This window comes from Monodelphis domestica, chromosome 4 (genome assembly GCF_027887165.1).
Source record: "Monodelphis domestica isolate mMonDom1 chromosome 4, mMonDom1.pri, whole genome shotgun sequence".
NCBI lineage: Eukaryota > Metazoa > Chordata > Mammalia > Didelphimorphia > Didelphidae > Monodelphis > Monodelphis domestica.
Window position 1 is genome coordinate 448,645,241 of NC_077230.1, and position 72,089 is coordinate 448,717,329.

General features: G+C 41.8%; 2 protein-coding genes across 2 annotated transcripts; both read right to left on the reverse strand.

Annotated features, from left to right (window-relative positions):
* Positions 1-6,290: 6,290 nt before the first annotated feature.
* LOC103101181 (zinc finger protein 883-like) lies at positions 6,291-32,698 on the reverse strand. The gene is made up of 5 exons (XM_056826310.1): positions 32,554-32,698; positions 31,125-31,187; positions 24,990-25,144; positions 7,311-7,946; positions 6,291-7,226 (listed from the first exon to the last, which is right to left on the reverse strand). The coding sequence occupies exons 1-5, from the start codon at positions 32,696-32,698 to the stop codon at positions 6,291-6,293; spliced, it is 1,935 nt and encodes a 644-aa protein (XP_056682288.1).
* Positions 32,699-67,484: 34,786 nt separating this feature from the next.
* On the reverse strand, positions 67,485-69,130 carry LOC107650495 (zinc finger protein 239-like). Its single transcript, XM_056825932.1, has one exon. The coding sequence runs from the start codon at positions 69,067-69,069 to the stop codon at positions 68,110-68,112; it is 960 nt and encodes a 319-aa protein (XP_056681910.1). The 5' UTR covers positions 69,070-69,130; the 3' UTR covers positions 67,485-68,109.
* Between the last annotated feature and the right edge of the window lie 2,959 nt (positions 69,131-72,089).

Genomic DNA, 72,089 nt, shown 5'->3' on the forward strand with positions numbered 1-72,089 from the left:
CACCTCTGATTCTTGGATCCTCTGTGGTTTAGAATCCTTGGACTAGAATTCTATGCCTTTGGGTATGCATGTGCCACAAGGGTATATGTGCATATGAGTCTGTTTTCTGTTTAGGAGTTTAATTAGAGGAGAATCTAGACCCTCTAGAAGGAAGGATTGTTTCCCTTAATGGTGTTAGACTTCCACTTGAAAGCTAGTGTAAAAATAAAGAAAATATTTAGCTGGAAAAACTGTTTCTATATAGGTTCAAAACTTTTTAAAACTGTTCCAATACTTTTGATAGATGTAATAAAAAGTATCCTCAGTGATGAAGTGAGGCTCAAATGTGAACTTCCCGTCAGGCCCAGGTGCAAGGATGCTAAAGAGACTCTTATTATAAACATAAAATATTTATTGAACTATATAAGGATAAATAAAGGACTTCTAATTCTAAGAGATTCTAAATCGACCCAAATAAACTCCCAGATTCCAGGAGGAACCACTTCTCCTGTGTTTTGCAGGCTACACTACTCCTCCCTGATCTGACTAACCCAAATTTATATTATCTTAACAAAAACTACTGCTATTATCCTTATATTTCTCAACTTCACCTTCAAATTATATAATTGCAAAGTCTACTGGTTAAATCTCAACTAGAATCAAGTTAGGACTCTGAACCTTAACAGACTCAGAGTCCAAACCAAAGATCACGTTTTTCTTTGGTCTTCCCAGAGTTAAACACTCTACAAAAACCCCAATAGAGGGTCATGAGTGTTTCCTAAGTTGGGAAAGGAAAACGTGATGATATGTGTATAACCCAGATGGAATTGCTTGCTTGCTTGCCAGCTCTGTGAAGGGGGAGGGAAGAAGAAAATTTCAATGTTGTAACTTTGAATAATTTGGAAATTTCTTATTGGTAAATTACCAATTTTTTGTAAAATGAAATATAAGAATAAATTTTGAAATTCTGTCACTCTTGGAGCTTTCCTATCATGCCTTCTTTCTCCTAATGAAGATTAGCTAGGATTAAATTGTGAGACTGATACTTTTCTCCAACTCCGTTTCATTTCTTTTTTAAAAAACTCATGAACAAGTCTTCTGGTGTCCAAAGCAGAAGTGATTTCCCTGTTGGAACAAGAAGTATCATGGACAGCAGAGAAAGAAGTACCAAGAAACACATATCCAAGTAAGCAAGAAAGAAGACAAGTGGATGGTACTTATTGTAGTCAATAGGTCTGTTCCTCAGTCTTTGGAGTATTAGGTGTGTAGTTTTACTCAGTCTACTAGTCCTGGAGAGGGGGCCTCAGACTTTCAGACATTAGTTTGTTCCCATAGACCTATTGTCATCAAATCACCTGCCTGACTTTCTCGTCTTTTCTTTCCTGCCATTCCCTCAACCATTATGTGTTGAAGGTAGGACTTGGAGCCCTTGGTTTTCTTGAATATGGTCAGACCACCCATTTGTCTTTTTTTTTTTCAGACTCGTGATAAGACAACCTTGCAGTTCTCTAGTAATGGTATCTTATCTTTTGCCTGCTTTAAACTTTTTATTACTGAAAGGACACTCTCTTTCTCATCTAAGCTAACCTCTTTCATATACTGACAAACAGGAGTATTCCTCCTGCCTCAACTGTCCTGCTCCTTCTCCAGTAATCCACATACTCTACATCTTCTACATCTTCTAAATAGTCATTTGGAGCCTCACCTTCCTTATGTCCATCCCCCCTTTTTTTTTCTTTGGTATTACAGATTATTTTTATTCCTCCCTTCCTTGAACTTCTATTACTTAGTCTTTCTCCTTCTAATAATCCCTGTCTCCCCTGGCTTTTCTATATCTGTAAATGTGGATGTTACTCAGTCTAAATATTTCACCTGATGTTTGTGAGGAAATGTTATTTTTAATCTGAGTGAGGAGAAAATATCTCCAATATGAACATGGGCTTTTACTCCAATGATTTGTTTCCCCATAAATTGGGAGGCTAGACTTGAGACCAAGAACTCAGTTGCAAAGCAAGGTACTTCTTTGAAAGACTTATCCCAGGGAAGACTTGTAGAATATGACTTATGGGACTCCAATTTGGGACCATACTGGGAATGTGATGGCAGATTCCAGAGGCCACTGGAGACCCATGAAAGGAATTTGAGGCAAATAACAATCAGCCACAAGAACATACCTTATAAAATAAGAATTTGTGAATGTGATATATTTGGGAAGAATTTCCTTTATAAGTCAAGCATTGTTATAGAAAGAGACATTTCTCTAGGAAAGAGTATTCATAAATATGATACACGTGGGAATAACTTTAAACAGTATTCAGAAGCAATTAAAAACATAGAATCTCAAGAAAGAGACGTTGTAACAAAAATGTTTGTAAGAGAGAATTTAATTACTCTTCAGCTCTATGTAATAAAATAGCTACTGGAGAGAAATCCTACAAACACAATGTATTTGAGGAAGCATTCCTACACAGTAAGTTCTTAACTCAACATCAGGGAATGTGTACTGGAGGGAAACACTATAAATGCAAGGAGTGTGGGAAAGTTTTAAGTAAATTTCATCTCTTAAACTACATCAAAGAGTTGATACTGGAGAGAAACCTTATGAATGCAATGAATGTGGTAAAGCTTTCAATGATGGCTCTTCTCGTACTAAACATCAGAGAATCCATACAGGAGAGAAACCTTATGAATGTAGTGACTGTGGAACATCTTTCATTGACAGTTCGTCTCTCGCTCAACATCAGAGAATTCATACTGGAGAGAAGCCCTACAAATGTTCTGAATGTGGTGCAGCATTCACACACAGTCATCCCTTTCTCCCTACCAGAGGATTCATACTGGAGAAAAAGTGTAATGAATGTGGGAAAGCGTTCAGGCAGAATGCATTTCTGATACTACATCAGAGGATGCACACTGGTGAGAAACCCTATGAATGGAGTGGGCGTGGCAAAGCCTTTGGTGATAGCTCTTCTTTTACTAAGCATCAGAGTATTCATACAGGAGAGAAGCCCAATAAATGCAATGATTGTAGAAAATCTTTCAGTGACAGTTCATCTTTTACTCAACACCAGAGAATTCACACTGGAGAGAAACCTTATAAATGTACTTCTGGAAAATCTTTTAGTGATAGTTCTTCTCTTTCTCATCATCAGAGAATTCATCCTGGAGAAAAAACCCTTTAAGTGTAATGAATGTGGTTACACCTTCAGGCAGAATGCATTACTGGTTCTACACCTGAGAATTCATACTGGTGAGAAACCCTATGAATGTAGTAGATGTGGCAAAGCTTTTAGTACCAGCTCTTCCCTTATGAAACATCAGAGAATTCGTATAGGACCAAAGTCTTATAAGTTTATTGATTATGGAAAATCTTTCAATGACAGTTTATCCTCTCAACATCAGAAAATTCATACTGAAGAGAAACCTTATAAATGTAATGAGTAAATGTGGGGAAAACTTCACACACAGCTCATCTTTTTCTCATCATCAGAGAATTCATAGTCAAGATAACATTTAAGTATGAATTCTCTGATGGTGACAAAAAGGTGACCTGTGTGTGAAGTTTTCTCCACATTCATTCAGTAAAGTGTTGTATAATTTCTAACTGTAGGAATATAAATAAGGGAAACCAAGTCTCCAAGCCAAAAAGAAATAGGTTTATTGCACCTGTGACAAGGAAATCACTTTAAAAGACTGATATATATTAATTTAAGGTCACCAAGGAATTCAGCTATGTAATTCCTAAATGAAAACTCAAGTCAGCCGTCAACCTTTTATAGAGTTTAATTACAAACAGGAGGAAGAAAGGAAGAGAGAGAGAGAGAGAGAGAGAGAGAGAGAGAGAGAGAGAGAGAGAGAGAGAGAGAGAGAGAGAGAGAGAGAGAGAGAGAGAATGGGGAGAGAAGGGAATAGGGCTTAAATACCCCTTCTGTTTAGGCTGGGCCTAAAGGCCCAAGCCCTTAGATAGCTAGGGCAAAGAAAGGAGATCAGTCCCTATTACTCAAGTGACCAAAATGGAGAAACAGTCTCAAGGGCCTCCACCTCCAGCTTCCTTCAGAGCAAGCTTCTCAGAGAACCTCTCCAACCACTCAGAGCCAAAACTCTCCAACCAACCCCTTAGTCCTCAGACCCCTCTATCTTTAAGGAAACCATCCAAGTTCCCTCCCCTCAGTTCTCACATCTACCAATCACTGTCTATCATTTTCCCTGTGCCAATGGTGGCTCTAGCTTAACCCAGGACCGCGCAGAGGTCTGTGGCTTTGCACATGTCTGTTGAAGGTCATATTCTCAAATAATTAAATCTTGATCTTTTGCTACAGCCCTTCCTTCCTCCTAAATTTAACACCTCCCATGGATGGGAGAACAACCTTTGGCCTCTAGAGGGGCTAGACTACCCTCAAATGAAAGTCTTGGACAGGAAATGGATTGATATGCACAGCCAGCCACAAAGCACAGAAACACTTGTACTCTCCAGGACTGAATCTAGCCCAAAGATCCTGAACCACAGAGAATCCTAGAGTTGGAGCTGGAAGTTATCTTCTCCCGACCCTGTGCAACATCCTCAAAGAGGGGTCAGTTACTTCTCTGTTACTAACCTGTGAAGAAACAACTTCCCTCTACCCTATCCCACCAAGCCACTTCTACCGTCTGTGGGCAGCTCTCATGTTATATGGTTTTCATCAATGGAGGAAATCCGCCCTTCCCATCTTCTCTTGCCAGGTCTTATGAATCTTTCACTTTCATGGATTATAGGGACAACAAAGAATGTGGGGAGAGTAGGGGCCCTACTGGGAAAAGCTCTCTGCCTCCTCCCCAAATTAGCTGTAAGATGTATGAAGGCTGCCCTTGTAAGATGAGGAAGTCTACACGATTTGTCTAAATTCCTCTTCTGGGACAAAATGGAAAAATCTCTCTGGAATATTGCCAAGTTCTCCCACTCCAAAAGACACTGTGAAGCCTGCTTGGAAACCTGGAATTAAAATCATTTGGAAAACTTTTTACAAAACTGGCACCTCCTCACTACTGGTATTCATCCATGGACAGAAGGAACCATTCAAGTACAACTTGTAAAGCAAATGGAGAGAATTGCAATATAGTAGGGGGAAAAACCCATCAAAACTGAGAGACTTTTTTCCCTTCTCTTGGATTCCAGTGCTCACAACATCATTTTTTCCTCCAACTCAATCGCTTTCTCATCTACGAGTCTGAAGCATCCATGGTGATACCCCCTCTAATGGGCTGGCCGCCCATTTCTTTAGCCTCTCCACATCCAAGTTAACATTGTCTTGGTGAATTAGCCATCCATAAAGTTGATTATATGCTTGATCTTAACATCACTCAAAACTATCTACCTCCATTATCTGGAAATCTATCATTTCCTTAAACACCCAATTCTTCCCATTTACTACTAGTCTGCATCTGCCCCTAGTAGTACAGATCCAAACTCATCTCTTCTTCCTCAGCCCTTTACAGACAATCCACCTAATGTGCAGATATTGTATGGATATACCAACAGAGGACATATTCTGTTCAGCAATGTTCCCTTATTCCTGCTACTGAACTTGTCCATTTACTGTCCCCATTATATGTTTTTGCTATAAATGAATAAATGAATGATGGAATTGACAAAAAGAATGAAAAGAAAATTATTGAAAATAAACTGAAATTCCTAAAATTTTAGAAATAGTTTGAATTTCTTATTAAAATAAGACATGTGGAATGTCTCAATTAACAAAAACACTTATGAGTTTTAAAAACCATTGAAGATAAACAATCCGTAGTTTTAAAATAAGCAATCATTCTAAAAATCACATTTTATTATACGTCAGAAATTAGAATATTAATATCAAGATGAAGTGACATTCAAACTAGAAAACATTACCTTGTTTGTAATATGTAAAGATAAATATCAATCCTATAGAAAGCTAGGAATAAATAAGAGGAGAAAATATATTAATAAAAATAATAAATATAAATGGTTTGTATTATCTGAGTGTCAAAAATGAGGTAAAGACTGAAAAAAAAATTAAATTCATTATTGGGCTACATAACAGAAACACATTTCATGATTATCATACAGCCAAATGAAACTTTATTTTCAAATGAAAGATTTTTTTCAGCACAGGTTTCTAATGTAGAAAATTTTGTATTTCGTACCAAAACATTCTCACAAGAAGAGTAAGTAAAAGCTTTATATCTAACATGATCAGATGATGAATGAGTACTAGATGCTTACAGAGCCCTTTGGCATATTCATCACATTACTAAAGTTTCTCACCAATATGGGCCCTCTGACGGTCAAGAAAATATGACTAAAAACTGAGGACTTTCTCACAGCCTTCACATTTATAACGTTCCTCACCAGTGTGAATTCTCTGATGTACCAGGAAGTTTGTTCTGTTATTGAAATCTTTACCACATTCATGATTTTTTAATAAGCTTTCCAGTATGAATTCCTGATGGACAATTAAATTTGAACTCTGATTAAAGACCTTCCCACAATCATTACATTTAAATGGCTTCTCACCAGTATGAATTCTCTGGTGTGTAAGGAGAGTCGAACTCTGATTAAAGGCCATCCCACAATCACTACATTTAAATGGCTTCTCACCAGTATGAAATCTCTGATGTTGAAGGAGGTGGGAACTCTGATTAAAGGCCTTCCCACAATCATGACATTGAAATGGCTTCTCACCAGTATGAATTCTCTGGTGCTGAAGGAGGTGGGAATTCCGATTAAAAGCCTTCCCACAATCATTACATTGAAATGGCTTCTCACCAGTATGAATTCTCTGGTGCTGAAAGAGGTGGGAATTCTGATTAAAGGCCTTCCCACAATCATTACATTTAAATGGCTTCTCACCAGTATGAATTCTCTGATGTTGAAGGAGGTGGGAACTCTGATTAAAGGCCTTCCCACAATCATGACATTGAAATGGCTTCTCACCAGTATGAATTCTCTGGTGCTGAAGGAGGTGGGAATTCCGATTAAAGGCCTTCCCACAATCATGACATTGAAATGGCTTCTCACCAGTATGAATTCTCTGGTGCTGAAGGAGGTGGGAATTCTGATTAAAGGCCTTCCCACAATCATTACATTTAAATGGCTTCTCACCAGTATGAATTCTCTGGTATTTAAGGAGGTTGGAACTCCGATTAAAGGCCTTCCCACAATCATGACATTGAAATGGCTTCTCACCAGTATGAATTCTTTGGTGAACAGAGAGGTTGGAATTCTGATTAAAGGCCTTCCCACAATTATCACATTTAAATGGCTTCTCATCAGTATGAATTCTCTGGTGTTGAAGGAGGTAGGAACTCTGACTAAAGGCCTTCCCACAATCATGACATTGAAATGGCTTCTCACCAGTATGAATTCTCTGGTGTTGAAGGAGGTGGGAACTCCGATTAAAGGCTTTCCCACAATCATTACATTGAAATGGCCTCTCACTAGTATGAAATCTTTGGTGAACAGAGAGGTGGGAATTCTGATTAAAGGTCTTCCCACAATCATTACATTTAAAAGGCTTCTCACCAGTATGAATCCTCTGATGTTGAAGGAGTTTGGAATTCCTATTAAAGGCCTTCCCACAATCATCACATTTAAATGGCTTCTCACCAGTATGAATTCTCTGGTGTTGAAGGAGGTTGGAATTCTGATTAAAGGCCTTGCCACAATCATGACATTTAAAAGGTTTCTCACCAGTATGAATTCTCTGGTGTATAATAAGTTTTGACCTATGACTGAAGAATTTCCCACAATCATTACATTTAAAAGGCTTCTCACCAGTATGAATCCTCTGATGTAAAATTAGTTTTGAGTCATTAATAAACATTTTCCCACAGTCATTGCATTGATAAGGATTTTTTCTAGTATGTGCCCTCCAATGTATGTTAAGTTTTGACCTATGATGGAAACCTTTCCCACAGACATTGCATTCACAAGGGTTTTCTCCAAAATGAATTCTCTGATGTAAAATGAGTTTTGAGATTTTATTAAAAGCTTTCCTACATTGGGGGCACTTGTAGAATTTCTCTCCAGTATACATGTTGGTACTTTTCTGAAATGAGTAAAGATGAAATGCCCCAAGTGTGACTCCTGGTTTCTCTGATTTCTCCACAGAATTTGTTTTCATCAATTTCTACTTATCCAAAAGCAGAATGCAAGACCAATCTTTTTGCTTCCTTCTTCCTCAGGAATGCCTTATTTTGGAGTTTCCTTCATGCTCTGAGACCTGGACTCCCAGTCTGAAAGAGATGAAATGAAATACACAAATTTCCTTTGTGGCCTCTTCTAGGGGAACGGGACCCTTGTAGCTGAGAAAAACCAGGCACATACCCCATAGTGACAATAGCCCTAAGAGGAATGTCCTTGAGTTCTCTCAATCATAGCCTGAATTCATGGGGAAAAGGCAGAGAAGGTCAACAGAAAGAACTAGGAGGGAAAAGTGGCCATGATCCATGGGCAACACAGAGCTAGGAAGGAATTGAAGGAGGTGCGTAATGAGGAGTGATCAGAGATTGGGGAATTCAAGCCATGAGAACTACCAAAAGAGTTCAAGGATGAAGGAAGATGAGGGGAAATATCAGAAGGACAACTGAATGATTGTAATGAATAAACATTGTGTAAAAGGAAGTTGGAATGAGGTAGAGAGGCCTATCAATGCTGAACAGAGGAAGACTCATGAATTCTTTGTTTTTTAAACCCTTCCCTTCCCTCTCAGAATCAGTACTGTGTATTGGTTCCAAAGGAAAAGAGCAGGAAAGAGTAGACAGTGGTGATTAGGTGACTTGCTCAGGGTCACATAGTTGGACCCATGAATTCTCGAGCAAATGGGAGTCACTGGCATTTCTTGAGTAGGAGAATGGCATGGTCTGATTGGGACAGGAGAGGCAAGTAATTTTCTCACCCTGTGAGAAGTTTTGAGCTAACAATCAAGGAAAATTACGTATTGATTTTAATAAAATGGAATAATTAATCAGCAGTTCTTAGAAGAAAACTCAACAATCATATCATGGAGGCTGTGGGGTCTGGGAACACAATTCAGATTTAGACTGGTGGCTTCTAGGGAGTTCCTGAGTCACATGGAAGCTTCATGTACTTATCTTTGGGCCTCTATGACTGATTTGTGTGCCGACTTCATGAGAAAGTTTTGGGCTTGGCCTGTAGATGAGGTTTTGTTGGGAATTATGTCCCTAAGTAAAAGGTAACCCATGACAGTCTCTTTGGGATTGGGTTTGAGGGTCTGCTCTTTTGGTGATGTTTTGAAGAATTAGGGCACTTGTGCTTTGTTCTTTTATTCTTTCTTTTGAGACTAGGGGGAATAATAAACATGTGAATTCATAGGTGAGGGGCCTTGATGAAAGAGGTCATGTAAAAGGGGGTTTGGTGGGTAATCACGTCTCGCCAAGGACACTCTGTGGTCTCCCAGCTACCACGTGTGACTCTGTCTTGTGGACTGATGGCCCCCAGCACTCATCTGCCAATTGCAGATAAGGTCCCTCCTAATCTAGTGGCAGTGAAGTGATGGTGAAGGGAAGAGTTCACAAGGGCCCAAAGTCAGAAAGATTTGAGTTCAAATCTGGGCTTTAAACTCTTCCTAGCTGGGTGACCCTGGCCAAGTCACTTTACCTCTGCTGACTCAGTTTCCTCAATGATAAAGTGGCAACCTACCTCTTAGGATTGTTGTGAGGATCTTTAGAGATGGTAGTATTATAAAGTGCTCAGTACAGCCCACCATAGAATAGACTTGCTCTAGATATTTTATTTATTCATTAATTTATCTATTATCTCTAAATCTGCTTCTAAAGTTTCTAAATTTTCTATGTCAAGTTGTAACCGATTTGATAACACTCTAAACATGAAAAATAGATCAGTGGACATGTCTTGAGAGCTTATTATGAGCTGTGTATTATGCTAAGTGCTGGACATCCAAGAAAGAGGTAAAAAATGGCTCCTCCCTGAGGAAGCTCACAGGAGACAACATTCAGACAAAAACATACCAAGGAAGCTATACATAGGATTAACAGGATACCCAAGGGAATATCTCCTGGTTCCCCTGGCCCTTCTTAGTATTTTGGTCCCTTCCCATTCCCTACATTCTTATCTGTTTGCCTTAGGGTAAATGGGAAACTCCTAAAGGAAAGGTTCTATTTGCCTTTGGCCTTTGCTTCCTCATCACCTAGAACTGGGAGTAGCACCTACCAGAGGTTTCATAGATAAGGGTTTCATTGGGGAACTAAGGCCCCTGAGGAATCCAGGGCCTCCTTTCCTCTGCAATCAGGGGTGACCCTCAGCTACCTTGTTCTAGGTCATTGGTCCTCATTAAGGCAGGAGGAGACCCCTCTGAGAGCTTGGGGTGAGGGACTGAAGCAAGGAGGACTTGAGGAGGAGGAGGAGAAAATGGGGCAGACTCACCCACAGCAGGAACAGACCCCAGAAGGCCCTGAAGCTCAATAGAGTAACCTCAGGTTCAGTTCAGTGGGACAGAACAAGAGCTGCCACCTAAAAAGACTCATCCAGGCTGAGGGCTGCCTGAGGAAGTCTCCATCAGAAAGTGTAGGCCTGGTACCTCTCACTTCCTTATCTGGCCTCTATCCTCCCAAGGTTCTGAAGCTCTGGGAGTTCTGCCTTTATTCCAGGCCTCAGCTCTGCCCTGCCCCATCTTGATCACCTCCAGGTGGTGGAATTTCCCCTTAATTTAGGGCTTATTTACTTCCCTGGGGAGATGGCATAGACCTTGGGAAGGTTTTGATTTCTTTATCTAAGGAGCAGATTTTGGGCCCAGCCTGGTACATTTTTAAAAATCACATTCTATTTTTCCCTTAATTAAATGTAAAAATGATTTTTAACCTCCTTTAAAATTTCTTTGAGTCAAATTGTTTTCCCCTCTCTATGGGGGTCATGTGTGGGAGACTGGTGATGAGTGATTGGATCTGAGGGCTGTTGTAGCCATTGCGAGTGAGAGTGAGCCAGCTAGGAAAACTAGCAGCTAGAGAGAAAGAGTGAGATAAGGAGAAGGACCAGAAAGGTGAAGCCAGCATGCCTTTTGAGAAGGACCAGTGGGAAGAATCATGGCACCATGACTGGGGCTATGACTTCCTTTATTGTGACTAAAAGAAAGACTTTTATAGAGAGAAATATCCTAAGCACAGCAACATTCCTGGGGGGCTGGATGTGCTACTCTCCCACAGGATAATGTTTATGAAAATGACTCCACACATGAGCATTACCAGGGTTGCTATTATAGAGGTAAGCAAGCTGAGAAACTGTGATTGCTAATCTCTTCTGTGTAACTTGGAGAAAGGCAAGTGTGGTCCTTTCAGTCTTGGTATTACAATGACTTCTTTGCTTTCCAGAGTGAGGGGGGACTCAGCACTTAATGATGTCATTTGTCTGAGTGCAGTACTATTGACTATCAATTACTGTCTTTATAGATTGTTTAACTCTGAGAAGACCAAAGAAAAATCTGGTCTTTGGTTTGGACTCTGAGTCTGCTAAGGCTCAGAGTCCTGACTTGGTTCTTGTTGAGACTCAACCAGCTATCCTTTGCTTTTTTATAATTTGAAGGCAAAGTTAAGATTTATCAGGATAATAGTGGTAGTTTTTATTTAGATAGTATAAATTTGGGTTAATCACATCAGGGATGATTAGTGTAGCCTGTGAAACACAGGAGAAGCAGATCTTTGTGGAACCAGGGCCTTGTGAGTGGCGTGGATGAGCTGGTGGGGGATCCCTGCTGCTCGAGGAGAAACTGATTGGAGCATGTCTGTTTCTGGCTACTTCAGCTGCCATGTGTGATTGGATCTGAGGGCCTTTGTAGCCTTGGAGAGTGAGAGTTAGCCTGCTAGGGAGACCAGCAACGAGAAAGAGAGAGACCAGGAAAAGGACAGGAAAGTGCATCCAGTATGCCTTCTGAGAAGGGCAGAGTGTGGAAGAATCACAGCATCTCTCCCTTCTTCCCCTTCCCTTCTCTGAGTGGTGAAATAACTCTACTGAAATAATGTATATAAATCTAACTAAGACAATAGTTCATTTTCAGATAAGGGAAGGAAGGGATTTGGGATGATCTATCTAAAACCCAAGTCAAGTGGTTACCTCCACCATTTAATACTTCACTACCTACAAATCTACTTGCTTCATCTAGTGAAATGAAACCCCCTTAATTAATATATGAAAGTGGGAAGGAATTGAAGGTAGCAGGAACAGGATTCAAAGGAAGGTCTCACTGACAGTTGTCCTCTGGAGTCTTGAGTATCTCTGTTGGAAATCAGTCTCAGCAGTAGCAGGGACCCACAAGAACAGACTGTATCACCAGGAAAGCCACAGGAGAGAGAATATCTAGCTCTCTACGTCCTTCCCAGAAGAACTAGACAGAAACTCAACTTCTGGCTGCTCAACTGTCCCTCTCAGAAGGAATTGCCTGTCACTCTCCAGAGTTCTGGAACCTTGCTCTTCTGCCTTACAGGATCTCTTATTCCTGCTAATTTCCCTATAACAGTGGGCAAGCAATCTGATATGGAGTGTACAGGAGCAATACTGTCAAACTGTTCCCCATACTCATCACTGAGTGGAAGACAATCTGAGCAAAGAAAAAAGGATGTCTGCATCCAGACTCCATCAATTCCTTCTCTGGAGGCAGAGGGCCCTTCTTATCATGAGTCCTTTGGTTGTCTTGCATGTGGCTCTACTAATTGGTGTTGAAAAGCCAATGTTGTGCCCACCTGAGAGTCAGAATCAGTAGAAGACTTTTGCAGATAAGAAGTGTTTTTCATTCATTCTTGGAGACAAGCACTCATGGTGATAGACTCTTTAACTGACTGCAGGAAAGAGAAATAGAGATCTATTAAAGCCAGGTAGGGGAAGTTGGATTCTCAGTCTATCCCCATTTTCCATTTGCTTCCCTAAAGACTTTTGGGAGTTTTCCCCAATGTGGAAGAGGCATGAGGGAAGAGATAATTTTATGCATGGAAGACAGAGAGTAAAGGACCTCAGATGTCAATCAAGAGAGAACATTTCAAATAGAATGTTCCCAGGAATGTCTGGTGGAGCATGGCCAGGGGATGAACTGAGAGACTGCCTTGGCTTCTGACGTAGGCTGAGGCTTTGGTGTGGCTGACGTTGGTCATTGATTGTTATATCCTGGGCTGATTAGAAGAAGACAGATGAAGATCAATTGTCTTTCATATCTCCTTGACAGACTTGTGTCACAGCTGTGACAGAACTGATATTTCCCAAAATCCTCCTAACCTTCCTTAGAGATTAGGGAACACCTTATCCCTCTCACCTCATCTTACCTCAGTTCTCCATCTTGTTGTTCCCAATAACCCCCCTTATTGAAAAAGGAAGAGAAAAGAGTTTTTCCTCATAAATCCTATAGTCCACTCAGGGGGGTGGTGCGAAGCCAAAGGCTTCAGAATAGGGTGGTGACGGGAGGGATTGAGGGAAGAGGAGCTTAGGAAAAATAATCAATTAGACATCAGTAGTGATCAATAGGCAACCCTAGAATATCTTTCTCTAATAGTATCTCTCTATCTCTCAGAAATACCTCTATCTCCATTACAACTGGGCTTCCTGAGTTTTTCCCAGTATCTCTCTAATCAGAAGCAGAGCATATCATTTACTGCAACTTGAAATAGCTCCACAGATCATCTATTTTTAATACATCTGGATGATACTGAAGGCCTGTCTCTTGGTTGAACTCAGATAACTTTCACCCCTTTGAGGAGTCATTTTCTACATACTCTGCATAAGTTCTCTGATTTTGGATTTCCCTTCATTAGTAAATGAGTTCCCTCAATATTTCACTCTTCACATTATATATAAAACCCAGTGGAATTGCTTGTTGGCTATGGGAGGGAGGTAGAAGGAGAGGAGGGAAAGAGTGTGAATCATGTAACCATGGAATAATATTCTAAATTAATTAATGAAAATTTCTGAAAAATTTTTTTCAGTCTCTTTGCTGTCCCTCTAACCCAGGAAAGTAGAAGGTTCATGGGAATGTGCCTTGGCAAGAAAAGAGGGAAGGGAAGATCTTTCTGAAATGGAAAGAAACCATCCTGAATATGAGAGCTGCCCAAAAGGAGTTGTTGGGGAAGGTTAGCATCTGGAATGTGAATTACCCCCCTTTGGGGACATTGTAAAGAGTCAGAATTAGAGGGAAGGTCCCTTCCACCTCTGATTCTTGGATCCTCTGTGGTTTAGAATCCTTGGACTAGAATTCTATGCCTTTGGGTATGCATGTGCCACAAAGGTATATGTGCATATGAGTTTGTTTTCTGTTTAGGAGTTTAATTAGAGGAGAATCTAGACCCTCTAGAAGGAAGGATTGTTTCCCTTAATGGTGTTAGACTTCCACTTGAAAGCCAGTGTAAAAATAAAGAAAATATTTAGCTGGAAAAACTGTTTCTATATAGGTTCAAAACTTTTTAAAACTGTTCCAATAATTTTGATAGATGTAATCAAAAGTATCCTCAGTGATGAAGTGAAGCTCAAATGTGAACTTCCCGTCAGGCCCAGGTGCAAGGATGCTAAAGAGACTCTTATTATAAACATAAAATGTTTATTGAACTATATAAGGATAAATAAAGGACTTCTAATTCTAAGAGATTCTAAATCCACCCAAATAAACTCCCAGATTCCAGGAGGAACCAGTTCTCCTGTGTTTTGCAGGCTACACTACTCCTCCCTGATCTGACTAACCCAAATTTATATTATCTAAACAAAAACTACTGCTATTATCCTTATACTTCTCAACTTCACCTTCAAATTATAAAATAGCACAGTCTACTGGTTAAGTCTCAACAGGAATCAAGTTAGGACTCTGAACCTTAACAGACTCAGAGTCCAAACCAAAGATCAGGTTTTTCTTTGGTCTTCCCAGAGTTAAACACTCTACAAAAACCCCAATATAGGGTCATGAGTGTTTCCTAAGTTGGGAAAGGAAAACGTGATGATATGTGTATAACCCAGATGGAATTGCTTGCTTGCCTGCCAGCTCTGTGAAGGGTGAGGGAAGAAGAAAATTTCAATGTTGTAACTTTGAATAATTTGGAAATTTCTTATTGGTAAATTACCAATTTTTTGTAAAATGAAATATAAGAATAAATTTTGAAATTCTGTCACTCTTGGAGCTTTCCTATCATGCCTTCTTTCTCCTAATGAAGATTAGCTAGGATTAAATTGTGAGACTGATACTTTTCTCCAACTCCATTTCATTTCTTTTTTAAAAAACTCATGGACATGGCTTCTGGTGTCCAAAGCAGAAGTGATTTCCCTGTGGGAACAAGAAGTATCATGGACAGCAGAGAAAGAAGTATCAAGAAACACATATCCAAGTAAGCAAGAGAGAAGACAAGTGGATGGTACTTATTGTAGTCAATAGCTCTGTTCCTCAGTCTTTGGAGTATTAGGTGTGTAGTTTTACTCAGTCTACTAGTCCTGGAGAGGGGGCCTCAGACTTTCAGACATTAGTTTGTTCCCATAGACCTATTGTCTTCAAATCACCTGCCTGACTTTCTCGTCTTTTCTTTCCTGCCATTCCCTCAACCATTATGTGTTGAAGGTAGGACTTGGAGCCCTTGGTTTTCTTGAATATGGTCAGACCACCCATTTGTCTTTTTTTTTTTCAGACTTGTGATAATACAACCTTGCAGGTCTCTAGTAATGGTATCTTATCTTTTGCCTGCTTTAAACTTTTTATTACTGAAAGGACACTCTCTTTCTCATCTAAGCTAACCTCTTTCATATACTGACAAACAGGAGTATGCCTCCTGCCTCAACTGTCCTGCTCCTTCTCCAGTAATCCACATACTCTACATCTTCTACATCTTCTAAATAGTCAATTGGAGCCTCACTTTCCTTATGTCCATCCCCCCTTTTTTTTTGGTATTACAGATTATTTTTATTCCTCCCTTCCTTGAACTTCTATTACTTAGTCTTTCTCCTTCTAATAATCCCTGTCTCCCCTGGCTTTTCTATATCTGTAAATCTGGATGTTACTCAGTCTAAATATTTCACCTGATGTTTGTGAGGAAATGTTTTTTTAATTTTTAATCTGAGTGAGGAGAAATTATCTCCAATATGAACATGGGCTTTTACTCCAATGATTTGTTTCCCCATAAATTGGGAGGCTAGACTTGAGACCAAGAACTCAGTTGCAAAGCAAGGTATCCTGTTAGGACTGAGTAGGGAGGAGATTGCAATTTCCAAGACCTCGTTCTGTCATTCCAAGTATCTCCATTGTATCAATTCTAAAATCAATCATGACTCAAAGAAATTCCTGTTCTATGCTTAAGCATAGGTCAAAGCCCTTTCCATTGTTCAGCAAAAGGTTTCTGTCCTAAAGTAATCTTAAGAAGGGAGGAGGAGGAACCTCCCATGCCAATGTGGTTCACATTCCAATAGAGTTCCCACTCTCAATAGGAAATTTTTCAAGTATGAAATTTCCCAATGGTGAAATTTCCAACATTTATAAGTGTAAGAAATTTTAAGGTTTACACAGCAGTGCCAGTCTTATAATAAAGTGGGACTTCTGGTCAAGACTAAAGGACCCCACTTGTGAGAAGACTTGTTTTATAACTCACGAATATCACAACTTGTGAAATAATCTAAGACAGTGATAAAAATAGAGGGATGTGGATTGGTTGAATAATCTTGTTGGTAGAAATCACTTGATAGGCAAGGTGAGGAGCAGGGGAAACTGATCCCTACTTTCTAAGCCTGATGATGTCTAGGATGACTACATCAAAGAGTTGATACTGGAGAGAAACCTTATGAATGCAATGAATGTGGTAAAGCTTTCAATGATGGCTCTTCTCGTACTAAACATCAGAGAATCCATACAGGAGAGAAACCTTATAAATGTAGTGACTGTGGAACATCCTTCATTGACAGTTCGTCTCTCGCTCAACATCAGAGAATTCATACTGCAGAGAAGCCCTACAAATGTTATGAATGTGGTGCAGCATTCACACACAGTCACCCCTTTCTCCCCACCAGAGAATTCATACTGGAGAAAAACCCTTTAAGTGTAATGAATGTGGCAAAGCGTTCAGGCAGAATGCACTTCTGATACTACATCAGAGGATGCACACTGGTGAGAAACCCTATGAATGGAGTGGGCGTGGCAAAGCCTTTGGTGATAGCTCTTCATTTACTAAGACATCAGAGTATTCATACAGGAGAGAAGCCCAATAAATGCAATGATTGTAGAAAATCTTTCAGTGACAGTTCATCTTTTACTCAACACCAGAGAATTCACACTGGAGAGAAACCTTATAAATGTACTTGTGGAAAATCTTTTAGTGATAGTTCTTCTCTTTCTCATCATCAGAGAATTCATCCTGGAGAAAAAATCCTTTAAGTGTAATGAATGTGGTTACACCTTCAGGCAGAATGCATTACTGGTTCTACACCTGAGAGTTCATACTGGTGAGAAACCCTATGAATGTAGTAGATGTGGCAAAGCTTTTAGTAGCAGCTCTTCCCTTATGAAACATCAGAGAATTCGTATAGGACCAAAGTCTTATAAGTTTATTGATTATGGAAAATCATTCAATGACAGTTTATCCTCTCAACATCAGAAAATTCATACTGAAGAGAAACCTTATCAATGTAATTAGTGAATGTGGGGAAAACTTCACACACAGGTCATCTTTTTCTCATCATCAGAGAATTCATAGTCAAGATAAAACTTAAGTATGAATTCTCTGATGGTGAGAAAAAGGTGACCTGTGTGTGAAGTTTTCTCCACATTCATTCAGTAAAGTGTTGTATAATTTCTAACTGTAGGAATGCAAATAAGGGAAACCAAGTCTCCAAGCCAAATAGAAATGGGTTTATTGCACAAGTGCCAGTCTTATAATGAAGCCGGACTTCTGGGCAAGACTAAAGGACCCCACTTGTGAGAAGACTTCTTTTATAACTCAAGAATATCAGAACTTGTGAAATAATCTAAGACAGTGATAAAAATAGAGGGATGTGGATTGGCTGAATAATCTTGTTGGTAGAAGTCACTTGATAGGCAAGGCGAGGAGCAGCGGAAACTGATCCCTACTTTCTAAAGCCTGATGATGTCTAGGATGATGTATACAAAGATGACCAGGGTAAGGAGGAGGTGCCAGGTGCCGAAGAGGGGCAAAAACCTGATGAGGTATACTAGGATTTATACAAAGGCAGAGGGAAATCTGTTGTTGAGAATGAATTGGGTTCTCCAACCTACCCAAAATGGCCATTTGTGAAGAATTCAACTTGAAGATTATGTTGAAGAATATCCTTCATAGCTAAGAAGAATTAGCAGTAACACTTAAAACAGAAAAAAGACAAAAAATCATATGCACAAAATTTGTATAAAATTTTCAAACTCCCGAAGGATAGAAATAAAGCTCTTTAAACAACAAAAATAGAACTGATATCATGAAGACTTCAAAAATCATAAGATTATAAGCTAAAAGTCATGAAGAGCCCAATTTGTATAAATCCTAAAAGGCATGGTTTGGAATCTAGTAATCATGTTCTTCAAACTTATGCATAAAAAATTGCCTTTCAGAATAGAAGCTAAGACACCAGGGATGTTCTAGAGTCAGGAGGACCTGGGTACAAATCTGGGTTTAGGCAATTCTTAACTATGTGACTGTGGGCATGTCACAACCCTAGATCTCTAGTTCTTGTTGCTGATTTATTAGAATGACTACTAAGACAGAAGGTAAAGGCTTTTGAGGGTGGGAGGACTTGAATTGAGGATGTCAGTGGAAGATCTGATTGTAGAAACTTCCAAAATATCCCAAGAGCAGAATCTATAAGAACTAAACTTTCTCTGAGTATTCTGCAAAGATCTCCAAGCTCTTTACTCCCAAATCACAAACAACTGAAAGGAGTTACTTAAAAACAATCCAATCAAATATTGGCAGGACTGTGGGGAGAAAAATGTTTCTGCTATTGATAGAATTTGTACAATCTGAAAATAGAGAATAGTTGTAAGAGCTTTCTTCTCTGAAGAGATAATTCTGACAAAAATATGTCCTTGGGGGAAAAGAAAACTATATACAAAGTTGTTTCCAGAAGTCTTATATATAGTATTTTTTTAAAAGCCTACATCTGGAAATAGTGTAAGGACCCCAGATTGGGAAATGGTTACGCAAACCAGTACTTCAGTTCAATGGAAACTGTCATGCCATAGAGCAAAAGCCATGAGGAACATGCAGGCATATTAAAGAATCAACACAGAGTAATGCAAAGTGAGGAGAGGGCTTACAAGATTGTAGGTATTAAAAAGAATGTTGAGTGAATTACTGAAAGTTCTTCCCAATTGTTTATTCATCTTATGGTGAAATAAATAGATTGCATAGAGACCCAGTTCTTTCAATTCTTTAGTCCCCATCAATGAAGGAGCAACCCCATTTATCAGTATCAGGCAGCTAGAGCCCTAGCACTAGGAGGCCTCCACAGACTCTGCTTCTAGCCCAGCCCCATAGCTGTCATCCAGTGTAGCAGAACTAATCAAAGGGGGCCAGAGACCTCCACCAATTGGTACCTGTGGGGCAAGAAAGCCAATTTAGCGGAAGTGGCAAAGCACCCTGAAGAGAAGACAGGAGATCACATGTCAGGGGAGTCATGCCACCACCACTTGGATCACCATCCTCACTCCTGTGAGAATGCTGATTGCCCAGGATTCCCGGCCCTAGATTTCTGGAAATAGCACTGCCACGCAGACCACCACTTCTAGCTTAGCCCTTGTTCCCTGTTAACCAAGATAGCAATCCTTGGGGAGATGCCACCTGGCAAACTGCTTTTGCAACTATAACAACCACTACTGAGGATTCAGAAAAGCAGGTTCTCACCACCAGAGTCCTTGACTTGGTCAAATGATTTAACATTAGAAATGAATGTGGTTTCATCCATGGAAATCACATTAGAGAATGTGCCGTACCATCTTGTTTTAGTGTTGTACCCTGAGGAACATGGGACTTGTAGCTCAAACTTTTGATATGGTGTCTCCCTGATTAGAATGTGAATTTCTGAGATCAGAGACATTCCACTGTTTTATTTGTGTTGCCAGCACATAGCATTTAAGTGCTTAATAAATGCTCTTTCATTCATTCTTCTCATCTAGACACAGGAACTTTGGTCATGAACAATGATGTCTATTAAAAAGTCTAAAAAAAAAAGTCTATTAAAGCCATAGAGTCCAAGGAGAATGCCTCTTGCTGTTTAATTTGCTCTAGGATTAGCGATTGTCCCAGCTTTTACCCCCTCGAGCTTTCAAGATGTATTTGAAAGAGCAAAGCCACTTTTCCCGGGATAGGAGGGCAACCACACATTTCTCATTCCTTGGCAGCAGTAAGTGTGAATATAGAAATGTGCAGCCTTTCTTAGAGGTGACTTTTCATAGATAGATTCAGGTGAGGAAATAGAATTTTGTATGGAAGCTCCTTGTTGGTGGAGACTTGTTTTTCTCTTTGTATCTAATTGAGTGCCTTGCATAGGATGCCTAATAAATGTCTGTTAGATTTGTTAGTTGGATCTCTCTCTCTCTCTCTCTCTCTCTCTCTCCCTCTCTCTCTCTCTCTCTCTATCTCTCTATCTCTCTGTCTGTCTATCTATATCTGTCTGTCTATCTATATCTGTCTATCTATCTATGTCTGTCTGTCCATCTATCTATATATCTGTCTGTCTATCTTAAATAAAGAGAACATTAAACAGAAGTTAAAGTAATCAGAGAAATAGTGATGGTCATGTAGAAAATACCAACACCCTTCCTTGTGGCATAGAGACATAGGGACACCACTATATTTTCATATATTATTAGGATGGTCAGCACATCAACAATTATTAGTAAGTGTGCCCAGAACTGGTGAAGGACTAGGCTTCTAAAGTCAAAAACAGTCACCTCACAGAAGGAGCTCACATTCCAATGATGCTCATCCAAGATATAGAGGGCAAGTGGAGGCACTGGTTTTGATTGGAACTAGGAAAGAACTCTGGCATAAGGTAAGATTTTAACTGATAAAAGAAATTCTAATCAAGGTAAAGGATAATGTTGCTCAAGAGAAACAGCAAATTTGGAAGAAGAGATGGGCTATGGAGAAAAGCATCTTTATGTGCAATGTTTCTACATTAAAGATAATTGAATTCATGGGACTGATCAAACTACCATGGACAGAGAACAAGTATAGAGAGCCTTTTATGGAGAAGTAAAGATGGTCATATGAACAGCATGACAAACAGATCTTTTCTTTCTCTACAACTCCTTTAATCTCTCAAAAGTATTTTATATAAGACATAAAGCAATGACAGCTGGCTTTATAATTGGGACATCCAAAAGGTTAGGGCCAACCAGGAACTGATGCTTACTGATTCCAGCTCCATTACAAGCTCCTGGCAGCAAGTTTGTATGCTGGTATACACTATCAAAGAGAGATAATTGGAAAAGCGATACATCAACTTTTAACAAATCACTTGATTAACATTCTATATTCTTGTATTGTGATTACAGACAGAATAAAGGTTGCGCACAAGATCAATGATTTCTGTCACAGGTGGCTTAATTTTCTCATTACCTTGTGAGAAGTTTTGAGCTTACAATCATCAAGGAAAATTATGTATTGCTTTTAATAAAATGGAATAATTAATCAGCAGTTGTTAGAAGACAATTCAACAATCATATCATGGAGGCTGAGGGGTCTGGGAACACAATTCAAATTTAGACTGGTGGCTTCTAGGGAGTTACTGATTTGTGGGATCGAGTCACTGAGGCATTCTGAAGCTTCATGTACTAGTACTTATAGCTTGGGCCTCTATGACTGATTTGTGTGCTGCCTTCATGAGAAGAGGCTTCTGTATGTGGAAGTGTGTTTGGCTTGGCCTGTAGCTGCGGTTTTGCTGGGAATTATGTACCTATGTAAAAGGTAACCCATGATAGTCTCTTTGGGATTGGGTTTGAGGGTCTGATCTTTTGGTGATGTTTAGGAGAATTAGGGGACACGTGCTTTGCTCTTGCATTATTTCTTTTGAGACTGGGGGAATAATAATCATGTCAATTCATAGGTAAGGGGATTGATGGAAGAAGTCATGCAAGGGGGATAGAGTGGGCAGTCACATCTCTCCAAGGACTACTCTGTGGCCTCCCCAGCTACCATGAGTGATTCTGTCAAGGCGTCATGGACTGATGGCCCCCAGCAAAAAGGACCTACTTCTACAAAAATATTTACAACTCTTTATGATAGCAAAGAAGTGAAAATTGATGGGATATCCATCAATTGGGGAATGGCTGAACGGACAGTGGGGTATGATGTTAATGGAATACTATTGTGCTATAAGAAATGATGAGCAGCATGACTTCAGAAAGAATTATACCAAAATGAACTGATGTAGAGTGAAATAAATTGAACCAGCAGAATATTGTACACAGTAACAACAACAACTCATGGTGATTAACTGTGAGAGATTTAGCTATTCCCAGCCATGTAATAATCCAGGACAATGCTGAAGGACTTATGATAAAGAATGCTATCCACCTCCAGAGAAAGAACTGTGGGAGTTGGAATACAGATCAAAGCATTCTATTTTTCACTTTCTTTGTGTTTTTATTTTGGGAATGTGGTTTTATATGACTATTCTCTTACAACAGTGACCAATATGGGAAGTGTGATTTGCATGACAATACATGTATGTATAACCCAGATCAAATTGCTCACCCTCTGGGGAGGGGAGAGGGAAGGGAAGAAGGGAGACAACTTGGACCTTATAATTTTGAGGAAACATTGAATATTGTTGTTACATATAATTGGGGACTTAAAATATTTTTAAAATTTAAATATGTAAAATATATTCAATAATACCATTAGGCAGCATGTCAAAATTGGTAAAAAGTTGGTCTTCTAGTCCTAAAGATCTGAGTTCAAGTTCTCCTTCTGACAAATTTGAATGATCCTGGGTAAATCACTTAATAACTCAGTCCCTCCAAAGCTCTAAGACTAAAAATTGCAAAGAAGGTGCCTCAACGGTAAAGAAAATTCCTTACCAGGAGCTCAGTACACATTAAATCACAGGTGCAGTAAAAGATAAAAATACTGCATACACAGGATAAAGATGATGATGGTACTCAAATGGATCAATCTAGAGAGTTTTATCCAATCAAAATAGCACTTAAGCTTCATTAAACTAGATAAAAATGTAAGAAGATAGTATGTAAACATGTAAAGAAGTGAGAACAGTAAGGCAAAATTGCCCTGGAAAATCTCAAATACATAAAGCAAATATTGACAAAGAATAGAAAAAGATCTGAAATCTGATTAGATAATGATGAGATAGAACTATGAGACTTGCCATATTGGGTATTATTCTGGGGTTGGATAGACCCAAACTCACAAAACATGGGAGAAGGTTTTGATTAAAAATAAACTGTTGGAAAACTGGAAATCAGTTTGGTGAGAAAAGGAAGCAGATGATCGTGTCATAGCAGAGCCATAATGTCCAAATGGATTCATAAAGAGTTTTAGAAAATCCTCATCAAAAATATAAAAGATGATATTAAATCTTTTACACATATGATGGGGAAAAGTCTTAATGAGACATAACATGAAACTGTGAAAAAAGATTAATTTGTTTCTATAAGAAGGAAAAGCAGTGCATGAAGAAAGCCAAAACAACCTTATGATCAACATCTATAATGATACTATCTCTAAGCAATTGGAAGTTTTCAAAGAAGGAATCAAATTGCTACTAGCCATCAGAAAGAAGTGAGACGACAGGCAGCCAGGAGCTATGAGCAGGAGAGTCTGGGATCATCTGAGAGGGAGTCTTCCAGAAGGTGTGGTTGGCTGGTTGGGGAAGGTGGCAGGGAAAAGGCAGGGCTTGAACCAAGCCTTGAAGGCCATGTCAGGCTGAGCAGTGAAGACCAGGCAGTCCCTGCAGAGGGTGAACACCAGAGACAGACAGCCTGCCTGGGTCAGGAGGTGCCCAGGGGAGCAACTGCGATGGGTCAGGACATGCCCAGGGTCACACAGCTTAGAAATGTCTGAGGCCAGATTTGAACCTGGCTCTCAATCCACTAAATCACCTGGCTGTTCCCTCTTTGTTCTTTCTTATAAAAAGTCACCAGAAAGGAGAAATAGAGATCTCCTACAGATATGTAGAGATAGCTATCTCCTCAGTATATCCACTGATTTCCATTGGCTTCTCTAAAGACTTCTGAGAATTTTCCCCAGGATGATATATATGGAAAACCTGACTGTTGGTTGAACTTAAATCGCTTGATCCCAGTTGGGGAGCCATTTTTTCCATACTCTAATTTTTGCAATTCATCTATTTTGTGGTTTGGGTTTGGTTGAGTAAATAGATTTCCTCAATATTCACTATTGGTGACAGCCTTTTTGTAGCCAGGATTTAGTGGGAAAGGCTCAGATGGTTGAGTGTGATCTTAAGACAGCCCATTCCTCTTAAAGAAAAAGTGGCTAGGAATGAGAGCTGTTTGCCCTCCTGCTCCCAGACTTAGAATATTTCGGTTGCAAAGTGGAAGACCCTGGCTTTTTCAAATGTCTAACCAAACTCTAAGAGCCCTAAAACCCAGCCCTGCCTCAACCACTGCCTTCATGACTGTTGTAAGAAATGGTTCTCATCTGCCCATTCAGCTGAGGAAGTCTTCACATTCTTTGGGGAGACATCTACCTAACACTCAGACAAGTTTGAGGCTTAGTTTACTGGTGTGTGTGTGACTGCTGCCAAAGGTAAGAGTTTGGTGGCAGGTAGATAGGTGGCAAAGATATACCGCGGACTCCACATACTATATGAGAAAGAAAAGGGAACATATATGTGTGTATACATGTGTGTGTGTAGTCTTAGATAAGAATATTACAATCTTCAACTTTGTGGTATGATGGAGTTCTAGGCTTGGACTGCTCTGTCATACAGGAGATCTGTACCCTGGCCAGGGTACAGCAACATGGTGGTCAGGATCGATATTGGATCAAAGTTCACTGGTAGATTCAGAGACTCCCTTTAATGAGGGTACATGCACAGAAGTTTTCAGCTTGGTCTCAGCTGAGGACCCAAGTTCTGATGGAGTGATCTGGTGTTCTTGACCCTTGCAGGGGCTGCCACACGCCCATAGCAAGAGCAGCAGTAGAGGGTTAGGCATGCAGTTCTGTGGCCCAGGGTGGTGAAGTTCTGTAAATCATGGGAAACAACTGAAAACAAATAACAAGGCCTGAAGGAGATTCTCAGGAAGAAAGGCAACTCAGCTCCCTTTTATGTGGTGCATTCCTCCTATGTTCTTTTACAGTTCGTATCTGGAACTATAAAGGTTGAATTTAATGGTTGGACAATACTTTTATGAAATTATGTGTTCACCAATATTTATTATACTTTGAGTCAGAACTTTATTTACAAATAGAGAAGAAACAATAAAGAAGAGAAATGTGAGGGGATTAGAGAGGTTATCCATCCTATCTTAATCCAGGCAGAGGTTAATTAGCTCTCAACCAGGAAGGCCTGTAGTCAGTAACCATACAGCTTCCTCCAAGATGGAAGCTAGTCTCTCCAGAAACTAGGAACGGAGTCAACCTTTCACTCCCCTCGCAAAGTAGTCTAGGAGTCAGGGTCCAAGTTGAAGCGGAGCTCTAAGCCGTCGATCCAATGCACAGTCTCCAGTGAAGCTGCCTTGAAAACACTCTCCAGTCAGGAGTCTATCTGCACAAGACTGACTCAAACTGAAGAATTCATGGCTTTTATATTGAATTTTTGTCCCTATCTCTCTTCACAGGGGCCAGTCACAGTTTCCAAATTGTCCAGCACTGCTCAGGGGGCCGTGCTCATAGGAACCATTTCTCATCTTCTGGGGAGGGGGGTGAATACTCATCAAAAAGGTTCACAGATTCCTGGCTGATTGAGTTTCTGAGGGTTTAAACTCTGATCATCATATTCACAAGTTTGGGACTGAGTTAAAAGGGTGGAGCTCTCTCAGTAACTGACTTGTGAGTTCTTTAAGTACCTTGTTAGCTTCTTACCTGTGTTCAATCTTGTTGATTCAATTCAAATGTAGACAAAGGAGAGTTAATCCTGTCTTCCCAATCTAAGTAGGGGTTAGTGTTAACTAGTGTGTTAACTCAAAATAGATACTGGGAATAAAGAATTCCCTTTCACAGAATTGTGTGTGAGGGGGAGACAGGGCAAAGGGCCATGCAAGAATCAGCCAGAGCCTTGGCAAGGACCCTTCACAGGTCATGAAGAGGGAGAAGGGAGTGATGGGAAGGGTGACAGAGGCTTTCCTGAAATAATATGTGGTACCTCAGAGGGGTTTTACTTTGCAGGGATACAATTTTTTTAATGTATAAAACAGAATCATAGTAGTCCAAAGGAAGCAGTTGTATTGGAATTGTTATTAAAGTATATTTTAAAACCAAATTAATCAAGCACAGCCAAGAATCCTGGCACTCAACATTGCTGGGTTGCCAAATTCCAAAAGAAGGAAGAGAGCAGGACATCAAACCAGTGTCAAAGGACCTGGCTATGTTTTATTTAAAGCAGACTTGTCTCTGGTGAAGGTTATCCATATGGATAACCATCGGAATGTTATCCATAAATCATAAATATGATTTATATTTGGACATTGGCTACATCCTTTACGTGCCACTTGGGGGGTCCTAAATTTCAAGTTCATTCCCATAATGAGCAACTTGAAAATTAGAATGGAGAATGAATAGTAGTGGGAAGAACCAGGCACTACTCTAGATAGTAGAGGATGTCAGTGTTTAGAGGAGAGAATGGGGCATATTCTAGAGATGCTGCAAAGGTAAAAACAACAGACCTGGGGAAGCTTAGATATGGGGTGGAGGTAGTTAAAGGATCTTTTTTTTTTTTTTTAAACCCCCACCTTCCATCTTGGAGTCAATACTATGTATTGGCTCCAAGGCAGAAGAGTGGTAAGGGCTAGGCAATGGGGGTTAAGTGACTTGCCCAGGGTCACACAGCTGGGAAGTGTCTGAGGCTAGATTTGAACCTAGGACTTCCCGTCTATATGCCTGGCTCTCAATCCACTGAGCCACCCAGCTGCCCCCTAAAGGATTTTTTTGAGAACATCTGTCATCTAAGTTTTGTACTCAACTCTTAGAACTTCACATTTTTCAATCCTAAAGAGTGAGATAGGAAGGAATCCTGGGTCACTGTTAGGTTGGAAGTCTATGGGAATGGGAGAATGCTGTTGCCCTCAACAGTAAGAGGGAGTGGAGGAGGATTTAGAGGGAAAGATCAGGAGTTCTGTTTTGGATCTTCAATTTATTCTTTATTTATTTATACATCTTTTCCCACATTTACATGATTCATTTTCTCTCCCTCCCCATTCCAGTGACTGACAAGCAATTCCACTGGGTCATACAAGTGTTATCAATGGATACCTATTTCCATTTTATTCATGTTTGCAATAGAGCAATCTTTGAAAACCCAAACCCCAAATCCTATCCCCATATAAACCATTGATGAATCCTATGCTTTTCTTCTGCATTTCTCCTCCCACAGTTCGTTCTTTCTCCTAAGTCCCTCGGGGATTGGACATCTTCAATTTAAGATGTCTGGTGGACATGCATTTGGAGATGTCTGGAAGACAACTGGAGATGTGAGATTGGAGATCAGCCAAGAAATCGGGGCAGGAAAAGTAACTGAGATTTATCAGCCTAGAGATGACAGTATCCATGGGAGCCAATAAGGTCACCAAGTAAAATAGTAGAGAGGGAGGAGAGCCTGGGATCCAGGATAGACTCCGGAGAGAGGCACCCATGGTTAGAGGGCATGATCTGGATTAGGATGAAGCCAGGAAGACAGGAATGGTTAGAGAGACAGGAGGAAAAGCAGGGGGGGGGGAGGGGTTTGATAATCGAGAGTGATCAACAGTGTCAAAGGTTCCAGGGAGGGCAGGAAGAATGGAGCCTGAAAAAAGATCACTGGATTTGGAGACTAAGAGATCATTCCTGTGCTGCCTCCTCTTATGGATCTAAAATTGCTGGTTCTTTTTGAGAACGATTGCCATCTAAGTTTAGACTCATGAAGTTCAATTTTTGTATCCAACCATAAAACTTTCCATTTTTCAATACTAAATTTAATCATATGATATTCAGCCCAACCTCTCTCTAACCTATTGAGATTCTTTTGGATCCTGCCATTAGCATCCACTGACTTGTCACTCCATCTTGCTGAAACTGTCCAACTTGGTGAATAAACTATCTATGCCTTTATCCAAGCCATTGATAATGATGCTAAACACCAGGGAACAAGCCTACACTGGTAGAGTATGCCAATAGGGAGCTCATGCTTTGTTGACCTTGAGCCATTAAAGAATCTTTGAGTCCTGCTTTGGAGCCAAGTCTTGGAGTCTTACATCCTTGTAGAAAGATATCCTTCCGGAACCCCAGGGGAGCATCTCTTCACTCCCAGCCCCCAACGCTACCATCCATCCAATTCTGAATCCTTCTTGCATTAACCCTACTCACTCCGGGACCCTTGCCCTTTGGCATGACAGGACGGGTTATTTAGGGGTTGGTTCTTGGCCCATCCAGGACTAAGAACATTTCAACACAAATACTTGACTATGTACCTACAACTAGACAAGGGGAAGGCGTTTTAATTACCTATTTTCTTGGTCAAAGATTAGTCATTACAGGTCGAACTCAGATCCCTTTCCCCTCTGGTTCCTAAAATAGTGCCTTCTTTTTCTTGAAGCTTCTTGATTTATTCCATGTATTTATTTTCCTGTTTGTTTAACTGAATGAATGAATGAATGAATGAACAAGGAATGAGAAATATTTATTATATGAAAAGAACTGTTTAAGCACTGGGAAAACTCTAGAAAAGCAAGGCTGCCCTCAAGGAGCTCCTGTGCCAAGACAGTCTATGGAGGGTCTTTCAGTTGTAAGTCAGATGGAAAGACCTCCATGGCTCTTAGGGCACAAGAACAAAGTCATTTTGAGGAAGACCAAGGAGCCTGGTTCAGCATGTCCAGAAAATCAAGCCTCTGGGAGATTTCTCGCAGGGGCTTTGGAACCAATGGAGATTGTTCTAGTGAGCTGTACTGATTAGAGCTAGTCTTTATATGGCCTATTTATTAAAGGATTCAGGTAGAAATTAGGGAGATGAGGGATTCATGAGGCTTCCAAAGCATTTTACAAGTATCATTTCATTTGATCCTTACTACAGCCCTAGTCGGGGTAGGTGCCTATTATTATCCCCATTTTACAGATGAAGTTCAGTGACTTTTAAACTCTGGACTTTTGAACTTCAGGTCCTGTGTTCTATTCCCTTCACCATCTAGCCGCCTCAGTTTTTGTTTTTGTTTTTTAAAATAAACCATTACCTTCTGCCTTGGAGTCAATACTGTGTATTGGCTCCAAGGCAGAAGAGCATAAGGGCTAGGCAATGGGGGTCAAGTGACTTGCCCAGCTAGGAAGTGTCTGAGGTCACATTTGAACCCAGGACCTCCCATCTCTAGGCCTGGCTCTCAATCCACTGAGCTACTGCTCAGTAATTTTCAGTCGTGTCTTACTCTTCATGACCCCATTTGGGATTCTTGTGGCAGAAATATGAAGCACTTTGCCTTTTCCTTCTTCAGCTCACTTTACAGAGGCGAAAAGTGACTTGTCCAGGGTCACATAGCTTATAAGTGTCTGAGGCCAGATTTTAATTAAGCAAGATGAGTCCAGGCCCAGCACTCTACCCCCTGGGCCACTTAGCTGCCCCTCATAATTTCTTACAGTACAATGAACTGTCACATTTGTATGGAGATGTGGTCCGTAAAATGTTTTAGAATGAAATTGTATTATTTTAATCAGAAAGAAATCTACCCTCTCTTCTTCCACCTCCCTATTCCCCATCGAAAAAGAAAAACAGACACACACACACACAGACATGGTCAAGCAAAGAAATTTCTGCATCGGCCAAGTCCAAAACAAAGGCTCATTCTGCACTTCCGACAGGAAGCAGGTAACTGATTTCAAATCATGAGTCTTGTTTTTCTCCTTAAGTCCTTCAAAACTGTTCGCCTTTAAGATCTCCTTGCCATTGTGTGAATTGTTCTCCTGGTTTTACTCCCTTCTCTCTCTCTCAGTTCATACAAGTCCCTCCAAGTTTGCCAGAAATCATTCCCTTCTTTGTTTCTTAGAACAAATTCTAAATTGAAATTAAAAGTTCCGTCCCAATTTCTATGTCAAAACTGGTTCAGCCAATCCCCCGTTGAATGGCGCCCAATTCTTTGGCTCTCCAGGAAGACCCAAGAACATTTTTCTACTTTCTTGGGGACTTTTTTGTACTTTCTTGGTGCCTTTTTTGTTTGGCTTCAGTCTACTCTCTGCCTTTAATGTACCCTTTTCTAGTTCCCTCTTCTCCCCTTTTCCCTCGATTTCCCCGAGTGAAATCGATTTCTTCTTGTCATTTTTTAGCCCGTATCTTTGGTCTTAGTTAGGATGTGTCTGTCTTAGCTACCAGACTGATACTTTGGGGGCTTTTTAACCCTTCCTTTCCATTTAAAAATCAATATTAAGGATTAGTTCCAAGGCAGAAGAATGATAAGGGTTGACAATTGGGCTTAAGGGAGTTAAAGCTGGGAAGTGTCTGAGTTCACATTTGAACCCAGGATCATCTATATGCCTGGTTCTCCCTCCAGGGCCCTGGGAAAGGTATTTCTATTTAATGTGGATTCTTCCCTCCTTTCACAAATTGGGATGAGGGTGAGGCTTGTTTCTTGGGATCCTCCAGATTTGTATAGAGTTCTCATTTAGTGGGATTACATTTCCCAATTATGCTCTCCTTCTTCCTCCCTTCCCCACCCTCCAGATTTGTCCTTGCCTTCCTTTCCATTGTTTCCAAGAAAAAAAGACAGTCAATCCACCAGGGTGCCACTCCCAGGGCCTTTGTCCCATTAACTTGGGTTAGGATTTGGCATCTGAATGGATTTGAGAAAGGAGGGCTCAGGAAGGTGGAGCTACTATCTGCCTGGAGGGGCTGCTAGATGGTTCAGTAGATGGAGCACTCAGGCCTGGAGTCTGGAAGGTCTGGGTTAAAATCTAGCCTTGGACTCCTGGGAGTTGTGTGACCTTGAGCAAGTCACTTCTTCATTTCTCAAATGGGAACCCATTGGGGGGAAAATGGCGCACCACTCCAGTACCCTTGCGGAGAAAATCCCGAGGACCAAAGTCCAAGGGGTTCAGGGCTGAGAACATTAACAAGCCTCTGGGGACACAAAGAAAAACATGAAAGCCTCAGGTCCAGGGGACCAATTTTAATGAACACATACAGGTACCTGCATAATAGATATAAGGGATTTTATTGGGGATGGGGCTATGGAGTAACAGCTGGAGGAATCAGGAAGGGGAAGCTGGGTGACTCAGTGGATAGAGGACCAGGCCTATAGATGGGAGGTCCTGGGTTCAAATCCCATCTTGGATTTTCCTAGCTATATGACCCTGGGCAAGGCACTTAACTCTTCTGCTTTGGAAGCAATACCTGGTATCAGTAAGAACATTTGGTCTGAGCCTTGAGTAACACTAAGAATAGTGAGAAGCAGAGGTAAGGAGTATAGTAGAGGAATGCCAGGTAGACTGAGTCAGGTAACAGTAAAGGAAAAGTCTAAATTTGAGGCTGGTAGTCTGGGAGACTAGGAGAAAGGTGGGGGAAAAGCCATTAAAAAAAAAAAAACAACCCTTACCTTCTCTCTTAGAATGGGCAGAAGTGTGCTAAGGGCAAAGCAATTGTTAAGTGACTTGCCCAAGGTCATGTAGCTAGAGAAGGTCATGTCAAATTTGAACCCAGGTCCTCCTGGCTCCAGGCCTGGCTTTCTGTCCTCTGAACCCCCTGAGTACCTCCATAAACACTCTTAATTCTAGTGCCTTTTCTCTGATCATTATTTGCAGTTTATCCCTCATAGAGCTTGATTTGTCTACATTTGTTCACCCATTTGTCTGTCCAGTTTGCTTGTAAGCCTACTGATTGAAAGCAACTCCCTTTGGCCTCTTTTTGGATCCTCAGAATACAGTTCGAGGCACATAGTAGGTCTTAATAAATGCTTTTTGACACTGAAATAGAGGTTCAGAAGAGGATAGTTGGGGGAGGTGGGGGAAGAATTCATTCCATTTTTTTAGAGATGTTTATTGAGTTTGGGGACATCCTAGGGCAAGTCCAACTGGTACATTGTGATTCTGGGCTGGGAGTCCAGAGAGGGAAAAAAGAGAATTGTGGTCATTTGCATAGATTTGATTCTGGAGCCCCAGGGAGCAGAGACTCACCTGGGAAGACAAAGAAGAGAAGGAAGGCACCAGAAAGGCTAGGGTCTGAGCTCTGCCTTCCATTGGAAGCTTTTCCCCAGCTTTCTTCCTTCCAGTGGCTTTCCCTCTCTTCATCCCACATCCAACATGTCTGTCCATATCTGTCTTCTTGCTCTCTCCCCAGGAGTTTGGGAGCTCTCTGAGCGTAGGGACTGGCTCTGGCCTCTTTCAGCATCTCCAGCACTTAGCCTAATGTCTAGTGACCATGTGGCGTCTAGAGTCCCCCAATTTGTAACCTAATAAGATCTGATGAACCCCAAGTTTTAGGACTACCTTGTAAGTTGGAGCCCCCAAAGTTCCCTGTTCCTATGAGGATGGGCAAAAAGTGAGAAGGGCATAGAGGGTCCTGGCTGTCCAGGAACTTAGCATCTAATGGCACCCAGGACGACGAGTAATGGCAAAACTGGGCCACCACCATAAGCAAATGGTGAGTGTGTCTGGGAGTGGTTGAGGGTGGTCAGTCCTTTGTCTCTTCTCTTACTGGAATGATCCCAAACCAATTCACACACACACACACACACACACAGGGATGCCCTTATTTTCCTGCCAATTTGTTGTTTTCTACCAATAAAATAGAAACTCTTTCTGTCTTGGCATTCCCAGCCCCTGGCGTAGTGTTTGGTACGTAGGAGATGCTAAATAAAGACTTACTCAATGACTAGATTAATAATTAGGTCCTGGGACTAAGCATGGAGATATCCCAAGTAGATGGGATGGATAGGGGTGCTGATGGAGTCAAGGAGATCAAGGAGGAGCAGACACAGTAAGAGAATCAGAAGGGACCAGAGATTTCCCAAGAGGAAGGCTCAATCAATGGTGACATAAACAATGGAGAAAATGGAGATAAAGATCCAAAACTCTTGCACTTAGCAGTTAGGGCTGTCTGGGTGTTCCAGGAGGACCTGCACCTTTGGGAGGGGTCTCCAGCTAGGAGAGAGAAGCTCCATTCCGGTGGTTTGGGCCAGAAGTGACTTGCAAGGGGCTCAGTAATGGATGGGAAGTGAGAAAATGGAGGTGATGGGCGAAGGAGAAATACGGGATCATCTTTTTCAGGGGATAAGCTCAAGGGAGAGTATTTAAAGGTAGATGGACAGCTTTGAGAATGGATATAGACAACAGGAAGGCAGTTAACAGTTAGGGAGAGATCCAAGATGAAAGAATGATGAAGGGGATAACTGGGGGGGCTGAAAGTGTCCCCAAGTTCTGGTTGGGGAATCTGGGTCAGTAAATTCCTGAAGATCAAGTGTCCAGAGGCAGGATAAGGGGGTGAGAGAGGAGATTGGAATAGATGATACTGAGAATACAAGGATGGGGATGGACTTGGCAGGATGCTCTTCTTCATAACTAGGGAGAAGGTGGTGAAGATGTAGATTGCTGGGTTGGTTGGTTTGTTTTTAACTCTTACCTTCTCTCTTAGAATCAATACCAAGGATCGATTCCAAGACAGAAGAGTGGTCAGGGCTAGGCAATGGGGGTTCAGTGACATGTCCAGGGTAATACAGCTAGGAAGTATCTGAGGTGAGACCAGATTTGAACCCAGGTCCTCTAATATCTAGACTTGGCTCTTTTTCCACACATCCACCTAGCTCCCTTTGTAGAGTGGTTGATTTTTATTTTTTAAAAATCCTTACCTCCTGTCTTAGAATCAGTACTGTGTAAGGGCAAGTAAGGGCAAGATTAAGTGACTGGTCCAGGGTCACTCTGCTAGAAAGTGTCTGAAGCCAGATTTGGTCCCTGAACCTCACATCTCTAGGCCTGACTTCTATTCATTGAGCCTCCCAGCTGCCCCTGGACTTCACTGGCCAATAACTATGGTGTCCCATCAGCATCCCTCCTGGGCCTTCTCTTCTCCCTCTAAACTGCTTTACTAGGTAATCTCATCAGCTCCAAATGCTTTACCTATTCTCTATGCTAATGTTTCAGGAATCTTTATCTTTATTTAATCATCCTACTTAACTGCTCTGCTGATTTCAAGATTTTGGGTTTTTTTAAACCCTTTGTCTTACAATCAATACTAAGTATTCCTTTCTAGGTAGAAGAGTGGTAAGGGCTAGGCAATGGAGGTCAAGTGACTTGTCCAAGGTCACACAGCCAGGAAGTGTCAGATCACATTTGAACCCAGGACCCCCTGTCTCTAGGCCTGGCTCTCTGTCCCCTGATCCACTTAGGTGCCCCTTGATTTCAAGTTTTGCATTTCTAACTACATTTCAGACATCTTGAACCAGAAACCCATTTTAATTGTCTTACAATCCAACAAGGCCCAAACTGAATTCAGGCTCTTTCTCCCCCTAGTCTACCTTCCCCACTACTGTAGAGGCAACCCAGGTGTCATCCCTCAACTCTGTTTTTTTTAAGCCCTTACCTAACACTTTAGTGTTGGCAAAAGAGTGGTAAGGGCTAGGCAATGGAATCAAGTGACTTGCCCAGGGTCACCCAGGTAGGATGTGTCTGAGGCCAAATTTGAACCCAGGGCCTCCCATCTTTAGGCCTGGCTCTCAATCCACTGAGCTACCCAGCTGCCCCAATCCCACAACTCATCAGGATCACTCACTCATGTGGCCAAAGCCTATTTGATTTTGCCTTCCCAATATTTCCCCAGGATGCCGCCTCTCCTCTGATACTGTTGCCACCCTAAAGCAGACTCTTGTGTCCTCACTCTTTGACCACTGGAATAGCCCACTGGTTGTTCTGACTGCCACAAATCTCTCCTCACTCCACTCCATCCTCCATTCAGCCATCTGTGATTTCCTTCAAGCTCAGGGTCCATCATTTCACCTCCTCTATTCAATAATCTCTAGTGGCTCCCTATTACCTCCAGAATCAAATACAAAATCCTTTGCCATTCTAAGTCCTTCATAACTTTAACCCCCTCCTCTACCTTTCCAGGCTTCATATACCTGAAACTTTGAGCACCCTCCCCTCAATATTCTTCAATCCATTGACATTGACCTACTATGTGTCAGGCACATGCTAAGTGCTCCAGGTACAAAAAGAGGCAAAAGATAATCTCTGCCCTCAAGTAACTCACAGTCTCACAGAGGGGACAATAAATAAATATCTGGACTAGCTTTATACAGGGTGAAATGGAAACAATTGGTAGAGGGGAAGGTGGTGTAATAGATAGAGCAATGGACCTGAAGTCAGGAAAACCTGAGTTCCAATCCAGCCTCACACATTTAAGTCACACACTAGTGTGAGCCTGCGCAAATCACTTAACCCTGTTTGCCTCAGTTTCCTTATCTGTCAAATGAGCTGGCAAACCACTGGGATCTTTGTCAAGAAACCCCCAAAAGGGGTCATGAAAGGCCAGATCTGCCTGTAGAACATCTAGAATGGAGATGAATTGAGAAAGGTTTGCTGCAGAAAATGAGATTTTAGCTGGCACTTGAAGGAAGCCTGGAAAGCTCAATAAATGAAAAGACTATGTCTGATGCTTCCATCCTTTGAGAGGTAGGAGAGCTGGATTTGGAGCCAAGAGGACGGGTTAAAAAATGACTTTATGAGCTCTGTGATGGGACAAGTCATTGGTTATTCATTTTGAGACTGAATTCCCTGTCTTCTCCTTCCAATTAGAGGAGGAGTGGCAAGTGGCAGGCTTGATCCCCAAACTAATGGGCACAGGAGCTTTCCAACCTGGGACAGCTGCCCTTGGTGAGCTAACCAGTTGGCTTTCTGGTCCCCATGACAAATTTGTGGGTCTTTTGGTGGCTTTAGCCATAGTGACACTCAGAATTCCAGAAATAAAGTTATCTGCCACTCCAACAGCAGGGAAGAAAAGCATATGCCATCATGCCCCGGTAGGCTAGTCATTTAATCATATTCTTTTTTTTTTAACCCCTTACCTTCCATCTTGGAATCATTGCTAACCATTTTCTGGTCATTATGCAGCCATTTTTTTTTAACCCTCACCTTCCAACCTTGGAGTCAATACTGTGTATTGGTTCCAAGGCAGAAGAGTGGTAAAGGCTAGGCAGTGGGGGTTCAGTGACTTGCCCAGGGTCACACAGCTGGGAAGTGTCTGAGGCCAAATTTGAACCCAGGACCTCTGGTCTCTCAACCCACTAAGCTACCCTGCTGCCCCCCATTTAATCATATTCTGACTCAGTTTCCTCATCCAGAAAACCAGGGAATTGAATTAGATGATAGAGATGCCCTAGGGATATCAAATCAAAATGGAGAAACTGACTCCCAGAGGTGGAGTACAGTATGTAAATCTCAGATAAGGCAGGAGGTGTGGTCTCAGAATCCAGAGAAAGGGCACATGAGATGCTCCCTCCCCCCGGGGGCATGGGCTTTACACCCCTGCTGGGTGGGTGAACTTCCTCCTCCTTGGAATCTAGTTAAGATTCTGGTTTAACCCATTATAAGTAAATGTCTGCTGGGTAGGGAGGGATCTTTTGTTTTTCCTGCCATCTCCAGCATTTAACATAATGGTTACTATCAGGTTAAATGCTAATTGGTTGATTGACTTAACCTTGGAGAGCCTGGGCTTAAGGCCCAGGAGGTACCAAAGATGGTAGGAGTTAACTTGGGGGGGAGGGGATGAAGAGGAAGGAGAAGGGAGAAAACTTCTGCCCTTTGCCATCCCCTGACTCTTCTCCCTTCCCCCCCCCCCCAGCCCCTTCTGGTCTTTTCTTTCCCTTTTCCAAGCATATTCTTTTCCCCTTTCATGGCTCCACAAATTCTCCAATGACCCTGTGGGTCCCTCAAGCAGGTCCATCTTCTAGTTGAGGTCACAGAGGTTTTAATAGCCAGATTGACATGTTCAGGCTCACTGGACTTGGGGGTCAGATCCTGCCTGTGTGACCCTGCAAGGCCTGCCTCAGTTTCCCCAACTATATGAAGGGATTAATAATAGCATTACCCTTTCAGGGTTGTTTTCTGGATCAAATGAGTCTTTATAAAGGTCCTAATAAACCTTATTTATTTATTTTTTAAACCTTTACCTTCTGGCTTAGAATCAACCCGGTGTATTGGTTCTAAGGCAGAAGAGGAGTAAGGGCCAGGCAAGGGGGGTCAAGTGACTTGCCCAGTTAGGAAGTGTCTGAAGCCACATTGGAACCCAGGACCTCCCATCTCCATCCACTGAGCTATCTGGCTCCCCCCTCCCCCCCCCCACAATAAACTTTAAAGAGCTCTAGACACCCTGGCTGCAGAGAAAAGGTCTCCTTCCTAGAATGCACTCTATGAATATTTATTGAGACTTGAATGTGCTTTGTTAAAACCCTCTGGTCTCTTCCCCATCCTTCTCCATCCCATCACCCCCATCTCTAGGGATTCTGGGCCCCAGGTGATGGTAAAGTTTGGCCTAGCTTTGGGGATTCCCAGTAGCCTCTGGGCAGGGGACAGGATGGAGCCCCCAAGGGACCCTGTACTCAGAAGGACCCAGAAGATCCTGGCTCCAGGGCAGGAAGTCTGGACTTGGGTTTTCTCATCTCTAAAATGGGAACATCCATGGCTTCTACCTCACAAAGGACAGTATCATAGAAAAGGCCCCCAAGAAGGAGGGGATCTGAAATGGGGGAGGGAGGGGATATTGAAGGACTCCATCCGGGATCCTGGAGTTTGCCCTGGAAACTGCTTGGGTGGGGGCTGAGGAGGGTGGGGGGGAGGTGGGTGGGGGCTGAGGAGGGTGGGGCTTTGTGCAGTGGAAAGCAGGTATATGAGAGGGGCTCCTGGAGTTCCAATCCAGATCTCCTGGCATCCTCTTGGGACCTTAGGAAGCCTCATTCTCACAGGAGCGACTCCAGCCCAGACCTCAGTGGAAGGTGAGCCAAAGAGCCTTTCCAGGCCTGACAACCTGTCTCCTCTCCCTCCTTCCTTCCCTTTTCCGTCCCTTCTGCCTCCTATCCTTTTGGATGTTCTGTAATTCTGGCCCCCTGCCTGTCCCCCAGTGGAGCTCCTTCCAGCCAGCATCCTCTGGCTAGGCTTGCAATGAGTTCAAGTTAATTGGCTTTGAAGAACAGGATTAATTGTTTAAGGATGCAAGACCTGAGATACAAATTGAGCCTTTTTCCTCTTTATATGTATATATATTAAACGTGTCTAATGACTTGGCTAGGGTCACTTGGGGTTAAGCCCTTGCCTTCTTACAGTATGGCGGTTGCCCCCTCAGGAAGAAAAGCAAGTAGGAATGGCCGGGGAGTCAATCCACAAGTCTGGGGACTGCAAGTTTAAATTGAATTATAATTTCATTGGGATACACAGATGTAGCCTGATATTATTCTCCCTGGGGAAGAGAATAGCATCCAGTAACTGGATTTTAATTTAATTTAATAACTTGTAGTCCATTTCAACCCCGGGAAGGATATGCTTTTTGTTTGTGTAAATTCATCTTTCAACTTCAATGCAATATATATTATAGTGCTTTTTATTTTTTGTCATTGATTGCTGCTTTGTGGATCTGGTGCTATAACACTTTTAATTTGATTAGAATTTTTCTAGCTCGCTTTATTGGGGGGTGCATTAATGATACAGAAGCATTTTCTTGATAAAAATCTGCTTCACATGTTGTTGCCTCTTAAGAAATCAATAGTAATCAATACTGTATTGGTTCCAAGGCAGACTGAAGGGTTAGGCAATGAGGGTGAAGTGACTTGTCCAGGGTCACCCAGCTGGAACCCAGGACCTAGCTCAATCCACTGAGCTACCCAGCTGCCTCCACTTGGCAGGCCTGCACTTCTACTTCCAAGGGGAGGGTGCTCACCAGAATAACCTAGCCTGAGCTGCACCTCCTAACTTGGGGCCCTTATTTAATGTATCAGACTGATAAGTGCTCCCAGTTGGGACTTGCATGAGGATTAAGTTGCTATCAGAATGGATAAAGGAGATGGAGGACGACTTGGACTTGTCATTCCTAGCTGGGATCACTTGTGAAGAAGAATCCGTCCCTCGGTGGGAAGCATTTAGTATTTGGTGATGATGTTGGTTATAAGGTAATACAGCAATATGGGCTGGTATTAATAATATGCGGTAACTTGGGATAGGATGGAAACTGCAGAAATGCAAAGGCAAAAGTGACTTGCTAGCTGGGAGCTTTCATTTGGCATGTGATAGTTTAGGGGCAAATCAATCCAACAGACACTTGCCAATGGTCGTTCCTTCCCTCTGGCTTTTTTGGGGGGACATCGGAACCCTGGCTGCTAGCCCAAATCCACTTGTGCTCTCATTGGACCTGCCAGTTCTAGAGGCAAAAGATCTGTCAGGTCTGCAGCACAGACACGGGATAGAGAATGTAAGTGGCAAGTCTGGGAAGTTGCCTACAGAGGAGCAGCTAGACTTGCGCCTCCTAACTTGGAGCACTTCTTTAATTCATTAGAGATAAGTGCTCCCAGTGGGGAGGAGCCAGTCTGAGGGACTCTCCAAGTGCTAAGGGGGAACCTGGATGTGCTGCTTCGTGCATACTTGATGCCTGCATAACCTAGACTTGGACTTTCTAGCTGGGAGCATTTGTTTGGTTTTGAAGATCAATAAGTGCTGCCAGTTAGGATGTGGCAGTCTAGGAGTAAGGCTGAAGGCCCAGCAATAATGGGTTTCTTGCTTCAGAAGGCGAGAATGATCACTGCTTTCTAGCTGGAACTCCAGCAGGATTACTAGGCTGGCACCTCCTAACTGGGAGCACTTGTTTGGTTTTGAAGAATAAGTGCTCCCAGCTGGGATGTGACAGTCTAGGAATAGATCCCTGGGAGCACTTATCCCAGTCTGGGAACAAAGGCAATAATAGAATGACTAGCAGAAATTTTAGTTTAAAGGGAGAATGATTGCTTCCTAGCAGTAACAAGTGTTGGATTTGCTCTTGAGCTACCCATCTACCTATGGACTAATTTTGCCTAATGGGATTATTTTCTACTGTTCTCAATGGCAGCATGGAAGTTCAGGATGGAAATTAACCTTTTTCATTTTACCAAGCTAAGCCATTTATTTTACCAGTATATCCTTTGCCTTTTCCTTTTGCAAATAAGGTAAATGGCTCTAACTGGGAAGATTTACTTTAGTGTTCTGGGCCTCTGGGAAATGAGGGCCATATTGAACTCGGGACCTCCCCTCTCCATGCCTGGCTCTTAATCCATCCCCCTCTTTCATTCAGGTTTATGATGTGTGCAAGTTCATGGTTAAATCTCTAGTGCATGTCAAGGCAGTTCTAGGCTTGTACCTCCTTACTGGGAGCACTTATTTGATTCTGAATAATAAGTGCTCCCAGTTGGGATGTGGAAGGCTAAGGTCAGAGCACAAACTCCCAGTTCCTAGTTAGGCTGTGCAGGGGAGAAGTTCACAATGCCTCATCTAGAAGGTGAGAATGGGGTTTGCCTTGCCTCAGATTCTAGGATGTCTTCAGGGACATCCTACATCAATACAGCACTTGAAACAGCCCAATTCACTCCCAATTTGAGTTTGTCAGGTAGGTGTGTCTGAGGTTTAGTCCAGTTTGATCAGTGTTTTGCCACTTTGGCCTCAAAGGTGAAGTAGCAGAAGGTGAGGATGACCTGGGCTGGCACCTCCTTACTGGGAGCACTTATTTGATTCAGAGTAATAAGTGCTCCCAGTTGGGATGCGACAGTCTAGGGAACAAAGCAATAATAGAATGACCAGCACAAACTTCTGACATGCCCAGGGCTTTGCTTCAAAGGTGAGGATGATCACAGCTTTCTAGCAGGATTACTAGGCTTGTGCCTCCTTACTGGGAGCACTTATTTGATTTTGAATGATAAGTGCTCCCAGTTGGGATGTGGAAGGCTAAGGTCGAAGCACAAACTCCTGACATCCCAGTAGCTCCTGACATACAGTACTTTGGCTTTCAGGTGAAATTGCTTTCTAGAGTTTCACCACCTAACCTGGAGCACTTATTAAAGTCTTTAGAAAGCTCAAGTGTTCCTAGTTAGGGTGTGCAAAGGGAGAATGTGAGAGTTATACCTCATCTCCTAGAAGGTGAGAATGGGGTTTGCTTTCCCTCTGAGATGCTGGGATGTCTTCAGGGGACATCCTAGATAAAAAGCAATAATAGAATGATCAGCACAACTTCTGTACAGGACCTTTGCTTTAAAGATGAGAATGCTTCCTAGATGAGGCTTACCTAGGCCGGCACCTCCTAACTGGGAGCACTTATTTGATTTTCAATAATAAGTGCTCCCAGTTGGGATGCAACAGTTTAGGAACATTAATCTCTTGCATCAACCAATCCACAGGAATTGCTTCCTGTACTATGGACATAGTTTCAGAGGAGACCTTGCTGAGATGATTTATTTAAGGAATAAGTGCTATAGAATTTGATATTCTTTGGCGTGTAGGTCTCTTGCTCTTATGGGCTTGAAGATGGTCTCAGATGAGCTTTTATCTTCAGTTGTCTTAGTCTAAGGATCTACGGATTCATCCTCATAGTTCAGTGCTTAATTCCAGTAAGTCCCAAGTAAGAAGTCAGGATGTTTTTCTTCCCCCTGGTTGGGAGAAATTCTGGCAATTTCAGTCAAACCTAGACCTGTATCTACCTGGAAGCACTTACTTGATTTGGGACAGAATCATCATCAAACTTGTACAGTACTTTTGCTCAAGGTTGAGAATTACTTAGGCTTGCACTTTCTAACTGGGAGGACTTATTTGATTCAGAGTAATAAGTGCTCCCAGTTGGGATGTGACAGTCTCAAGGAACAAACCAATAATAGGATGATGAGCACAGACTTCTGACATGCCCAGGGCTTTGCTTCAAAGGTGAGGATGATCACAGCTTTCTAGCAGGATTCCTAGGCTTGTGCCTCCTTACTGGGAGCACTTATTTGATTTTGAATAATAAGTGCTCCCAGTTGGGATGCAACAGTTTAGGAACATTAATCTCTTGCATCAACCAATCCACAGGAATTGCTTCCTGTACTATGGAATAAGTGCTATAGAATTTGATATTCTTTGGAGTGTAGGTCTCTTGCTCTTATGGGCTTGAAGATAGTCTCAGATGAGCTTTTATCTTCTTCAGTTATCTTAGTCTAAGGATGTAAGGATTCATCCTCATAGTTCAGTGCTTAATTCCAGTAAGTCCCAAGTAAGAAGTCAGGATGTTTTTCTTCCCCCTGGCAAGGCCTAGACCTGTATCTACCTGGAAGCACTTACTTGATTCGTGCTTCCATTTGGGACAGAATCATCATCAAACTTGTACAGTCCTTTTGCTCACAAGGTTGAGAATTACTTAGGCTTGCACTTTCTAACTGGGAGGACTTATTTGATTCAGAGTAATAAGTGCTCCCAGTTGGGATGTGACAGTCTGAAGGAACAAACCAATAATAGAATGACCAGCACAGACTTCTGACATGCCCAGGGCTTTGCTTCAAAGGTGAGGATGATCACAGCTTTCTAGCAGGATTCCTAGGCTTGTGCCTCCTTACTGGGAGCACTTATTTGATTTTGAATAATAAGTGCTCCCAGTTGGGATGTGGAAGGCTAAGAAAGCAATAATAGGATGACCAGCACTCCTGATGAGTGCAAAGATGAGGAACAAGCACTTTACCAGCACAGCTTCATTATTTCCAAGCAGCAACTAAAGACGACTAGGCCGGCACCTCCTACCTGGGAGCACTTATTTGATTCAGAGTAATAAGTGCTCCCAGTTGGGATGTGACAGTCTGGGAACAAAGCAATAGAATGACCAGCACAAACTTGACATGCACATGACTTGCTTTAATGGTGAAGAATCATTGCTTCCTAGCAGTAACTTAGGCCTCCTAACTGGGATGTCTGGGACAGTCTGGGCGCACTTATCCCAGTCTGGGAACAAGCAGAAACTTTAAGCAAGCAACAAGCTTGAGGATGACCTAGGCTGGCACCTCCTACCTGGGAGCACTTGTTGATTCAGAGTAATAAGTGCTCTCAGTTGGGATCTGACAGGCTGGGAGCACTTATCCCAGTCTGGGGACAAGCAATAAAGATGACAATGATTGCTTCCTAGCAGTAGGAGTTGGGGATCACCTAGGCTGGCACCTCCTACCTGGGAGCACTTGTTTGATTCAGAGTAATAAGTGCTCCCAGTTGGGATGCGGCGGTCTAGGAACAAAATCATTACTTCAACCAATCCACCTTCCAGGGCCGCACAGCTGGGAAGTGTGGCCAGATAGGAACCCAGGACCTCCTGTCTCTAGGCCTGGCTACCCAGCTGCCCCCATACCTTCTGTCTTCTGCCCCAGCAGAAACTTCTAACATGGAGAATGATCTGCTTAATGCAGGATTTTCTTCCCCTTGTTGAGCTCCCAGTTGGTGTGACAGGAAGAAACCACTGAGCACTTGTCCCAGACTGGGGTGACCAGCAGAAACCGAGGCTTGTGTCTGGGAGAACCTGCCACCACATGGACAGGCCTTTCCTTCCAAAAGGCCGAGAATTGCTTAGGCTGGGAGGATTTGAGCTTCGAAGGCTTGCAGCTAGAAAGAGTAGAAAGAGTGTAAAACAAGGTGACAAAGCAAGGCAGAATTTCTCTGAATGCTGAAAGCTCTCCCCAGGGCTCCCCAGACAGTTCAACTGACCCCCCTTCCCTCCCGGGGCCCTCAAAAGCAAAGATTGGCTGATTAATGGCCAGGGGATGGAGAACCGCATCCCAAGACAGTCAGCTCCCAGGGTATAAGGGTTCGGTACTATAGGATGGAAGGTTCAATCCTCTTACTTCCCTGAGATCTTGGTGGATGGGGTGATGGTACAGGGTGCCGGGTTGTTGCCCAGGTACCAGGATTCCTTTCTCCAGTCTGTATGGCCTGTTTGCTGATCCTGTACTGCCTTACCTGGACAGGTGGCAGAGCTGGGAAGCTGCACCAGCCCTGGTGGCTAGGCCAGGGGGATCCCCAGACCCTGGGAGACTCCTGCAGTAATGAGGGCTGGCCTGTGCTGTCAATACTCCTGAGTGGGCAGGACAGGAGGAGGGTCCGTAGTAGAGCTTTAGTCCCTCCCTTGAGTGAGATGGCATGACCAAGAAGGACTGAGGACCATCCCTGCTCCAAGATGACTGCCTGATCCAGGGGTGGGATTCAATGTGGCCATTGGCACCTTGGGATGAATATTAGGATCAGTGCGCAAAGCAGAATACCTGGTCCCTTTACCACGGGCTTGGGTGTGGGGAGTGCTGGCTCACTAGGTCCACTGGGGTTATTTTATTTTGTAGGCCTTCAAAGGAAGGCTGAGGGTGACTCCTGGGCCCCGGGCTGCATCCTGGACTAGAGCCTTACCTGCATCCCTGTCCAGGTCCTGCCTAAAGGCAGCTGGGATCTAGCAACAATCCAGCCTGTCCTGGAGTAATGATGGGGGTACCCAGTGTATGGGATGGGCTCTGAAGGAAGGGGGGGGTAGAGAACTCTCAAGGGGATGGGGATGGGGGTAGGGGGAGGGGGAGGGGTTGTGGTAACAACACAGGGAGGTGGCTCCTCAGTCTCCCCTTGAGCACAGGGGGAGGCTTGCTCAGCCTGATTCCCAGATCTGTAGTCCGCTCTGGGGGCCTTCACCTGTGTGTTCCCCTATGGAATTAAGGAGGAAGGAGATTCTGGGGAGAAAGAGGGTGATCTGAAATGCCTCAACACAACTGTCAGAATTCATCTGCTAAAAGAAAAAGGAAGCTATTGGGTGTTGATGATTCCTAAGGGGAAAACAAAGGAATTTAACATGAGTGTGATGTGCCAGAACATCCTGCCTTTGCTTCATGGTTTTCATGAAATCAGTCATTTCTTACTAGAAAATGTTTAGTTACAAAACACAAGTGAGGAAAGGAGGGTTTGTCCATCTGTGACTTCCTGGGGTGGGGACTGAGCTCAGTCATTGAGCAGAATTTCTTCATCTTGGCCATTTAATAGCACATGTTGCACAATTTCCACAATATGAAAGAAAAAGGTAATTCTGCCACTGTTGTCTCTCTGTCCATCTATAGACACATCAACTGTCTTGATACACACCCACAGCCACAATACCACTCATTTGAACCACAAGCTCCCCCCCCCCCCCCCCCGTGGGAGGAGGTTCAAGGTGGATCAGTACAAATTGTGATCCTCTGAGGATGGATTCTTTTGCCTGGTTATCTGATTATTCACTAAATACTAACATAACCCTCACTCAGCAGTTCAGTTTTCTATAGCAGCCCACAAATTGGGGGGGGGGACGCCGACCTGTCCCTATAGAGAAATAGAAGGTAATAAGAAATGGGGAGAGAAAATGGGATGTTCAAAAGGCCCCCCCAGGGGCCCAGGGATAAACAGGGAGAGGAAAATGTGAAAGGAGGAAGTCAGAAGGGAGGGGAACACAGACATTCATGGCCATGACAGTGAATGGGATGAACTCATGAAAAGGAAGCCCATGAAAAGGAAGAGGAGAGGAAGAGAAAAGGAGAGGATGAATTACAAGAAACATACTTGAGGGGCAGCTGGGAGGCTCAGTGGACTGAGCCAGGCCTAGAGCCATTCCAAACTGGCCTCCCCATACACTTCATAACTTAGCCCACATTGTCCAGTCCAAATGGCATAGCATACAGATTTGGAGCTTAGAGATGGAATAGAAACAACCTACCCTATGAGCACTAGATAAATTTTTCTTAGAGCTAACAGGTATCTGGAGAAAACGGAACAGGGAATACTCTCTCACAGCACCTCTTGTGGTACCTGCACAAAGACCATGCATTGGGCCACAGAGGCCATCTCAACAAAAAGGTTGTTTCTTCCTCCTTCCCAGAACATTTGAGTGTCCTCCACAGCTCCAACCACCTGTTGCAGCCTTTCTGACTTGTCTCTTAACAACCTAAAGCACTGGGATGACCCGCCCCCCCCCCCTCCCCTGAGCCTTCCTGTTTTCCTCTTCCCCTCTGACCATCCTCCAAAGCCTGTGAGGCCAGGGAGCTCCTGGCATTGCTGAGGCTGGCACTGATGGCCTCAGTGTGGAGCTGAGTGCGAGGAAGATACAGCCGACCAGCTTCAAAGAGCTCCACTGTCCATGTACTGCAAGCTACTCGGGCACACCTGGCTCGCCATGATTTCTGGCTTTAACATCATGGACAGCCTCCTTATCCCCCCTCAGCGCTGCCCTTGGCACTCACCTTCTTAGGACCCTTGGTTAAAAGTTTGGGCAATTTATATTTATATTCCAAATAGTCGCCCATCTCGCCTAGATTGTCCCATATAGTTGGGCTCTTGACACAGCAGAGGTGAGATCACCCCAGAGCAGGCCACTCCAATCCCCATAAAATGTGGAGGGTGCCAGGAGAGGCCTCAAACTTGGGAATTCTTCTTAAGGAAGAACTGGCCCACTATGAAAACAGCCTACTGGGCAAAAAGCCACAGGACATTCACACGCAGGGCTTAATGACACCCTAATATCTTCCTGCAGTCCCAGAAGACCTTCAACCCGATTAGGATTAAAGCTGAACCAAAACAGCAACCAAACATCCAACAGAACTGCTAAAACAGTCCGAAACTAGGACCTGACTAGGAGTCTGGGGATTAGACTCCTAGTCAGGCCCTGGGGTAAAACAAGACAATTCTGGCAGAATAGAGTGGAACAGGACAGATGGTCCCAAAATCAGCCCAAATTCCGTCTGAAATCTCAAGTACCAGAACCAGGGGTGGGCTCGGGAGAGGACATCATCCACTTCCTCCAATTTCTGACCCAGTCCCTCACAGGAGTTGCGGAATGCATGCTTGAGAAAGGGGTTCAAGTCTCCACAGGAACTAGTATAGCAAAGGCTGCCCAAGTATAATTTGGGTTAGAACCCCAGCCATTTAGCCACAAGCCATGGACCCAGAGACTTGCCACAAGCCCCTGCAGGCACACAGCAGCCCTCTGAAGTCCTTACATCCTGATCCCGGGGCTCCAACTGAAGTGGGACACCTAGAATATTGGTTATTGGAACCAGAATTTATTAATGAAAAATTATAGAGGTTTCACAGGTACAAGTGATACTGTCAATTCCTTAATGCAGGAAATTGGGAGATAAGGAGTCCATCCTGGGTGTGTGTGTGATCCAGGGAGTGTTTATATTAGTCCCCTACCCAATTGTTCCTGAAATGCCTCCTTGCCGCCACATTGTTATCCACATAAAGGTGACCTGTGGGAATAGAAGGCAGGTCTGTCCCCTAAAAATGTGGTCGAAGGGCTCTCTTCCATCTTTTGGGGCTCTCTACAAACGTGTAGAGAAAGTTGGGCTCCTCAGTAGAGCCACAATTGGCTTCTCTAAAGAATTGAGAATTTTCCCCATAACTATATTGAAAACCAGACTGTTGCTTGAATCTAAATAGCTTCCTCCTAGATCAGGAGCCATTTTCCCCATACTCTGATTTTTGAATTTGCTCTGATTTGGGGTTTGGATTTGGTATTGGTGACGGCCTTTTTGTAGACAGGATTTAGTGGGGAAAAGGTTCAAATGGCTAAGTGTGATCTAAAGACAGCCCGTCAGTCAAAAAGTGACTAGGAATAAGAGCAGGTTCCCTTGTGCTCCCCAACTTTCAATATTTAGGTTGCAAAGTGGAAGATCTTGGCTTTTTTAAATGACTGATAACCTCAGTAAGAGCCCTAAAACCCAGCCCTGCCTCAACCACTGCCTTCATGACTGCTGGAGAAATTGTTCTCATCTGCCCATTCAGCCCTGGAAACAGTCTTTGGAGAGACATCTACCAACACTTAGAAAGTGAGGCTTGGTTTACTGGGGTGTGGCTGCTGGTTGAGTTTCTGAGGGTTTAAACTGGTCATAGTGGTTTGGGGACTGAGTTAAAAGGGTGGAGCTCTCAGGAAGTGACTGGCAAGCTCTCCAGGTACCTTGTTAGCTTCTTACCTGTGTTCAGTCTTGTTGATTCAATTCAAATGTAGACAAAGGAGAGTTAATCCTGTCTTCCCAATCTAAGTAGGGGTTAGTGTTAACTAGTGTGTTAACTCAAAATAGATAATGGGAATAAAGAATTCCCTTTCACAGAATTGTGTGAGGGGGAGACAAGGCAAAGGGCCATGCAAGAATCAGCCAGAGCCTTGGCAAGGACCCTTCACAGGCCATGAAGAGGGAGAAGGGAGTGATGGGAAGGGTGACAGAAAGAATATGTGGTACCTCAGAGGGGTTTTACTTTGCAGGGATACATTTTTTTTTAATGTATAAAACAGAATCATAGTAGTCCAAAGGAAGCAGTTGTATTGGAATTGTTAGTAAAGTATATTTTAAAACCAAATTAATCAAGCACAGCCAAGAATCCTGGCACTCAACATTGCTGGCTTGCCAAATTCCAAAAGAAGGAAGAGAGCAGGACATCAAACCAGTGTCAAAGGAACTGGCTATGTTGTATTTAAAGCAGAGTTGTCTCCGGTGAAGGTTATCCATGCTGGTAGGAATTCTTAGGGCCATTGGCAGCAGCATGTTGGAGTCCAGGCTATACTCCTGGCCCCTGTCCTTCCTCTGCTAGATATGCCACAGAAACATATTTACTCTGGAAACTCACTGACCTTCTGGACTTACATTGTAAATAATTCTGTCCCTGTGTCCTCTTCCTCTGACTGGACGCTTCTTCACAGAAGCACTAAGTCCAGAAGAGAAGCTGTGTGATTCTAGTCAGGCCATGACATTTCTGAGCCTCAGTTTCTTTATTTTCTGAATTCATTATAAATAATGCAAGAGGTCATTTGAGTATCAAATGAGGCTGCTCCTCTAAAGCCTTTTGCCAGCCTTAAAGTCCCATGTCAATGCCAGCTACTCTCATTAATCTCTCTTCTCCCCTCTCTGCTTTATCCTTCTTAATATTCCCTTTTCTCTCTACCCCCTGCCTGCTCTTACTTCCTCTCCATTCCCTATCTCTTTCCTTAGCATCCTGTTGCCCTCTAACCCCTTCACCAAGTTCCTGACCTCTGCCAACATCCTACATCCCATTCCTGACCTCTCCAGCTCTGTAGCAAACTTCCTTCTCATCTTCATCCACTTGGCTGCTCTTCTCAAGCCCTGGGATAGCCTAGCCTCTGGCCATTACAGTGGAAAGGAAAACTAAAGCAAGTTTTGGACATTCTGCCAGTCAGGTGGAACAAACAGTAGTTGGAATGTTAGAGACAAGATATTGACAAGAATGACAGGTGGTGGGGGGAGGGGCAACTGGAAGTGGAAGTTGGTCTTGTGAGGAGCACTCTCTTCCTGTTTCTAGATAGAAGTGCCTCTATTCACAAATTTCCCAACTGTGTGCTCTACCTGGATTCCTGTGATCATATTCATCAGACAAAAGGACTCAGTGGAAACAGTTTGGATTGTAAGACCAGCATTTAGGGGCATCAGCCCGAAGAGACAGGCCCAACCACCTCTGAAGATCAGAACTTTTCTTCCTCTTGCTGTCTACTGCTAAGACTTTGAATTTAAGAAAACTAGCACAGAATAGCATAGACAGGAATAAAAGAAACCCTCCATCCCTCTGTGAGACCTGGCCTCAGCTCAAAAGCTGAGAGAGACTCAAACCTCATCTAGGGAAATCCATCTTCTTCCCTGATAACTTCCCCAATCCAACATTGTTATTAAAATTTATCTTTGCAGTCACATAAGAGGACTATCATTTAAACCAACATAAACAATTCCCTAACTGACTTGAATATTTTTATTGGGATTTGAATGAATCTCTGGTGACCATAAGGATGATATATTAGTCAAAACCCCTAAATTTACGCCTTTACATCCCCTGATTCTAACAATGAAGGCACTTGGGTCTTCCTTTCTTGGGAAGATTGAATTGTAATTCACAATCTACTTTTAGATGTTAATCTACATAAAGGAGGTGATTCAGTATTTTAAGTAGATCTACCCATTTTAACTACAAAAGGTGTTAAGTAACTACAAAAGGTGAACTAATTTAAAAAAGGTGTTAAAATAACCCAAAATATATAATATAACTAAAGACAGTGTGAACTAAAGAGTGGGCAGTCCTGGAGAGGAGCATCTGCTGTGATTGGATGTGACACGAGAAAAAGATCTTTAAAAAGATCAGAGGTCAGAAGAAATTTTGAATCAAGATTCGAGTTGGATGGAGGATACTCTGACTCCTCTATCCAACACAGAGTTGGACTAGAGGAACTGGACCTCTGGAGGAACTCCTGCAGCAGACCTCAGACTGCTTTTCCTTTGGTGAGTGAAAGTCTGACCCAGAGATCTAAATCTCTTAAGAAAGACCCATCATCTTGAGACCCCATCCCCCACCCCCCTGGGGCTTAGAAATTCTAACTGATATCAGAATAAGCCCAATCCTGATGTCTCTCTGTCTCTGTCTCTGTCTATATAATCTTCCCCTAATTGTAAATAAATAAATCATAAATTCCATTTACTTTAGTAATTCATCTTGGGATTTAGAATTTAATTCCCTGGCAAAGGCCTAATTAATATATTTCAGTCACAAGCACAAATCAATTTAACACCTCCCATGGATGGGAGAGAAACCTTTGGCCTCTAGAGGGGCTAGACTACCCTCAAATGAAACTCTTGGACAGGAAATGGATTGATATGCACAGCCAGCCACAAAGCACAGAAACAGTTGTACTCTCCAGGACTGAATCTAGCCCAAAGATCCTGAACCACAGAGAATCCTAGAGTTGGAGCTGGAAGTTATCTTCTCCCGACCCTGTGCAACATCCTCAAAGAGGGGTCAGTTACTTCTCTGTTACTAACAGGTGAAGAAACAACTTCCCTCTACCCTATCCCACCAAGCCACTTCTACCGTCTGGGCAGCTCTCATGTTATATGGTTTTCATCAATGGAGGAAATCCGCCCTTCCCATCTTCTCATGCCAGGTCTTATGAATCTTTCAATTTCATGGATTATAGGGACAACAAAGAATGTGCGGAGAGTAGGGCCCCTACTGGGAAAAGTTCTCTGCCTCCTCCCCAAATTAGCTGTAAGGTGTAGGAGGGCTGCCCTTGTAAGATGAGGAAGCCTACACAACTTGTCTAAATGCATCTTCTGGGACAAAATGGAAATATCTCTCTGGAATATTGCCAAGTTCTCCCACTCCAAAAGACACTGTGAAGCCTGCTTGGAAACCTGGAATTAAAATCATTTGGAAAACTTTTTACAAAACTGTCACCTCCTCACTACTGGTATACATCCATGGACAGAAGGAACCATTCAAGTACAACTTGTAAAGCAAATGGAGAGAATTGCAATATAGTAGGGGGGGAAACCCATCAAAACTGAAAGACTTCTTTCCCTTCTCTTGGATTCCAGTGGTCAGAACATCATTTTTTCCTCCAACTCAATCAATCACCTTCTCATCTACGAGTCTGAAGCATCCATGGTGATACCCCCTCTAATAGGCTGGCCGCCCATTTCTTTAGCATCTCCACATCCAAGTTAACATTGTCTTGGTGACTTAGCCATCCATAAAGTTGATTATATGCTTGATCTTAATATCCCTCAAAACTATCTACCTCCATTATCTGGAAATCTATCATTTCCTTAAACACGCAATGCTTCCCATTTACTACTAGTCTGCATCTGTCCCTAGTAGTACAGATCCAAACTCATCTCTTCTTCCTCAGCCCTTTACAGACAATCCACCTAATGTGCAGATATTGTATGGATATACCAACAGAGGACATATTCTGTTCAGCAATGTTCCCTTATTCCTGCTACTGAACTTGTCCATTTACTGTCCCCATTATATGTTTTTGCTATAAATGAATAAATGAATGATGGAATTGACAAAAAGAATGAAAAGAAAATTATTGAAAATAAACTGAAATTCCTAAAATTTTAGAAATAGTTTGAATTTCTTATTAAAATAAGACATGTGGAATGTCTCAATTAACAAAAACACTTATGAGTTTTAAAAACCATTGAAGATAAACAATCCGTAGTTTTAAAATAAGCAATCATTCTAAAAATAACATTTTATTATACGTCAGAAATTAGAATATTAATATCAAGATGAAGTGACATTCAAACTAGAAAACATTACCTTGTTTGTAATATGTAAAGATAAATATCAATCCTATAGAAAGCTAGGAATAAATGAGAGGAGAAAATATATTAATAAAAATAATAAATATAAATGGTTTGTATTATCTGAGTGTCAAAAATGAGGTAAAGAATGAAATAAAAAATTGAATTCATTATTGGGCTACATAACAGAAACACATTTCATGATTATCATACAGCCAAATGAAACTTTTTTTTCAAATGAAAGTTTTTTTTCAGCACGAGTTTTCTAATGTAGAAAATTTTGTATTTCGTACCAAAACATTCTCACAAGAAGCGTACGGAAAAGTTTTATATCTAACATGATCAGATGATCAATGAGTACTAGATGCTTACAGGGCCCTTTGGCATATTCATCACATTACTAAAGTTTCTCACCAATATGGGCCCTCTGATGGTCAAGAAAATATGACTGAAAACTGAGGACTTTCTCACAGCCTTCACATTTATAAGGTTCCTCACCAGTGTGAATTCTCTGATGTACCAGGAAATTTGTTCTCTTATTGAAATCTTTACCACATTCATGATTTTTTAATAAGCTTTCCATTATGAATTCTCTGATGGACAATTAAATTTGAACTCCGATTAAAGGCCTTCCCACAATCATTACATTTAAATGGCTTCTCACCAGTATGAATTCTCTGATGTTGAAGGAGGTTGGAACTCTGATTAAAGGCCTTCCCACAATCATGACATTTAAATGGCTTCTCACCAGTATGAATTCTCTGGTGTTTAAGGAGATTGGAACTCTGATTAAAGGCCATCCCACAATCACTACATTTAAATGGCTTCTCACCAGTATGAATTCTCTGATGTTTACGGAGGTTGGAAATCCAATTAAAGGCCTTCCCACAATCATCGCATTTAAATGGCTTCTCACCAGTATGAATTCTCTGGTGTTGAAAGAGGTGGGAACTCCGATTATAGGCCTTCCCACAATCATGACATTGAAATGGCTTCTCACCAGTATGAATTCTCTGGTGTTGAAGGAGAGTGGAACTCCGAATAAAGGCCTTCCCACAATCATTACATTGAAATGGCCTCTCATTAGTATGAATTCTTTGGTGAACAGAGAGGTTGGAATTCTGATTAAAGGTCTTCCCACAATCATTACATTGAAATGGCTTCTCACCAGTATGAATTCTCTGGTGTTTACGGAGGTTGGAAATCCAATTAAAGGCCTTCCCACAATCATCACATTTAAATGGCTTATCACCAGTATGAATTCTCTGGTGTTGAAAGAGGTGGAAACCCCGATTAAAGGCCTTCCCACAATCATTACATTTAAATGGCTTCTCACCAGTATGAATTCTCTGGTGCTGAAGGAGTTGGGAATTCTGATTAAAGGCCTTCCCACAATCATTACATTGAAATGGCTTCTCACCAGTATGAATTCTCTGGTGTTGAAGGAGGGTGGAGCTCTGATTAAAGGCCTTCCCACAATCATGACATTTAAAAGGCTTCTCACCAGTATGAATTCTCTGGTGTATAATAAGTTTTGACCTATGACTGAAGACTTTCCCACAATCATGACATTTAAAAGGCTTCTCACCAATATGAATCCTCTGATGTAAAATAAGTTTTGAGTCATTAATAAACATTTTCCCACAGTCATTGCATTGATAAGAATTTTTTCTAGTATGTGCCCTCCGATGTATGTTAAGTTTTGACCTATGATGGAAACCTTTCCCACAGTCATTGCATTCACAAAGGTTTTCTCCAACATGAATTCTCTGATGTAAAATGAGTTTTGAGCTTTTATTAAAAGCTTTCCTACATTGGGGGCACTTGTAGAATTTCTCTCCAGTATACATGTTGGTAGTTTTCTGAAATGAGTAAAGATGAAATGCCCCAAATATGACTCCTGGTTTCTCTGATTTCTCCACAGAATTTGTTTTCATCAATTTCTACTTCTCCAAAGCAGAATGCAAGACCAATCTTTTTGCTTCCTTCTTCCTCAGGAATGCCTTATTTTGGAGTTTCCTTCTTGGTCTTAGACCTGGACTCCCAGTCTGAAAGAGATGAAATGAAATACACAAATTTCCTTTGTGGCCTCTTCTAGGGGAACGGGACCCTTGTAGCTGAGAAAAACCAGGCACATACCCCACAGTGACAATAGCCCTAAAAGAAATGTCCTTGAGTTCTCTCAAACATAGCCTGAATTCATGGGGAAAAGGCAGAGAAGGTCAACAGAACTAGGAGGGAAAAGTGGCCATGATCCATGGGCAACACAGAGCTAGGAAGGAATTGAAGGAGGTGGGTAATGAGGAGTGATCAGAGATTCGGGAATCCAAGCCATGAGAACTACCAAAAGAGTTCAAGGATGAAGGACGATGAGGGGAAATATCAGAAGGACAACTGAATGATTGTAATGAATAAACACTGTGTAAAAGGAAGTTGGAATGAGGTAGAGAGGCCTATCAATGCTGAACAGAGGAAGACTCATGAATTCTTTGTTTTTTAAACCCTTACCTTCCGTCTCAGAATCAGTACTGTGTATCGGTTCCAAAGGAAAAGAGCAGGAAAGACTAGACAGTGGTGATTAGGTGACTTGCTCAGGGTCACATAGTTGGACCCATGAATTCCAGAGCAAATGGGAGTCACTGGCATTTCTTGAGTAGGAGAATGGCATGGTGTGATTGGGATAGGAGAGTCAAGTCAGACTCCACCATCAGTCATAGGAAGCAGCACTGTGGCCTAAAGAGAACCCTAGATTAGGAGTCAGGAAATCTGGCTTCAACTATTAGACTACCTACTTAGTAGACACTGGATCAACTGGTGTCATGGGCGAAGTCCAAGATTCCAGGGTATTCCGGAGTGATGAACAATCAGTCAAAAAAATAACAAACAGAAGAGAGCTTAATCATAACAGCCATGGAATTGCTTTGCATCTGACTGCTGCTCTGCTTTCTCCATGTCTAATCTTTATTTTTATACCCATTCTGTTGGCATGCAGATACACAAAATCAAAGAGAGATAATTGGAAAAGTGATACATTAACTTTTTTTTTAAACCCTTACCTTTCTTCTTGGATTCAATACTGTGTATTGGCTCCAAGGCAGAAGAGTGGTATGGGCTAGGCAATGGGGGTCAAGTGACTTGTCCAGGGTCACACAGCTGGGAAGTGTCTGAGCCCATATTTGAAGCTAGGACCTCCCATTTCTAGGCTCTCAATCCACTGAGCTACCCAGCTGCCCCAATACATTATCTTTTAACAAATGACTTGATTAACATTCCATATTCTTGTATTGGGATTACAGACAGAATAAAGGTTGCACACAAGATCAATGATTTTGTCACAGGTGGCTTAATTTTCTCACCCTGTGAGAAGTTTTGAGCTAACAATCAAGGAAAATTACGTATTGCTTTTAATAAAATGGAATAATTAATCAGCAGTTCTTAGGGGAAACTCAACAATCATATCATGGAGGCTGAGGGGTCTGGGAACACAATTCAGATTTAGACTGGTGGCTTCTAGGGAGTTCCTGAGTCACACGGAAGCTTCATGTACTTATCTTTGGGCCTCTTTGACTGATTTGGGTGCCAACTTCATGAGAAAGTTTTGGGCTTGGCCTGTAGATGAGGTTTTCTGGGAATTATGTTCCTAAGTAAAAGGTAACCCATGACAGTCTCTTTGGGATTGGGTTTGAGGGTCTGACCTTTTGGTGGTGTTTTGGAGAATTAGGGCACTTGTGCTTTGTTCTTTTATTATTTCTTTTGAGACTAGGGGGAATAATAATCATGTGAATTCATAGGTGAGGGGCATTGATGAAAGAGGTCATGTAAAAGGGGGTTGGGTGGGTAATCACATCTCACCAAGGACACTCTGTGGTCTCCCAGCTACCACGAGTGACTCTGTCTCGTGGTCTGATGGCCCCCACCACTCATCTGCCAATTGCAGATAAGGTCCCTCCTAATCTAGTGGCAGTGAAGTGATGTTGAAGGGAAGAGTTCACAAAGGCCTAAAGTCAGAAAGATTTGTGTTCAAATCTGGGCTTCAAACTCTTCCTAGCTGGGTGACCCTGGCCAAGTCACTTTACCTCTGCTGACTCAATTTCCTCAATGGTAAAGTGACAACCTACCTCTTAGGATTGTTGTGAGGATCTTAAGAGATGGTAGTATTATAAAGTGCTCAGTACAGCCCACCATAGAATAGACTTGCTGTCGATATTTTATTTATCCATTAATTTATCTATTATCTCTAAATCTGCTTCTGAAGTTTCTAAATTTTCTATGTCAAGTTGTAACCGATTTGATAACACTCTAAACATGAAAAATAGATCAGTGGACATGTCTTGAGAGCTTATTATGAGCTCTGTTTTATGCTAAGTGCTGGACATCCAAGAAAGAGGTAAAAAATGGCTCCTCCCTGAGGAAGCTCACAGGAGACAACATTCAAACAAAAACATACCAAGAAGCTATACATAGGATTAACAGGATACCCAAGGGAATATCTCCTGGTTCCCCTGGCCCTTCTTAGTATTGAGGTCCCTTCCCATTCCCTACATTCTTATCTGTTTGCCTTAGGGTAAATGGGAAACTCCTAAAGGAAAGGTTCTATTTGCCTTTGGCCTTTGATTCCCCATCACCTCCAACTGGGAGTAGCACCTACCAGAGGTTTCATAGATAAGGGTTTCATTGGGGAACTAAGGCCCCTGAGGAATCCAGGGCCTCCTTTCCTCTGCAATCAGGGGTGACCCTCAGCTACCTTGTTCTAGGTCATTGGTCCTCATTAAGGCAGGAGGAGACCCCTCTGAGAGCTTGGGGTGAGAGACTGAAGCAAGGAGGACTTGAGGAGGAGGAGGAGAAAATGGGGCAGACTCACCCACAGCAGGAACAGACCCCAGAAGGCCCTGAAGCTCAATAGAGTAACCTCAGGTTCAGTTCAGTGGGACAGAACAAGAGCTCCCATCTAAAAATACTCATCCAGGCTGAGGGCTGCCTGAGGAAGTCTCCATCAGAAAGTGTAGGCCTGGTACCTCTCACTTCCTTATCTGGCCTCTTTCCTCCCAAGGTTCTGAAGCTCTGGGAGTTCTGCCTTTATTCCAGGCCTCAGCTCTGCCCTGCCCCATCTTGATCACCTCCAGGTGGTGGAATTTTCCCTTAATTCAGTGCTTATTTACTTCCCTGGAGAGATGGCATAGACCTTGAGAAGGTTTTGATTTCTTTATCTAAGTAGCAGATTTGGGGCCCAGCCTGGTACATTTTTAAAAATCACATTCTATTTTTTCCCTTAATTAAATGTAAAAATGATTTTTAACCACCTTTAAAATTTTTTTGAGTCAAATTGTTTTCCCCTCTCTATGGGGGTCATGTGTGGGAGACTGGTGATGAGTGATTGGATCTGAGGGCTGTTGTAGCCATGGAGAGTGAGAGTGAGCCAGCTAGGAAAACTAGCAGCTAGAGAGAAAGAGTGAGATAAGGAGAAGGACCAGAAAGGTGAAGCCAGCATGCCTTTTGAGAAGGACCAGGGGAAGAATCATGGCACCATGACTGGGGCTATGACTTCCTTTATTGTGACTAAAAGAAAGACTTTTATAGAGAGAAAAATCGTAAGCACAACAACATTGGGGGGCTGGATGTGCTACTCTCCCACAGGATAATGTTTATGAAAATGACTCCACACATGAGCATTACCAGGGTTGCTATTATAGAGGTAAGCAAGCTGAGAAACTGTGATTGCTAATCTCTTCTGTGTAACTTGGAGAAAGGCAAGTGTGGTACTTTCAGTCTTGGTATTACAATGACTTCTTTGCTTTCCAGAGTGAGGGGGGACTCAGGACTTAATGATGACCTTTGACTGAGTGCAGTACTATTGACTATCAATTACTGTCTTTATAGAATGTTTAACTCTGAGAAGACCAAAGAAAAATCTATTCTTTGGTTTGGAATCTGAGTCTGCTAAGGCTCAGGGTCCTGACTTGGTTCTTGTTGAGACTCAACCAGCTATCCTTTGCCTTTTTATAATTTGAAGGCAAAGTTAAGATTTATCAGGATAATAGTGGTAGTTTTTATTTAGATAGTATAAATTTGGGTTAGTCACATCAGGGAGGATTAGTGTAACCTGTGAAACACAGGAGAAGCAGATCTTTGTGGAACCAGGGTCTTGTGAGTGGCGTGGATGAGCTGGTGGGGGATCCCTGCTGTTCGAGGAGAATCTGATTGGAGCATGTCTGTTTCTGGCTACTTCAGCTGCCATGTGTGATTGGATCTGAGGGCCATTGTAGCCTTGGAGAGTGAGAGTTAGCCTGCTAGGGAGACTAGCAACGAGAAAGAGAGAGACCAGGAAAAGGACAAGAAAGTGCAGCCAGTATGCCTTCTGAGAAGGGCAGAGTGTGGAAGAACCAGAGCATCTCTCCCTTCTTCTGCTTCCCTTCTCTGAGTTGTGAAATAACTCTACTGAAATAATGTATATAAATCTAACTAAGACAATAGTTCATTTTCAGATAAGGGAAGGAAGGGATTTGGGATGATCTATCTAAAACCCAAGTCAAGTGGTTACCTCCACCATTTAATGCATCAGTACCTACAAATCTACTTGCTTCATCTAGTGAAATGAAACCCCCTTAATTAATATATGAAAGTGGGAAGGAATTGAAGGTAGCAGGAACAGGATTCAAAGGAAGGTCTCACTGACAGTTGTCCTCTGGAGTCTTGAGCATCTCTGTTGGAAATCAGTCTCAGCAGTAGCAGGGACCCACAAGAACAGACTGGATCACCAGGAAAGCCACAGGAGAGAGAATATCTAGCTCTCTACATCCTTCCCAGAAGAACTAGACAGAAACTCAACTCCTGGCTGCTCAACTGTCCCTCTCAGAAGGAACTGCCTGTCACTCTCCAGAGTTCTGGAACCTTGCTCTTCTGCCTTGCAGGATCTCTTATTCCTGCTAATTTCCCTGTAACAGTGGGCAAGCAATGTGATATGGAGTGTACAGAAGCAATACTGTCAAACTGTTCCCCATACTCATCACTGAGTGGAAGAGAATCTGAGCAAAGAAAAAAGGAAGTCTGCATCCAGACTCCATCAGTTCCTTCTCTGGAGGCAGAGGGCCCTTCTTATCATGAGTCCTTTGGTTGTCTTGCATGTGGCTCTACTAATTGGTGTTGAACAGCCAATGTTGTGCCCACCTGAGAGTCAGAATCAGTAGAAGACTTTTGCAGATAAGAAGTGTTTTTCATTCATTCTTGGAGACAAGCACTCGTGGTGATAGACTCTTTGAAACTGACTGCAGGAAAGAGAAATAGAGATCTATTAAAGCCAGGTAGGGGAAGTTGGATTCTCAGTCTATCCCCATTTTCCATTTGCTTCCCTAAAGACTTTTGGGAGTTTTCCCCAATGTGGAAGAGGCATGAAGGAAGAGATAATTTCATGCATGGAAGACAGCTTGTAAAGGACCTCAGATGTCAATCAAGAAAGAACATTTCAAATAGAATGTTCCCAGGAATGTCTGGTGGAGCATGGCCAGGGGATGAACTGAGAGACTGCCTTGGCTTCTGACCTAGGCTGAGGCTTTGGTGTGGCTGATGTTGGTCATTGATTGTTATATACTGGGCTGATTAGAAGAAGACAGAAGAAAATCAATTGTCCTTCATATCTCCTTGACAGACTTGTGTCACAGCTGTGACAGAACTGACATTTCCCAAAATCCTCCTAACCTTCCTTAGAGATTAGGGAACACCTTATCCCTCTCACCTCATCTTACCTCGGTTCTCCATCCTGTTGTTCCCAATAACCCCCCTTATTGAAAAAGGAAGAGAAAAGAGTTTTTCCTCATATATCTTATAGTCCACTCAGGGGGGTGGTGCAAAGCCAAAGGCTTCAGAATAGGGTGGTGACGGGAGGGATTGAGGGAGGAGGAGCTTAGGAAAAATAATCAATTAGACATCAGTAGTGATCAATAGGTAACCCTAGAATATCTTTCTCTAATAGTATCTCTCTATCTCTCAGAAGTACCTCTATCTCCATTACAACTGGGCTTCCTGAGTTTTTCCCAGTATCTCTCGTAAGAAGCAGAGTATATCATTTACTGCAACTAGAAATAGCTCCACAGATCATCTCTTTTTAATACACCTGGATGATACTGAAGGCCTGTCTCTTGGTTGAACTCAGATAACTTTCTCCTCTTTGAGGAGTCATTTTCTACATACTCTGCATAAGTTCTCTGATTTTGGATTTCCCTTCATGAGTAAATGAGTTCCCTCAATATTTCACTCTTCACATTATATATAAAACCCAGTGGAATTGCTTGTTGGCTATGGGAGGGAGGTAGAAGGAGAGGAGGGAAAGAGTGTGAATCATGTAACCATGGAATAATATTCTAAATTAATTAATGAAAATTTCTCAAAAAATTTTTTTCAGTCTCTTTGATGTCCCTCTAACCCAGGAAAGTAGAAGGTTCATGGGAATGTGCCTTGGCAAGGAAAGAGGGAAGGGAAGATCTTTCTGACATGGAAAGAAACCATCCTGAATATGAGAGCTGCCCAAAAGGAGTTGTTGGGGAAGGTTAGCATCTGGAATGTGAATTACCCCCCTTTGGGGATGTTGTAAAGAGTCAGAATTAGAGGGAAGATCCCTTCCACCTCTGATTCTTGGATCCTCTGTGGTTTGGAATCCTTGGACTAGAATTCTATGCCTTTGGGTATGCATGTGCCACAAGGGTATATGTGCATATGAGTCTGTTTTCTGTTTAGGAGTTTAATTAGAGGAGAATCTAGACCCTCTAGAAGGAAGGATTGTTACCCTTAATGGTGTTAGACTTCCACTTGAAAGCCAGTGTAAAAATAAAGAAAATATTTAGCTGGAAAACTGTTTCTATATAGGTTCAAAACTTTTTAAAACTGTTCCAATACTTTTGATAGATGTAATCAAAAGTATCCTCAGTGATCAAGTGAAGCTCAAATGTGAACTTCCCGTCAGACCTAGGTGCAAGGATGCTAAAGAGACTCTTATTATAAACATAAAATATTTATTGAACTATATAAGGATAAATAAAGGACTTCTAATTCTAAGAGATTCTAAATCCACCCAAATAAACTCCCAGATTCCAGGAGGAACCAGTTCTCCTGTGTTTTGCAGGCTACACTAGTCCTCTTTGATCTGACTAACCCAAATTTATATTATCTAAACAAAAACTACTGCTATTATCCTTATACTTCTCAACTTCACCTTCAAATTATATAATAGCAAAGTCTACTGGTTAAATCTCAACTAGAATCAAGTTAGGACTCTGAACCTTAACAGACTCAGAGTCCAAACCAAAGATCAGGTTTTTCTTTGGTCTTCCCAGAGTTAAACAATCTACAAAAACCCCAATATAGGGTCATGAGTGTTTCCTAAGTTGGGAAAGGAAAACGTGATGATATGTGTATAACCCAGATGGAATTGCTTGCTTGCTTGCCAGCTCTGTGAAGGGGGAGGGAAGAAGAAAATTTCAATGTTGTAACTTTGAATAATTTGGAAATTTCTTATTGGTAAATTACCAATTTTTTGTAAAATGAAATATAAGAATAAATTTTGAAATTCTGTCACTCTTGGAGCTTTCCTATCATGCCTTCTTTCTCCTAATGAAGATTAGCTAGGATTAAATTGTGAGACTGATACTTTTCTCCAACTCCGTTTCATTTCTTTTTTAAAAAACTCATGAACAAGGCTTCTGGTGTCCAAAGCAGAAGTGATTTCCCTGTTGGAACAAGAAGTATCATGGACAGCAGAGAAAGAAGTACCAAGAAACACATATCCAAGTAAGCAAGAAAGAAGACAAGTGGATGGTAGTTATTGTAGTCAATAGCTCTGTTCCTCAGTCTTTGGAGTATTAGGTGTGTCGTTTTACTCAGTCTACTAGTCCTGGAGAGGGGGCCTCAGACTCAGACATTAGTTTGTTCCCATAGACCTATTGTCATCAAATCACCTGCCTGACTTTCTCATCTTTTCTTTCCTGCCATTCCCTCAACCATTATGTGTTGAAGGTAGGACTTGGAGCCCTTGGTTTTCTTGAATATGGTCAGACCACCCATTTGTCTTTTTTTTTTTCAGACTTGTGATAATACAACCTTGCAGTTCTCTAGTAATTGTATCTTATCTTTTGCCTGCTTTAAACTTTTTATTACTGAAAGGACACTCTCTTTCTCATCTAAGCTAACCTCTTTCATATACTGACAAACGGGAGTATTCCTCCTGCCTCAACTGTCCTGCTCCTTCTCCAGTAATCCACATACTCTACATCTTCTACATCTTCTAAATAGTCAATTGGAGCCTCACCTTCCTTATGTCCATCCCCCCCCCTTTTTTTTTTGGTATTACAGATTATTTTTATTCCTCCCTTCCTTGAACTTCTATTACTTAGTCTTTCTCCTTCTAATAATCCCTGTCTCCCCTGGCTTTTCTATATCTGTAAATGTGGATGTTACTCAGTCTAAATATTTCACTTGATGTTTGTGAGGAAATGTTATTTTTAATCTGAGTGAGGAGAAAATATCTCCAATATGAACATGGGGTTTTACTCCAATGATTTGTTTCCCCATAAATTGGGAGGCTAGACTTGAGACCAAGAACTCAGTTGCAAAGCAAGGTACTTCTTTGAAAGACTTATCCCAGGGAAGACTTGCAGAATATGACTTATGGGACTCCAATTTGAGACCATACTGGGAATGTGATGGCAGATTCCAGAGGCCACAGGAGACCCATGAAAGGAATTTGAGGCAAATAACAATCAGCCACAAGAACATACCTTATAAAATAAGAATTTGTGAATGTGATATATTTGGGAAGAATTTCCTTTATAAGTCAAGCATTGTTATAGAAAGAGACATTTCTCTAGGAAAGAGTATTCATAAATATGATATACGTGGGAATAACTTTAAACAGTATTCAGAAGCAATTAAAAACATAGAATCTGAAGAAAGAGACGTTGTAACAAAAATGTTTGTAAGAGAGAATTTAATTACTCTCCAGCTCTATGTAATAAAATAGCTACTGGAGAGAAATCCTACAAACATAATGAATTTGAGGAAGCATTCCTACACAGTAAGTTCTTAACTCAACATCAGGGAATGTGTACTGGAGGGAAACACTATAAATGCAAGGAGTGTGGGAAAGTTTTAAGTAAATTTCATCTCTTAAACTACATCAAAGAGTTGATACTGGAGAGAAACCTTATGAATGCAATGAATGTGGTAAAGCTTTCAATGATGGCTCTTCTCGTACTAAACATCAGAGAATTCATACAGGAGAGAAACTTTATAAATGTAGTGACTGTGGAACATCCTTCATTGACAGTTCATCTCTCGCTCAACATCAGAGAATTCATACTGGAGTGAAGCCCTACAAATGTTATGAATGTGGTGCAGCATTCACACACAGTCATCCCTTTCTCCCCACCAGAGAATTCATACTGGAGAAAATCCCTTTAATTGTAATGAATGTGGCAAAGTGTTCAGGCAGAATGCATTTCTGATACTACATCAGAGGATGCACACTGGTGAGAAACCCTATGAATGGAGTGGGCGTGGCAAAGCCTTTGGTGATAGCTCTTCTTTTACTAAGCATCAGAGTATTCATACAGGAGAGAAGCCCAATAAATGCAATGATTGTAGAAAATCTTTCAGTGATAGTTCATCTTTTACTCGACACCAGAGAATTCACACTGGAGAGAAACCTTATAAATGTACTTGTGGAAAATCTTTTAGTGATAGTTCTTCTCTTTCTCATCATCAGAGAATTCATCCTAGAGAAAAAACCCTTTAAGTGTAATGAATGTGGTTACACCTTCAGGCAGAATGCATTACTGGTTCTACACCTGAGAGTTCATACTGGTGAGAAACCGTATGAATGTAGTAGATGTGGCAAAGCTTTTAGTAGCAGCTCTTCCCTTATGAAACATCAGAGAATTCGTATTGGACCAAAGTCTTATAAGTTTATTCATTGTGGAAAATCTTTCAGTGACAGTTTATCCTCTCAACATCAGAAAATTCATACTGAAGAGAAACCTTATAAATGTAATGAGTGAATGTGGGGAAAACTTCACACACAGGTCATCTTTTTCTCATCATCAGAGAATTCAGAGTCAAGATAAAACTTAAGTATGAATTCTCTGATGGTGAGAAAAAGATGACCTGTGTGTGAAGTTTTCCCCACATTCATTCAGTAAAGTGTTGTATAATTTCTAACTGTAGGAATGCAAATAAGGGAAACCAAGTCTCCAATCCAAAATGAAATAGGTTTATTTATAGTTTGAGATTGGTTGGGAAGGGTTTTCCGGAGATCTGAACTTTAGCTTTCTCTAAGCCGCCATCTTAACCGAAAGTCTCAAACTTCCCATTCTTATCATACTTCTCAATATGTTAGCTAAAAGAATTAGAAAATAACATTAAGAGAATAACTATTGCTAGATATAATTTGGAAGTATTTCTAGTTGCTGCTACTGTTTTGTAAGGCCAGTATTTAGGGGCATCAGCCCGAAGAGACAGGCCCAACCACCTCTGAAGATCAGAACTTTTCTTCCTCTTGCTGTCTACTGCTAAGACTTTGAATTTAAGAAAACTAGCACAGAATAGCATAGACAGGAATAAAAGAAACCCTCCACCAGCCTGTGAGACCTGCCCTCAGCTCAAAAGCTGAGAGAGACTCAAACCTTATCTAGGGAAATCCCTCTTCCTTCTTCCCTGATACCTTCCCCAATCCAACATTGTCATTAAAATTTATCTTTATTTAAATAACCGCAGTCAGATAAGAGGACTGTCATTTTAATGGACATAGAGGGAGCTGAATCTCAAGATAGTCATTCAAGTATCAATGGTCCTTATTGGACCCCTTCTGGGCAACTAAGTCTGGGGGGAGGCTTTCCCTCAGGAGGATCTGTGTTTACCTATTCTGGGGTATCTTCCACATCAATCCAATAGAGAAGATGTCTCCTCAGGCTATCATAAGTGGCCCATTTCTTGGGAACCCCATTTTTCAAAAATAGCCTCTCAGTAGCGGGCATCTCACTCCTTTTCCCTCACCAGCAGCCATATTTCCTCTCTCCCCTCAACTCCTCCATTCCCTGTTACAAAACCTTCAGTATCCCCTGTTCCTTATATTCCACCCATTTTCCCTATAAATATTACATTACTCACCCCTGAGTACAGGAGGGAAATGGAGCATCTCCTTCAGCCTCTCTGCTCAGAGTTTAGCTCGTTCCTCTCTGCAGACAGACAGAGAGGAAAGAATCAGGCTTCTCTGCAGTCCTTTCTCCCTTTCCCAAGAGGACTATGTTCTGTGTGTGACTGCCTGGAAGAGGAGGGCACTTTCTGGGACATCAGGCTCAGGAAGGATCACCTGGCCATCACTCCAGGCTGGCCTTATTGGCTAGAATGAAAGGGGTCCTTCTCTGAGGAGACACAGGAAAATCCTCTGTGAAGATTGGATTTAGCTCTCCCCTGATTGTTACAATCAAGATACTTAGCTCTTCTTTTATTGTGAAGATTAAATTGTAATCCCTGTGAATTTTAGATTTTGGCCACCCTGATTAAATCTTTAAAATCCTAACAAAACAAGGTTGTCTACACCCCTATTTATGGATCAAATGTTGAGAAGGATGCCCAATGACCAACATGTTCTATCAAGTGACAAATTAGAAACAACTATCAGACCCCCTGGGCTGTCCTAAGTCATGCTTAAGCTACCATTGATACATGTGAGATGCAGGAAGTGATATTAAAAAAAGTCTATATATTCACGGCACTTCCTCTTGCCAGCTCTCTTTTGGTGGAGAGGTGGCTTGTGGCAGTGTGCTGGGCATCTTGGCATGGCTGCAGCTATTGTCCCGGTTTGGTGATGAGTGTCCTTGATACAGTAACTGGGAGAAGCTTAATATTGTGGGTCAGGTGAGGCGTGTTCCCTGAGCTCTCTTGGAGTTTAGGCTGATTCCTTTTTTTCCTTTACCTTTCCTAAAAACGTCATCCTCCTAGGAGGCCCCTCATCTCGGAGGAGGCCTTGTGGCTGGAAGGTCTCTGAACTCCCCTTGGCTCAGGCTAGGCCACAGAAATCTTATACCCTTTCCCCTCTCTGTTCTTCTTCATTCCTTCCCTCTATATTAATTAAACTAACATACAATTCCCAAACTGACTTGAATATTTTTATTGGGATTTGAATGAATCCCTGGTGACTATAAGGATAATATATTAGTCAGAACCCCTACATTTACCCCTTACATCCTCTGATTGTAACAATGAAGGTACTTAGCTCTTCCTTTATTGGGAAGATTGAATTGTAATACACAATGTAGTTTTAGACTTTAATCTACAAAAAGGTGGTAACTCAGTATTTTAAGTAGATCTACCCATTTTAAATACAAAAGGTGTTAAGTAGCTACAAAAAGTGATCTAACCAAAAAAGGTGTTAAATAACTAAAAAAGGTTTACTCAAACCAAAGAAGGTATGAACTAAAGAGTGGGCAGTCCTGGAGAGTAGCATCTGCTGTGATTTGTGTGAAATTTAGGGGAGGTGACACAAGAGAAAAAGATCTTTAAGAAGATCAGAGGCCAGAAGAAGATATTTTGATTCAAGATTCGAGTTGGATGGAGGATTCTCTGACTTGGTGTTGGACCCAAGGAACTGGACCCCTGAAGGAACTCAGGCCGGAGACCTCAGACTGCTTTTCCTTTTAGATGGTCACCATTGGTGAGTGAAAGGCTGACTTAGTGACCATGCCTTTTTCAGAGGTCTAAACTTCTGAGAGAGTCCCATCGTTTTGAGACTTTTTTCTCCTGGCTGGGGCATAGAAATTCTGATATCAGAAGAAGCCAGATCTCTCCCTCTCTCTCTCTCTGTATACATACATATATATATACATATACATATATATATATATATTCCCTCTATTATAAATAAACTACCATAAATTCTATTTACTTGAGTAATACATTTTGGGATTTAGAATTTAAATCCCTGGCGACCACCTAATTAATATTTCCATCTCAACCACAAATAAATTTAACACCTCCCATGGATGGGAGAACAACCTTTGGCCTCTAGAGGGGCTAGACTCCCCTCAAATAAAAGTCTATTGAACTTGTCCTTTTACCTTACCCATTAAAGGGCTTTGCTGTAGATGAATGATGGAATTAACAAAAATCATGAAAAGAAAATTATCGAAAATAAACTGAAATTCCTAACATTTTAGAAATAGTTTGAATTTCTTATTAAAATAAGTCACGTAGAATGTCTCATGCAACAAAAAACTTATGATTTTTATAAATCATTGAAGATAAATAATACACAAAATCCCTAGTTTAAAAATAAGCAAATATTGTAAAAATAATATTTTATTATAAGACAGAAATTGCAATATTAACATCTAGATGAAGTGACATTCAAACTAGAACACATTACCTTGCTTGAAATATGTAAAGATAAATATCAATCCCATGTAAAACTAGGAATAACTGAGAGGAGAAAATATATTTATAAAAATAATAAATATAAATGGTTTGTATTTGATTGTCAAAAATGAGGTAAAGAATGAAATAAAAAATTGAATTCATTATTATGCTACTAAACAGAAACACATTTCATGATAATCATACAGCCAAATGAAACTTGTGGACCTAAGTTGTTTTTTTTTTTTCAGCACGAGTTTTCTAGTGTAGAAAATTTTGTGTTTCGTACCAAAACATTCTCACAAGAAGCGTACGGAAAAGGTTTATATCTAACATGATCAGATGATCAATGAGTACTAGATGGTTACAGAGCCCTTTGGCATATTCATCACATTACTAAAGTTTCTCAACAATATGGGCCCTCTGATGGTCAAGAAAATATGACTGAAAACTGAGGACTTTCTCACAGCCTTCACATTTATATGGTTCCTCACCAGTGTGAATTCTCTGATGTACCAGGAAATTTGTTCTCTTATTGAAATCTTTACCACATTCATGATTTTTTAATAACCTTTTCAGTATGAATTCTCTGATGGACAATTAAATTTGAACTCTGATTAAAGGCCTTCCCACAATCATTACATTTAAATGGCTTCTCACCAGTATGAATTCTCTGGTGTTTAATGAGGTTGGAATTCTGATTAAAGGTCTTCCCACAATCACTACATTTAAATGGCTTCTCACCAGTATGAATTCTCTGATGTTGAAGGAGGTTGGAAATCCAATTAAAGGCCTTCCCACAATAATGACATAGAAATGGCTTCTCACCAGTATGAATTCTCTGGTGTTGAAGGAGGTGGGAATTCTGATTAAAGGCCTTCCCACAATCATCGCATTTAAATGGCTTCTCACCAGTATGAATTCTCTGGTGTTGAAAGAGGTGGGAACTCCGATTAAAGGCCTTCCCACAATCACTACATTGAAATGGCTTCTCACCAGTATGAATTCTCTGGTGCTGAAGGAGGTTGGAACTCTGATTAAAGGCCTTCCCACAATCATGACATTTAAAAGGCTTCTCACCAGTATGAATTCTCTGGTGTTGAAGGAGGGTGGAACTCTGATTAAAGGCCTTCCCACAATCATGACATTTAAAAGGCTTCTCACCAGTATGAATCCTCTGATGTAAAATAAGTTTTGAGTCATTAATAAACATTTTCCCACAGTCATTGCATTGATAAGGATTTTTTCTAGTATGTGCCCTCTGATGTATGCTAAGTTTTGACCTATGATGGAAACCTTTCCCACAGACATTGCATTCATAAGGGTTTTCTCCAACATGAATTCTCTGATGTAAAATGAGTTTTGAGCTTTTATTAAAAGCTTTCCTACATTGAGGGCACTTGTAGAATTTCTCTCCAGTATACATGTTGGTACTTTTCTGAAATGAGTAAAGATGAAATGCCCCAAATGTGACTCCTGGTTTCTCTGATTTCTCCACAGAATTTGTTTTCATCAATTTCTACTTCTCCAAAAGCAGAATGCAAGACCAATCCTTTTGCTTCCTTCTTCCTCAGGAATGCCTTATATTGGAGTTTCCTTCTTGCTCTTAGACCTGGACTCCCAGTCTGAAAGAGATGAAATGAAATACACAAATTTCCTTTGTGGCCTCTTCTAGGGGAAGGGGACCCTTGTAGCTGAGAAAAACCAGGCACATACCCCACAGTGACAATAGCCCTAAGAGGAATGTCCTTGAGTTCTCTCAAACATAACCTGAATTCATGGGGAAAAGGCAGAGAAGGTCAACAGAACTAGGAGGGAAAAGTGGCCATGATCCATGGGCAACACAGAGCTAGGAAGGAATTGAAGGAGGTGCGTAATGAGGAGTGATCAGAGATTCGGGAATCCAAGCCATGAGAACTAACAAAAGAGTTCAAGGATGAAGGACGATGAGGGGAAATATCAGAAGGACAACTGAATGATTGTAATGAATAAACACTGTGTAAAAGGAAGTTGGAATGAGATAGAGAGGCCTATCAATGCTGAACAGAGGAAGACTCATGAATTCTTTGTTTTTTAAACCCTTACCTTCCCTCTCAGAATCAGTACTGTGTATCGGTTCCAAAGGAAAAGAGCAGGAAAGACTAGACAGTGGTGATTAGGTGACTTGCTCAAGGTCACATAGTTGGACCCATGAATTCCAGAGCAAATGGGAGTCACTGGCATTTCTTGAGTAGGAGAATGGCATGGTCTGATAGGGACAGGAGAGTCAAGTCAGACTCCACCATCAGTCATAGGAAGCAGCACTGTGGCCTAAAGAGAACCCTAGTTTAGGAGTCAGGAAATCTGGCTTCAACTATTAGACTAACTACTTAGTAGACACTGGGTCAATCACTGACTTCTCTTAATTCCCCTGCTAATTGCAGAGTATGTCCCTCCTAATCTAGTAGCAGTGAAGTGATGGTGAAGGGAAGAGTTCACAAGGGCCTAAAGTCAGAAAGATTTGAGTTCAAATTTGGCCTCAGACTCTTCCTAGTTGGCTGACCCTGGCCAAGTCACTTTACCTCTGCTGACTCAGTTTCCTCACTGGTAAAGTGACAACCTACCTCTTAGGATTGTTGTGAGGATCTTAAGAGATGGTAGTATTATAAAGTGCTCAGTACAGCCCAGCATAGAATAGACTTGCTGTCGATATTTTATTTATCCATTAATTTATCTATTATCTCTAAGTCTGCTTCTGAAGTTTCTAAATTTTTTATGTCAAGTTGTAACTGATTTGATAACACTCTAAACATTAAAAAATAGATCAGTGGACATGTGTTGAGAGCTTATTATTAGCTGTGTATTATGCTAAGTGCTGGACATCCAAGAAAGAGGTAAAAAATGGCCCCTACTCTGAGGAAGCTCACAGAAGACAACATTCAAACAAAAACATACCAAGGAAGCTATACATAGGATTGACAGGATATCCAAGGAAATATATATCTCCTGGTTCCCCTGGCCCTTCTTAGTATTGAGTTCCCTTCCCATTCCCTATGTTCTTATCTGTTTGCCTTAGGGTAAATGGAAAACTCCTAAAGGAAAGGCTTTTTTGCCTTTTTTTTTTTTTGCCTTATTTGCCTTTGGCCTTTGATTCCTCATCACCTAGAATTGGGAGTACCACCTACCAGAGGTTTCCTATATAAGAGTTTCATTGGGGAACTAAGGCCCCTGAGGAATCCAGGGCCTCCTTTCCTCTGCAATCAGGGGTGACCCTCAGCTACCTTGTTCTAGGTCATTGGTCCTCATTAAGGCAGGAGGAGACCCCTCTGAGAGCTTGGGGTGAGGGACTGAAGCAAGGAGGACTTGAGGAGGAGGAGGAGAAAATGGGGCAGACTCACCCACAGCAGGAACAGACCCCAGAAGGCCCTGAAGCTCAATAGAGTAACCTCAGGTTCAGTTCAGTGGGACCAGAACAAGAGCTCCCACCTAAAAAGACTCATCCAGGCTGAGGGCTGCCTGAGGAAGTCTCCATCAGAAAGTGTAGGCCTGGTACCTCTCACTTCCTTATCTGGCCTCTTTCCTCCCAAGGTTCTGAAGCTCTGGGAGTTCTGCCTTTATTCCAGGCCTCAGCTCTGCCCTGCCCCATCTTGATCACCTCCAGGTGGTGGAATTTCCCCTTAATTTAGGGCTTATTTACTTCCCTGGGGAGATGGCATAGACCTTGAGAAGGTTTTGATTTCTTTATCTAAGTAGCAGATTTTGGGCCCAGCCTGGTACATTTTTAAAAATCACATTCTATTTTTTTCCCTTAATTAAATGTAAAAATGATTTTTAACCTCTTTTAAAATTTCTTTGAGTCAAATTGTTTTTTCCTCTCTATGGGGGTCATGTGTGGGAGACTGGTGATGAGTGATTGGATCTGAGGGCTGTTGTAGCCATGGAGAGTGAGAGTTAGTCAGCTAGGAAAACTAGCAGCTAGAGAGAAAGAGTGAGATAAGGAGAAGGACCAGAAAGGTGAAGCCAGCATGCCTTTTGAGAAGGACCATGGGAAAGAATCATGGCACCATGACTGGGGCTATGACTTCCTTTATTGTGACTAAAAGAAAGAGTTTTATAGAGAGAAAAATCCTAAGCACAACAACATTCTTGGGGGCTGGATGTGCTACTCTCCCACAGGATAATGTTTATGAAAATGACTCCACACATGAGCATTACCAGGGTTGCTATTATAGAGGTAAGCAAGCTGAGAAACTGTGATTGCTAATCTCTTCTGTGTAACTTGGAGAAAGGGAAGTGTGGTACTTTCAGTCTTGGTATTACAATGACTTCTTTGCTTTCCAGAGTGAGGGGACGCAGGACTTAATGATGTCCTTTGACTGAGTGCAGTACTATTGACTATCAATTACTGTCTTTATAGATTTTTTAACTCTGAGAAGACCAAAGAAAGATCTAGTCTTTGGTTTGGACTCTGAGTCTGCTAAGGCTCAGGGTCCTGACTTGGTTCTTGTTGAGACTCAACCAGCTATCCTTTGCTTTTTTATAATTTGAAGGCAA

Bases quoted from the DNA above. Each gene is read 5' to 3' on its own strand.
- LOC107650495 (XM_056825932.1), bottom strand. From the start codon at position 69,069: ATGAAAACAAATTCTGTGGAGAAATCAGAGAAACCAGGAGTCACATTT.
- LOC103101181 (XM_056826310.1), bottom strand. From the start codon at position 32,698: ATGGTGGTGGCCCAGTTTTGCCATTACTCGTCGTCCTGGGTGCCATTA. The intron at 25,145-31,124 runs GTACTGGAGTGG...CATGATTTACAG, and splicing joins TCGGGATTTTCTCCGCAAGG to AACTTCACCACCCTGGGCCA. The intron at 7,227-7,310 runs GCCTTTAGTCAG...AATTGTGGGAAG, and splicing joins AATGTCATGATTGTGGGAAG to GCCTTTAATCAGAATTCCAA.